General features: G+C 47.8%; 2 protein-coding genes, 2 long non-coding RNA genes and 5 other non-coding genes across 9 annotated transcripts; 6 read left to right on the top strand and 3 right to left on the bottom strand.

The window, feature by feature from the left end:
• Window positions 1–2,163: 2,163 nt before the first annotated feature.
• TRNAI-AAU lies at window positions 2,164–2,237 on the top strand. Its single transcript has one exon. It is a non-coding gene; the product is annotated as a tRNA-Ile (tRNA).
• A 469-nt stretch (window positions 2,238–2,706) lies between these two features.
• On the top strand, window positions 2,707–3,449 carry LOC125549555. Its single transcript, XR_007301388.1, has 2 exons — window positions 2,707–2,777; window positions 2,988–3,449. It is a non-coding gene; the product is annotated as an uncharacterized LOC125549555 (long non-coding RNA).
• A 1,604-nt stretch (window positions 3,450–5,053) lies between these two features.
• Window positions 5,054–5,127, bottom strand: TRNAV-AAC. The gene has a single exon. It is a non-coding gene; the product is annotated as a tRNA-Val (tRNA).
• Window positions 5,128–12,569: 7,442 nt separating this feature from the next.
• On the top strand, window positions 12,570–14,880 carry LOC125546367 (ribosomal protein S19, mitochondrial-like). The gene is made up of 4 exons (XM_048710615.1): window positions 12,570–12,746; window positions 12,867–12,934; window positions 13,056–13,367; window positions 14,508–14,880. Exons 1-3 carry the CDS (start codon window positions 12,663–12,665, stop codon window positions 13,339–13,341), a joined length of 438 nt encoding a protein of 145 aa, XP_048566572.1. The 5' UTR covers window positions 12,570–12,662; the 3' UTR covers window positions 13,342–13,367; window positions 14,508–14,880.
• A 949-nt stretch (window positions 14,881–15,829) lies between these two features.
• On the top strand, window positions 15,830–15,920 carry TRNAM-CAU. The gene is given in 2 exon segments: window positions 15,830–15,867; window positions 15,885–15,920. It is a non-coding gene; the product is annotated as a tRNA-Met (tRNA).
• A 413-nt stretch (window positions 15,921–16,333) lies between these two features.
• On the top strand, window positions 16,334–17,222 carry LOC125549554. Its single transcript, XR_007301387.1, has 2 exons — window positions 16,334–16,745; window positions 16,850–17,222. It is a non-coding gene; the product is annotated as an uncharacterized LOC125549554 (long non-coding RNA).
• A 679-nt stretch (window positions 17,223–17,901) lies between these two features.
• On the top strand, window positions 17,902–17,988 carry TRNAM-CAU. The gene is given in 2 exon segments: window positions 17,902–17,939; window positions 17,953–17,988. It is a non-coding gene; the product is annotated as a tRNA-Met (tRNA).
• Window positions 17,989–22,718: 4,730 nt separating this feature from the next.
• On the bottom strand, window positions 22,719–22,792 carry TRNAV-AAC. The gene has a single exon. It is a non-coding gene; the product is annotated as a tRNA-Val (tRNA).
• Window positions 22,793–23,499: 707 nt separating this feature from the next.
• Window positions 23,500–25,746, bottom strand: LOC125546366 (30S ribosomal protein S17-like). The gene is made up of 2 exons (XM_048710614.1): window positions 25,449–25,746; window positions 23,500–23,757 (listed from the first exon to the last, which is right to left on the bottom strand). The coding sequence occupies exons 1-2, from the start codon at window positions 25,608–25,610 to the stop codon at window positions 23,605–23,607; spliced, it is 315 nt and encodes a 104-aa protein (XP_048566571.1). The 5' UTR covers window positions 25,611–25,746; the 3' UTR covers window positions 23,500–23,604.
• Between the last annotated feature and the right edge of the window lie 26,668 nt (window positions 25,747–52,414).

The raw sequence follows: 52,414 nt of genomic DNA, 5'->3' as shown, positions 1-52,414 counted from the left end.
ATGAAAGTAATGCAAACAGGTGAGAGGTGCATTGGGTGGGTGCGCTCCCAATACCCCCCCCCCCCCCCCCCCCCCCCCCCCCCCCCCCCCCCCCCCCCCCCCCCCCCCCCGCGTAGAAAGCTCTATCTATGGCTACACAGTTCTTGGCTTGATTATTTTCCATACACAATTGTACACATATGATGACTACACGTAGTGGAGATTAATATCTCCAATATTTCACTTCGTGTCTTGGGTGCTCCACATCAGCCGTTATTTTTCCATCCAGGTATATATAGGGAAGGGAGGGATATCATGAAAACTTTTGCTTTTTCAGAGGTATATATGACTTCCTTGCGGAGTTTGGCTGTGTGCAACCTATGATACAGTGACCGTGAGTGATTCTTTTTGGCTCGTGCATACAACTGTAAACCCGATATGATGATCTCGATCGAGATGCGCATTGAGTGCCGTATGCACCTTCCATTATTCGCATGCTTCTATGTATGCACTTATTGTTGCATGATGATTTGCGCACACATCACATCACATAAAGTCAGAAACAGTGTAAAAAAAAGATTCCAACAAAGACAAATACTCACAAGCATGGAATGTGTAATGAGAAACTAGGTAAGGACTAATATTTTTATTGCTGCATTTTGCTGATGCCTCCTACGAGCAAAGATGATTTTTCATCCTTGCCCCTTATGTTTTTCTACGTGTTCATCATTTTCTTGATATTTTCTTCTCATCATACGATCAATATGCATTTTTTTATCTCTATGCTTATGCTTTATCTTTCTTTCTTTTTATAAAAGGAACGCTAAACCTCTTGGCATCAACATCCTCAGACTAAACCATATCTTATTAAAGTCGGCGCAAAGCAATGATGCCAAAGTCATCAACAAGCAAAGCACAAGACATATACAACTATTGCCGAACCATAACAAGATATCAAGAGAAAACCTATGATTAAGTCGGACTTTTTCCGCAGCAACGCCTTTAAAAAGGAATAACATTCTCGTGCAACCATCACCGCGTCCATCCAGGACAAGGATTTTCACATCCTAGGTACCAAGACAAACCAATAAAGGAAAGAATATCGGTAGGGACAACACCTTCAACAACGAATGCCACAATTTTGTTGTTGTTGAGTCCAACCAGTAAAGGTAAGAACAAAAGTTTTCACCCTAAACATGAAGCGTTGTTCCAAGCACTATCTTTGCAGAGGGATCTTCCAGGAGTTGCACCCCCGTACTCTGCCATAACCGCCGTGGTGTCCACCGATGGAGGTCACACGCCTCTCCCGGCACTCCACATTACCATGAACCATAGAAGCACATGTCCCATGGGGCTACCTAGCCAACCACCTCCCGAGTAGTGTCTCACCCCCGCCGCCAGTGGCAAGAGTGGATGTCTTCCAGCATATCACCGCCATGGCCATTGAAGAGTAGCCAGACTCATGCCACAGATTTAGCCTCTGCCATTAAAGCACCAGTTGTCCATGTCTGCACCACCCATCCGCCTCCAGACCAAACTGCATCGAGCACCCGGCTCGCCGTAGCCAACATAGTGACGCCGAGCTCTCGATCAAGTGCATCCTTGTGTATATGTACATTGATATAAACGACGCAGACCAAAGATCAATGCTATGATGATCAGTTAAGTGAGGTGGCCAACTGGCCATGTAACCCGGTGGTGACCGATGTTTCATATGTCATCTTGAACGCCAGACACTATATTCCGATCTAGGTATAGAGAAGGGAGGGATACCGTGAAAACATAGTTCTTCCATGAGAAAGTGTCCTCGCTCATAACTGAGAACCAAATTTGGTCGTGTCCATCTTTCGATGCAGAAGTCGAGACAGATTTGAGTGCTTAGATCGCTGCACTATCGACATGATGGGTCTGGCTTTTTTGGTGGACATTACTTGCCCACTTGCACATATGTCTTTATTACTAGGTGGCTTTGGCAAAATGGTTTGCATGTCCATCAAATAAAAGAAACAATGACAAAAAGGCCCCAACAGTGACGAATACTTGAAAGTTGAAACGTGGACAGTGAATGCGAATCTATATTGCAAGGACCAAGATTTGTTGCTGTGTATTGGAGATCGCTCCAACTAGTTACCCGTTCTATACTATAAATGATAGAAGGAGTAAAAACGTATAATAGAACAAAAAGGCCTATTAGCTCAGCTGGTTAGAGCGTCGTGCTAATAACGCGAAGGTCACAGGTTCGAGATCTGTATGGGCCATTCTTTTTTTCCTTTGGTAAAAATCTGAAAAAAAACAAAAATATAAGTATGGGCCATTCTTTTTTTCCTTTGGTAAAAATCTGAAAAAAAACAAAAATATAAGTATGGGCCATTCTTTTTTTCCTTTGGTAAAAATATGAAAAAAAACAAAAATATAAGTATGGGCCATTCTTTTTTTCCTTTGGTAAAAATATGAAAAAAAACAAAGTAAAAATCTGAAAAAAAAACAAAAATATAAGTATGGGCCATTCTTTTTTTCCTTTGGTAAAAATCTGAAAAAAAACAAAAATATAAATGGCTTCGCCCGGGTTCGAACCGGAGACCTTTAGTGTGTTACACCACGAAACCAGTTGACTTTTTGATCGGTAAAGCTTATAAGATCGGTATAAGCGTCCAGCAATCTCCAAAGACATGCACAACATCATTCACTGTTCGTCCACTATTTTTACGAGACGGTTGTCCAGATGCTCAAACAAGCAATGATAGTGGACTGCAGTTTCTGGGGTATCACGCCCATTTAAACTGATGGTGCAAGTTCAGGTCAGCCTTCCTTTTTTCCTTCAGATCTTTTTGTTTTAATAATTTTACTATTATAATTATACCATTATATATTTATTTTAGATACATGTTCAAATATTATTTTAGTTCACCTGAAAATACAAAGGATGCGGGGAAAATCACAATTTCTCTCTTTCCTGATATCATTGTCTGAATTTGTTTACCATGTTTTCTCTATTTCCTTCCTTACAGCAGTGTCATCAATGGAACAAATAAAGTCTTGATAACTAGAAGGCCATTCCGATTCCAGTATGGTAAATATTCGATGGATGACAAAGGGTCCCGAGGGAGCTCGTTTGTGCTGACAACACTCAGCATATTCTGCAAATATCCTCTGAGTTCACCATCCATGAGTTGCAAGTCATGTTTTCTGGTGCTACAAGTATAAAAAGGTTCATACTTTGTTTTATTAACCTTTTGTGGTGTTGTTCCAATACCTTTTGGAGTTTTGGCCTAAAAGGGTTCTCTGAAACACTGAGACAAACAAAGCTAAAATTTGGAGTATGATTAAGCAGTCCAGTCAGCGTTACTAATCCCCACTTGAGCTTGACTGTATTTCCTGGCTTAATGTTTGATATTCTATGTATAGCAAAAATATGTGCAGAATTTCATTTAAGTTTGAAAGCCAATCGATTCCATGCTTTGAGCTGGAAAGTGGTCCCTATTCTGAATTGGTATTTGGATCCCAAACATAACTCCCTATGAACATATAAGGAAATTTTAGTTGTGAAACGACACTTGTTGTACATGCCATATTGCTATATGAGGGTGCTGCTATGTACATTTATAGATGCTTGCGTTTGACTTCCGTTTTGATGTAACAATATACATGTAGTTTGTTGTCAATACTGTTGGGAGACCTTGTTAAAAGTTTATGTCCAACATTTAAAATTGGCTTTTTTTCCTACTAAATTATATACCCTTGTACATGTGAAACCCTACAATTTCTTTAGAGCATGGAGGAGTTCTTTGTGTTGCAGACCCTCACCATATTCTACGAATATCGTCGAATTCACCATCCATGAGTGGCAAGTCATATTTCCAATTTTCTGGTTTTATAAGTAAAAAAATGTTCATATTCCATGAATGAGACCCTACAATGTGTATTTAGAACATCCGATCCACACATGTCTATAATTTTGAGCCATGGGTAGAACCATAATCATGAAAGGCGTCTCCATGAGTTGATGCCACACGATATGAGGGTACAAGGTAACTTTGATTGCATCTTCAAATCAATGAACCAAAGGGAGTAAATAATAAACAGGGTTTGTTTCAAAAAATATCAATCAGGATACAATCTTCTTTGTGACTGTTATTAAAATTGACCATCAAGATGATATTTTTGTGTCTACATGATCATATTATGAGCCCGTAGCAACGCACGGGCACTCTACTAGTCAATTGTAAGAAGGGGGAGGGGGTTGTACTCGGCGCCAGCATCCATCTTTTGCCGAAGAAGCAAAAAATGAAATTGAATTTTTTGTGCGTATTTTTCTCCTGCTGTACAATAATATTAGGCTTTATTATTATGTAACTGTTGCATGATGATTTGTGCACACATCACATCACATAAGGTAAAAAACAGTGACAAAAAAGATTCCAACAATGACAAATACTTACAAGCATGGACAGTGAAATGGGAAACTAGACAAGGACGAAGATTTACTCCTACGAGCAAAGGTTATTTTTCACTTGCACCTGGTGATGATTTTTCTTCCGTTTCAACCTCTTCTTAATTTTTTTTCTTCTCATCATAAGATTGATGTACATCTTTTAGCCATGTGCATGTGTCTATGGCTTTAAACGCCGCAAACCAAAGAATTGCATGATGGTGATCGATTAAGTGAGGTGGCCAGCTATTTCATATGGTGTCTTGGGTGCTCCAAGCCGGCCGTTATTTCCTATCCAAGAATATAGAAGGGAGGGATACCGTGAAAAACTGGTGATGTATATCCTGTGATGCAGAAGTCGAGAGTGATTATTTTCCTCTCACAAGTCACAACAAAGAAGATACTATCATACAAGACTTATTCAGGTTATACAAATATATAAATTAAGAACTTTGAAATTAGAAGAAGGCCTATTAGCTCAGTTGGTTAGAGCGTCGTGCTAATAACGCGAAGGTCACAGGTAAAATATAAGTATGGGCCATTCTTTTTTTCCTTTGGTAAAAATCTGAAAAAAAAACAAAAATATAAGTATGGGCCATTCTTTTTTTCCTTTGGTAAAAATCTGAAAAAAAACAAAAATATAAATGGCTTCGCCCGGGTTCGAACCGGAGACCTTCAGTGTGTTAGACTGACGTGATAACCAACTACACCACAAAACCTTTACAACATTTTAGTTTGAGCGGTTGAAAACTTGTATATTATCATCCGTTAAAGAATCTCCGGATCGTAGGAGTAGCTGCCATACATCAAAAGTACAGCACGAAACCAATTTGATGCTTCCCCTAAAAAAAGATTTGATGCTAGTTTAATCCACTCCAGTCATAACATCAAAACTTATAGCAATCTTCCAAGTCATACATATATATCATCATGTGCTGCTGTTCCACTTTTTTACAAGACATGTCCTTTAAGTAAGGATTTTCACGGTAACTACTCCCTCCGTTCTAAAATAGATGACCTAACTTTGTACTAAAGTTAATACAAAGTTGAGTCATCTATTTTGGAACGGAGGGAGTAGATAATATCCTGCGCGTTGGTGCTGCAATATTTTGTGATCCTGAGTAACATTCACATTGCAAAGATTATAACATTTGAATCAATAATACGGTAGATTTCATATAAAATTGATACATCGATGAGTCAAATTTATTGATGCTATAAATATACATTGTATGATGAAATTATAGCAATTTGTAGCATGAACCATATTCTTAGTAGGATCTATTTGATTTTGTTTTTTGGGTGTTTTCTTTGGTTAGCGCGACCTTGATATATAGTGCCCCATTTCCTTTCATCCTCAACAATGTATCCAACGGTGTATTGAGGCGTGAACTTCCGTTTGAATGTGAAAAACACATGTTCTTATTTTTTTGAGAAAAAACAGTAGTTCTTTTGTGTTCTTCGTTGTTGCCATTGGATCTATGAATTTCTTATGAGTTTCTCTAATTTAAACGGTGGAAGAACACGAAATATCGTTGTTTGAAGAATTAGGTGGAATCCCGCAAAAAGACATGTACAGGTTTTCAATCATGGTAGATGCACTAAGGTAAAAGGTGAAACAGAAAGTATATAACAAACAATTTATGTTATAAAAAAGTTTGTTTTCACATGAGAAAAGGGAGCTACATAAAATTGACTTCCCTAGAAGTCTGAAAACATGCATAAAACAACAACTGACACTGGGCACTAGATTAATAGATTAGTCTATAAAAATGATAAAAAATAATGCCAAAACTAGGCCAAAATGATATACAAGGCATGAAAAAATCAAAAATTATAGATACGTTTGAGACATATCAAGTAGCCCCCGAGATTGATGTCTGTTTGAAGAGCTGACGTCAGGATCGAATCTCCCTCGATAGCTTGTCTGACTGTCTTTAATGTTTTCAAACTTTCCATGTACAGAACGCAACCCTAGAGAATACCTGCCTCTCCAAAGAGGTGGAGAAGCTGAAGAAGATGCTGGCTAACTCCGACTCAAGGTGCAGAACCTTGAGAAAAATATTGGCGATGCCGTCGGTAAGTCATCACTTCTCCCTTTTCAAGTTGTGCATAATATTAAACCCATTAAGCTACGCGCGAAGGGTGGCCAACCAGCTATGCCATGTGGCGTAAGCTGGTTGGTTGCGGTGAGAAATCTTTTTGACTTTTTTTAGATGAAGGTGTAGATTATTTTCTAAATGTATTTTTTAGATGAATGTGAGGATCTCTCGTATTTTTTAAATGGAGGGTTATGCAAAGTGGCACTCGCTGGTAGGCTGCGGTGGTATATATATTTTCTTTTTTAATTTTTTTTCTTAGATGAAGGTGAGGATTTTTTTTCTAAGATGTATTTTTAGACGGCGAGGACTCTATTTTTTTAAAATGAAAACATGCGCACAACTTCCTCTCAAACGGCGCCACAGGGTGGCGCCCCAACCACTAGTGTGTGTGTGTGTGTGTATCTTATGTTGATAACTTCAAAATTGTCCGAAGCACATCATCCAATTGCAAGCCAGCTCGACACTAGCAATCAGTAGATCAAATTTGCCCGGGAAGAGGCCAACAAAACCAAAGCCCAACTTATGCAACAACAAGGGCCGAGTCAGGCCGCCCGTGGTACTTCCGGCCTGCTGCAGCAGGATCTTGACAAAAGTGTGACCAACCGACGGCTGGGAAGACCAGCCTAGCCAAGGAGGTGAAGCTGATGCAACACACCCTCTGGGAGGCCCACATGTACCGAGAAAGTGCCGAAAAGAGATTAGGCAGGCCGGCGAGATAGCAATTGGTAAGCCCTATCTCCTTCAATGCATATTTGGTTCTCGAGGCTATGTAGAGCTAATCCAGATATGACACGACACAGATATTTTGCAGATCTCCCACCAAGCTCGGCCAGTGCCCATCAGTTCTACCAGTGAGTTTATGATCCTGAGCAAGGGGAACTTCATGCATTCAAGGCGTAATTCCAGGATACCACAATAAGCTGAAGCAGTTGGGGAGCTGGTGGCACTTGCAAGGCCGGCAAGGGAATTTTCATGATGTTGTGGCCCATAGAAGCCACCCTGGACAACTTCTTTGGTCTCACCATGCGTCTGCGAGGAGCTGCTCCCCGGATCACAGAGTGGAAGTCCTTAGATGCTCGGGAAGGAGCCCAGCAAGCATGGGCAACGCTTAAAAACCACTTCCCAACCCATGAGTTCAACTCCACTGTTGATGTGAATCCCTATAGGATGCCAATGGGAACAAGGTGAAGCTAGAGGTCCTCTTCGATGCCATCCTGTAGTACACCCAGACCATCGAGGTAGATTGCGACTTGATTTAATTCAGGCTTACTGTTTTTTACATTGCTACCTCGACATTCCGAGTTTCATGCAATTCTAATCTACTGAATAAATTAGGTGCCAACCAAGTTGGTCTTAAAATTAATTTGTTCTTCTGTTGTGCCTTAACATTTTTTGTTTTCTAAATTTATGTATTTTGTCGGCTAGTCTGTGGTTTTAGCTCCTCGATCTGTAGCCAATCAAGAGAGCTGCAACTGCGACTAAGAGTGCTCCGACCAAGTGGACTAACGAAAAATGGTGGAGTAGGGTGACCCAACTTGGCTAAGACACAAGTCAAATATCTCATGACAGAAAAGTCTGGCAAACAACTAAGGAAGAAAACACTTAAGCCGGCTAGCGGCGCAAATTGAATGATGGCTGTAACAGCCCCGGAGTGCGGCCTGAAGGAACATAATCAAACAACTAGGCAAGATGGACAGGGTAAATTATTGATCACGATCAAAATTAAATAAAGGGACAATAACATATACGATTCTTCGACTTGGGGATAGATAAACTTCATTTAATTCATACAATAATGTATGGATTGAGCTAAACAATAATCTAAACTAAAAATGAAAAGAGCTAAGCATAAAAGCAACTTATCAGGGCAATGTTCCAGGGGTTCGTCTCGAGGAAGACGGTCTCAACGCATCGGATTTGGTATGCTCCATTCTATAGCACTTTGTGCATGATGAAGGGTCTGTACCTTGGCGGTGAAAGGTTGTCCAGCCCCTTCGTGTCCTGTATCATCCGTAAACTGAGGTCGCCGATGTTGAATGCCTAGACTCATACCTCGTGCGCTTGATAGCAGCGAAGTTGATGTTGCTAGATATCCAATCTGGCTACTACGATCTCCCGTGCTTCCTCCAAGGGATCTATGTCATCCTGACACTCCAACTCAACACCATTCTCCATGTAGCGATGTAAGCGGGGAGCGTCATGTTTGATGTCGCTGGGAAGGATGGCTTTGCTGCATATATCATAAAAAAGGAGTGTAGTTGGTAGGTCATTTAGCGTAGTCGTGAGGCTCCACAAGACAGAATCAAGCTCGTCAATCCACTTCCCGTCGGCTTCCTCCAGTGATGTGACCAACACCGGTTTTAATCCACCGAGGACCAATCCATTTGCCTGCTCGATACGCCCATTGGATTGCAGGTGCGCCACAGAAGCAAATTTTAATGTAATATTGCATGAAGCGCAACAATATTTGAATTTCTTGGACGTGAAATCCCTCATGTTGTCTGTGCCAATGCCGTGGGGCATGCCGTAATGATGTATGAAACCTGATAGGAACTTGATGACCGGCTCGACAACTTGACTAGTGACCAGCTTTGCCTCTTTCAACTTGATGAACTTTCAACTAGGACCAGGAGGTATCTGAAGCCTCCCTCGGCCCTTCTCTGACCCTAGACCGCAATACCCCATGTTATGGGAATTGTTTTAAGGGCTATAGACGGTAAATGGCTGACTTTAGCGATGCACTGGTATCCCAAGCAATGTGTGTGACTATGTCGGATGCATCTTGCCTTACTGTTGTGTAATGCCCAACATGCGATCCTAGTCTCATTAAAGATTTTTCAATCCTTGCTAAGGATAGAAGCGCATATTGGTTACCCCAACATGTGACTAATACCATACATGCAGGTGTCACATGTCAGAAACAAGGTGGACATCACAACAAATACAACTACACATGAAAAGATGAGATACAAGAATAAACATACGGCATACAAATGCCATACATAGCTATATCACCAATCAAAGGTCACATGACCCAACATTACATTACAAGCATCATCCAAAAGGCACAATCCGAGTATGGATAAGAAGCAAATATGCCTAAGAGGCAAGAGAAATAAGCAACATCCACCCCACTAATCCCAGGCTGCCAACCGGGATCCCATCCTAATGATCATCATCGAAGAAGAACTCCAAATAGAACGTACATCACTCTCACGTTAGAGCATCACTTTACATTGTACCTGCATCTGGTGGTGTTGTAGTATGCGCCAGCCTTTTGGATTCAACAAGTCTCATTACCAAGGGTATCATAACTAACAATACTTAAAAGGTTAGATATGGTTAAGTGGTGAGGTTGTAGCAAGCACTAAGCATTTGTAAAGCAACTAGTACTAGAACAAGATAAGTTCTACGAAAAAGGGGGGAGCGGGTGCATAAGTGATCCTGAACACCAACCTACGAGTCATTCATAACCCCACTGTGTCCTCTTCTTGATCCCAAACTCATAAGAAGAGAAAATGACAGTACACACACAGTTGGCAAGGTTTAGTTATTAGTTAAAGTTCTCTACAATCAGATGTTATAAATTTCCAAGTCGTCTATAACTGCGGACACGACTTTTGAAAGATTTAACACTGTAGGGGTGCTTCAATTCCTCCATCATAGATTGTTGCATGCATACCCAGAAACTTCATCAACGTGTAAACATGATGTGTTCTAGGAGTCCCGTGTAGCAAGTCCTCGATCTAATGTAAACCTAGTCCACAAAGGCCTCCTGGTGGGTCTCTACCTAGCTCACACGCACTCTATCCTTGGACCCATCCGTCTATGCTAAGTGGACAGTGAGCCAAAACCTTGAGTTGCCCCGTGGTGGACGGCTGCTTGCTAGGCAGGGGGGCAACGATTTTTGAGGACTAGCCCAAGTTATTTCAAAAATACCTCGAGGGGGCGAACCTCTATGCGATTCATCTCCCTTTAGACTTCCTTGATGGCTTTGCATTTGACAAAAAGATGTGTTCCATCTTCATCCACTCACCCACAAAAGAAGCATTTGGTGTTCTCAAGCTTGACGCCTCTCTTCACCAAGTTGGTACAGTATGCCAATGATTCATGTTTCACACAGCAGGTGGGCATCTGAATTTTGCGTGGGCACGATAGTTTTCATATTTTCTTCAGGATTGGTCGTCCCACCTATCCAGAGATCCAGCTGCTACAACACTGTTGTCGGCAGCCCCATTCCTTTCTTCTTGCTTCTGGATTCAAATGTACAATTTATAAGCATTCTTACCATTATGGTTTCCTTTGCGGTCGAAGTGCCAAGCCACAAAGTCAGTCACTCCTTCGTGTAGGGTAATTTACATAATATACCGCACATCATCCGACTGGAAGATATCCTTAACAAGCTGCTCATCCCAGGGCCCCCCGTGATTGGGCAGATAACCTCACTAACACATGTAATCAGATTCGGTCCTCGATGGGTACTGGCATCCTCCTATGTCGCCTTTAACATGATCATCGAATCATTTACAAAAAATAGATGTGAAACACTTGGTGCCGCTTGGCAAATACGGACGCCATCCTTCCTCCTCAGTCACATGTAACAAGGCAGAGAGTCCTTCAGTGCATATGACAAATAGATAGGGAGACAGAGGGTCCCCCTGCCGCTGTCCACTAGATGGCCTAACTGCTGAGTTACAACTCCATTGACTTTAATCTGATATCTAACTGTGGTCACACACTTCATTATAAGGCTGACCCAATTCCTTCTAAAACCGAGCTTTGGCAGCATAGTTTGTAGACAAGTGGCAAATGGAAGGCTTGCAAACAAGTGATAGGTAGCGAGACCAAACAATAGCATCAGGACATCTAGCAAGCAAAGCTAGTAATGGTTTCCAAGGTAATGATCGTTCTTGCCCGCAATCCCATTTTGAAGAAGATAGAAACCACAAATCATAGTCGAACAAATCCCCGCACTCCATATCGTTACCGAAAGCTATTGGGAAAAAGCAAAAGTGGAAATAAGCAACTGATACGGTAAACAACAAGGCACGACATAATGCACAATCGACTGCACCTTCGGCGACAGTGTTTCCAGAACCTCTTCCTTTCAGTACGGTTTCAACATCCGATCTCCAGGCGAGATAGTTGTGCCCATCAATGCTAACTTCGACAAATTCTTTGTTAATAAAGCCATACAAATTTACTTCGGGTAAATAACATGGCAATATATGTACATAATGGTAGCGTATTTCAAAGTAATAATTCGGTTCCAGCTTTCCACGCGTATAGTATGATTACTAGCAACAATTCATGATTAAAGCAATTTCGGATTACTTACATAATAAAAGCTACAAAAATAATCATATTTAAAAGCGCTAGAAAGCATTTACCAATAGAAAATTAAAGTTAACTACGAGGACTAAAATGTAAAATTTCAAATTTGATGCAATTACCAAAAAGTCGGGGGAGGCAAATTTTCACGCTGGTTGGATCTTTTCGTAATTCATGAGAAGTCCAGGGGCTTTATCGGAAAGATTAGCTCCTTTTTTTCTACACAAGAAAATAGGGCTGGTCCATCTTCATCTGACTATAGCTGGCCAAACGGGCCGTGCTAACTGCGCCGGCCCAGTAGCACGCAGGAACGACACGGCCCAGGCACGGCACGGCCCGAGCTAAACGGGCTAGGCCCGGCACGCGGCACGCCATGGGCCATGCCTGGGCCTGGAGGCTGGGCACGCGGGCCGGCACGGCACGCCCCGTTTAATTTTTTTTCAGATTTTTTATATATATAAGACCTAAATTACAGCCCAATAGGCCTAAAATATAGCCCAATAGGCTAAAAATCAGATGGGCTAGCGTGCTAAACGTGCCACGGGCCGGCCCGTTTAATAATCAGGCCGTGCCTGGGCCAGAGAGCCACTCCCGTGGGCCGGCACGGCTATTAAACGTGCCATGGCGGGCCGTGCCGGGCCAGGCACGATTAGCACGTGCTGGGCCGTGCCGTGCCGGCCCGTTTGGCCAGGTCTGCATCTGACGGGTTGGGCCAAAGGCCATGGCCCGCTTACAGTGTGGTTCCGGTAAGGAAGGTTTGCTCCTCCTCTTCCTCTCCGTCTCTCCGGTCTCCACGCCCGCCGCCGCCGCCGCCAGCAGCCATGGCGATTGCTTCTCTCATCGCCTCCAGGTTCGCCAGGTCCGGCCACGCCCTCCCTGCCGCCGCGGCCGCGGCCATCTCTCAGGTGCCCCCTCCCCCTCCAACTCTTGCTCCTTGCTCAAATGCAAATCTTGGTTGTTCCTGCGCCGATGTTGATCTGATTTGTTGGTTTGTTCCACCGCGTTCGCGATCTGGTCGTGGTCAGGCGCCCAGGGCCCAGCACGCCGCATCTCCGCTGCTCTCCGGCTTCGGACCTCTCACTCGCGCCTTCAGGTAACCACCATTACAAGGCTCAGCTCACTATGTATGTGCACAGATAACTGACTAGCTGATCCTCTGAACATTGAAATTGAATCGAATGTATGCCCTGCCCTGCTGTCCTGTGTGTGTGCAGCTCAAGGCCTCTATGGAAGGGAGCGTTCGTCGACGCTTTCCTGCAAAGAATAAAGAACAAGAGGGAGAATCTCAACGGCAAGAAGATCTGGTCTCGCAGGTCTTCCATCCTGCCGGAGTTCGTCGGTTCCTCCGTGCTCATTTACAACGGCAAGACTCATGTCCGTTGCAAGATCACCGAGGGGAAGGTCGGCCATAAGCTTGGGGAGTTTGCTTTTACGCGCAGACGCAGGCCCCATCGGGCCATTTTGGCGAAGGGCGGTCAAGGAAAGGGGAAGAAGAAGTAAGAAAAAGGAATGTGTGTGCGTCAAAGGTGAGGTTACGATATTGTTGGAAATGAATTTGGATATCAATCAGCTGATACTGCACAAAGTTTACCTTGCTGCATTGTAAGGCTCTTTTGTTATCCTGAAATTAAATTTCCTTTAGTTGCGGCGGGTGGAAATAATAGAAACATTCAGTTTGTGCTAACTTGGGCGTTGTGGCACAACAATCTCCGTTGCTTGTATTTAGCTTCCAATCTACATTTTGGAAATGGATGTCTTGGTAGATTGCAGATTCCAAACTGTATTAGTATGTTGTGGGCAATTTCCAATCTACATTTTGAAAATGGATGTCTTGGTAGATTGTAGATTCCAAACTTATTCTTATTAGATTGTATATAATTTCATTACCATACAAAAAAGATGAAGTATGCGAAGATTGGTTGGGTACATCAGAAGCTATGGCAATCTGAATTCACCCTGTTCTCCTGTGCATTACTCTGTTTTTCTTCACTGTAGCCCATTTATCTTGTAGCACAATTTCAACCTCTGGACATGATTGAATTACATTTTCATGACAACCGTAAAGTTGTAGATTTATTTGTATAGATAACTGATACTAAATTGTGAAGTGAACTTATATTATAAGAGAGGTGACGTGTCAAATCGTAGTAGGAGTGTGTCTTTATTTTTTAGTTTGACAAGTGTTTTTAGGAGCTGTACCTTATAATTATAATTCTTAGGTTCTAGTGGCACACATCAGGTTTCATCTTCGCCGGCAAATCATTGTCACATCGTTAAGGCAGGTGACTGTGACGTTCAATATTTGCGATCAATATCCCATATTCTACTTCTCTTATTGGTGGGTTAAAGCTCATTCTCCTTCCTGTGCAATTGAGCTACATCTGTTTGTAAACTCTGTGTGATATGTTAGACTGTAGACAAAGACTGAGCCAGCCTGTTAAGCATCTGTGCTATGACATCTTATCTTGGTTAGAATGAGAATGCAATTGAGATGTATGTATGGCCATAAATGAGTGAGATTGTTGTCGATGCTTATGAAATAAATACAGAAGCTTGGCTTGTTAAATGTGTTTTCACTATGGTTGCAAAGATCATGGGGCTTTTTGCGCAATACTTACTTTGTCACTTGCCCAGCTGTTTATCTCACTCTGTTCATAACTTTTCAGGTGGGTTTAGGGACGGCGGGATGAGGGCCTAGTCGAAGCACAAGCACTTGAATCACCTTAATTTTCTGGACTGCGTTTCTTTCTTACAAGAATAATTATAGCAGAAAGAATGTTTAGCTCATCTTACTTGAAGATTTTCCATGGACTCTGTTTGTTTACTCTGCTAGTGGTTCCAGCATAACTCTAGAGTACATCTATTCACTGAAGGCATTGCTCTTTGGCCTTACTGAGGTCTGATGCCACAACCTGCCAAGTGTCTTTACACCTGGTTCTATGAGTGATTGTAAGTTTTGCTTCAAAGGTTGTTTTCAGCCAAATAGTCATGTGTATCTTGCTACTGGATTTATTATGACCGGGAAATTCCTGTTGGATAGCTACGTGCGCGTGCAGTACTTTTGTACTAGTAGTTGCTATTTTCAGGCATCTCCTTCTCCAGGCGTAGACCTATTCTTCAGGCATCTTATTGGGTTCATTCTCTTGCTTGCTTGATGTATTTGCACGTCTATGTGTGACAATTTATACTATCTGCTCCTGCCGAACGGAGACAGCCTGAATTAAGGCCTCTTTGATTCATATGATTTTATTGTCATGACATCTTTAATCCTACAAGCTTGTACTCCCTCCGTTCCAAATTACTCGTCGTGGTTTTAGTTCAAATTTCGTCGTGGTTTTAGTTCAAACATGATGAGTAATTTGGAACGGAGGGAGTAGGAATCAGCAAGTAATGTTTGATGCATCATAGGGAAGTCACAGAAATTTGAAAAAGAAGTTTTGAGTGGATTGTAATTCGAGACTGGATTTCCTACTCCCGGGAGCAGCCACACCTCTCCCCCTCTTCAATCTCAAGTTGATGGTGGATGTCCAAGTACTCCAAAGCATTGACGACTGCACTCTGAACATAACATAAAACTATAAAAGTTCAGAATCTCACGCATAGCGGAGTTCCCAGACCAATAAAACAAAGGATTGTTGAAGCACAACCCAAATCATTCCGAGCTCCTCCTCTAAATCGACAGAACAACCCTAAATCGAAGCTCCCTGCCGCTTCAAGGTGAGTATCGTGTCGTTGCTTAATGTTTCTCTTGATGTGGCGAGGTGAAATGGGATCGATGTATCCGCAAATGGATCATGTTATGAACAAATATTTTGTTATTGCAGCCTGCCGGCCACTATCTGTTTTAGTTTGCTGAGACGTGAAACTGAAAAAAAAAAGGTGCAAGGGCTTGATGGGCACACCTGATCTGTATCGAAGTAGGCTCCATGACCACACAGATAAGAAACTTAAAGGTACAATAAGGATAGATTTGAAAATATATCACACTGGGGCGGTGGCGCAGTTGGCTAGCGCGTAGGTCTCATAGCTAAATTATGCGAGTGATCCTGAGGTCGAGAGTTCGAGCCTCTCTCGCCCCATTTTCTTTTTTGCTCCTATATTTCCTGTAACCATCCTTTCTTCTGGAATAAAATTATTCCACTTTGCTGTTCCTAGCGCTGAATTTCATTTTCTACCCTGTAGCAGGTTGGGTCTGCACGAATTCCTTGCAAATTGAAGCTGGCAAGAACACCTGCACTCCCATCAGGCATGACTCAGGTCTTGAGAGCCATCACCCTTAGCTTCGCCACTTAGTCCAGGATAAAGGGATGAACGGGCGACGCGGCCCTATTTTTGTTTGTGTGCACAATGTTTTCCGAGTGTAAAACTCAACAAAGCTTTTCCATCTTTGCAAAGTGAATGCATTCTACACATATGCCATGTGGCATCTATTACCCCTATAAAAGCACGAAGGGTGGAGATTCCAAACATTTGCACCATACACATACTGGAATCCAACATTTCGTATTGCTCCCACGTTCAGCACCAACCATATTTTAGCACCATGCACCACACGCCCCAGAAAAAACATGCCCCTTCCTGCTCTGGAACCACCCCACACGATCCCTTCCCCTACCTCTTCCATCGCCTTCATCGCGGCACACCATCACCTCCCTCCTTGCCCCAACACGCTTCTCTCTGATACCCACTGCCCCTCCGTGGTGCCTCCCTTCGGTATGTACCACCTAGCAACAGCGCCTCATGCACCTCCCTGCATAGCGAAGGTGCACCGCGCATCCGCCCCACCTCGGGTGCTCTCTGAAGAGCCTTGTCGTCTCCACGGTCCACCTCCTTAGCCAACCATGCCACCCCATCCCTTTGCCGACCCCCTGTGGTGATAGTGGACGGCAACATCTCACCTGAAGGTGGGATGACCAGATCTCGAATTTCGTCGCCGAATGCCTTTTTCTGTTCACATACCCCAATTACTTAGTTTTTTTATTCGAGTAAACTATTTTGAGTTTTGCAGGTCACATGGTGCTATGAATTTCATCTCCAATGCATCTTGTGAGGGGCGGGCAGGCTGTAGAGGGAAGGAGAGTTGGGAGGTGGGGGAGGGGAGGAGGCGATTGGCAATGGCACGTCGGCGACAAAGCAGATGAGTTGGGAGGTGGGATATTGGAGCCACATAAATCTGTGGCCTTAAAACCTGGCACTTTCCCTCTAAAAAAAGCAAATTTGATTTAGTTTACATGACAATGTTTGTGAAACCTTCTCAAATTTTATAGTACCCTCTAGGGATGATGTAATTACACCAATGCCAAGTTTCATGTTTTAGACTTCGTTTGCATTTTGTATAATTAAAAACCATTAAGATCAATGTTTGGGATCAAGTCTTGGTACTCCGAGGTTTACAATTCCTTTCTTTTCATGGATAAGGCCCGAATATAGACTGCAGATGATTACTAGTTACCAGATGCATGATGTAGTTCCTAAAATCTGCCATACAATCAAATCATCTTTGCTAAGGATGTAAAAAAGAAATATCATTCAGTACCAGCAACTTGCTTCAAGGTGAACATTATACTAATGATGATGCTTAATGCTTACCTGGATTATTCGAGGTGTGATGAGAATATCGATACATACACCCATACTTGGATTCTAGTATGAATAATATCTTATTACAACCTGCCATTATCTATTTTCATATCAGATAGATCGGTTTGCTGTCACATGAACATGAATAAAAGAAGTGCAAGGGCTGAACATGTTGGTCCATTTGTGCCCCCAAAGTACAGTTTGATGGAATGATGGATCCTTGAGAAGTAGGCTCCATATTTTGTCTCTTTTCTTTTCTCTTCTTGAGAACAGTGGGGTCGTTGGAATCTTGAACTGATTGCTTGATAGTTTTATCATTGTGTTGGCTATGAAATGAACAATATGAGCCTGCTGTTACTGCATCAGCTTTGAAGAAATGTACACACACCATTTGGAATCTATGGAAGTTGCATACGTAAAACTGAGGCTGTGAATGAAGATGAATAGAATCTTACCAGAGTGATGAGAAGACAAACACAAGGGGCGGTGGCGCAGTTGGCTAGCGCGTAGGTCTCATAGCTAAAGCGAGTGATCCTGAGGTCGAGAGTTCGAGCCTCTCTCGCCCCAAAAAACTTTTTGAAGATTCCCTTCTTTCGAGATTTTTTTTAAAAAAACACCTGCGAACATCCATTCTTCTGGAATATAAAAAAAATCCACTTTCACCAATCTTTTTCAAATGTCCCTTTTTTGAGATTTTTTATTTTAATTTTTACCTGCAACCATCCTTTCTTCTGGAATAAAAAGATTCCACTCGCTGAATTTTCTAAACCTGTCGCAGATCGGGTGCTTTTGCTTTTTGAAATTTCCCTTCTTTCGAGAATTTTTTTAAAAACAGTTCCTGCAACCATCCATTCTTCTGGAATATAAAAAAAATCCACTTCACCAATCTTTTTCAGTTCGAGCCTCTCTCGCCCCAAAAAACTTTTTGAAGATTCCCTTCTTTCGAGATTTTTTTTAAAAAAACACCTGCGAACATCCATTCTTCTGGAATATAAAAAAAATCCACTTTCACCAATCTTTTTCAAATGTCCCTTTTTTGAGATTTTTTATTTTAATTTTTACCTGCAACCATCCTTTCTTCTGGAATAAAAAGATTCCACTCGCTGAATTTTCTAAACCTGTCGCAGATCGGGTGCTTTTGCTTTTTGAAATTTCCCTTCTTTCGAGAATTTTTTTAAAAACAGTTCCTGCAACCATCCATTCTTCTGGAATATAAAAAAAATCCACTTCACCAATCTTTTTCAAATGTCCCTTTTTTGAGATTTTTTATTTTAATTTTTTCCTGCAACCATCCTTTCTTCTGGAATAAAAAGATTCCACTCGCTGAATTTTCTAAACGTGTCGCAGATCGGGTGCTTTTGCTTTTTGAAATTTCCCTTCATTTGAGATAAAAAAAACAGTTCCTGCAACCATCCATTCTTCTGGAATATATATAAAAAAATCCACTTCACCAATCTTTTCCAAATGTCCCTTTTTTGAGATTTTTTATTATATTTTTTTCTTGCAACCATCCTTTCTTCTGGAATGAAAAAGATTCCACTCGCTGAATTTTCTAAACCTGTCGCAGATGGGGTGCTTTTGTTTTGTTCATGTGTAAGTGTAACTGCACAAATTTCGCACCATTCATGCTGCTCTGTTCCTACTTACTCAACAAGTATCATTGCTTCTGTAGCAGGGCGAGTCTTTTCCTTGCAAACTGAAGCTGGCAAGACAACACCTGCACCCCCTCAGGCAGGCCTCAGGTCTTGACAACCAAATTGAAACCTCCAGAATGCAGGTTGGCAACCTGGCAAGAACACCGATTGATTCGCCTCGCTCTGCTTGTTTAACTCTAGAACATGTGCTCCTTCTTTCTCATGGAAAGATTATCGTGTTTTTCAATCGCAAAGACATCATTAGAGGGGAGAAAACGATGACAGAAAGGGCTAGAGCAATGGGTCTTGATACATATGGGGCATCCCTTTTCTTCAGAATCAAGCCAAGCACAACAACATACAATACATAAATTTCCAAAATACATACACACATGGTAAGACTCTGAACGCCACATGACACATCAGTATATGATCAAAATCAACGCAAGGGATTTTTTTTTGTAACAACTCCCAGTTGTAGATGGCATGCTAGCGGGCTCATCACCGGCATCCATCTTTTGCCAGAGAAAAAAATGAAATAAAAAAGGAATCTTGTGTTTTTTTGTATAATAATATATGTCATTATTATGTAACGGTTGCATGATGATTTGCGCACGCATCACATCACATTAGTCAAAAACAGTGACAAAAAAGATTCCAACAAAGACAAATATTTACAAGCATGGACAGTGAAATGGGAAAACTAGACAAGGGCAAAGATTTCTTGCAGTATTTTGTAGATGGCTCCTACAAGCTTGATTTTCCTACTTGCTCCCTGCGATGATATCTCTTCTGGTTCATCCTCTTAATTTTTTCTTCTCATCATAAGAGTATATCTTTTCTATCCCCATGCATACGTCCATGGTTTTAAAAGTCACAAACAAAAGATTGACATGATGATGAATGATTAAGTGAGGTGGCCGGTACCAGTCTTGGATGCTCCATGCAAGCCGTTATATTCCTTTCCAAGAATACAAAGGGAGGAATACCACTCCGGCCGGCGATGGCGGCGGCGGCAACCTTCCTCGGCTGACGGTCGGATCTGGGTGGCGGCGACCTACTCCGGCCAATTCAAGGGCGGTGGCGCAGGCCGGCGGCGACCAGGGTTGTTGTGCTGGCGGCGGCGAGGAAGGGATCACATCGGCTGCTAGGTTGCCCGATCTGGATCCCTTTCGGATCTGGGTGGTGGTTCCTCGAGCCATCGTGCGCACCCTTTGTTCCGGCGTGGCACGCGGCCTCTGGACTAGGCCCGCGACACGAGGACGCCGGGGGCTCCGGTCCTGGGCGTGGAGGTGGTGGCCATCTTCTACGCCGGAGGTGGTCGGCTAGATGGTTGTGGATTCTCGCATCCAGTCCTGGCGTCGAGTGGGGAGACGAGGCTGCCGGTGAAAACCGTGCTATAACCATGGTGGGCTGCGACGGCGACCTTTTTGCATTGTTATCTTGTTGAAGACATCGCCATTGCAACTTCTGTCGACTTGCTTGCGCTGCTCTAGGTGAAAACCTAGATCCGGAGTTTCCGGATCAGATGATGGCGGTGCTTTTGGCGTCATTTTCCCTCATGGGGGCATCGTTTTTGAGCAGCGGCTGGATGTAGGATCAGAGGACGGATTCTTTGGTGGAGCGGTGCGTCATCTCACTCATTGATGGCGGCGGGTCTCGGCGGCATGGCGCTGTGGTGACTGGGCGTTCGATGCGCGGAGATGGACGCGTAGGAGGGTGACACGGTCTGGCGTCATGGTGGCATCGACAACAGTTAGATCGGACAAGGTTGATGCAGCAGTACAATTCTGAAGATGGATTGGTGGTAGGTGGCTGCGCGGCCTCATACCCGACGGGCGTCCTGCATGTGACCTTAGGTCTTAGATGTTAGGTTTGGCTGCGAGGTCTGTTTAGTATTAGGCCCAGACTATCAGCATCCCTTCATCAACTGGATAGGAGTAGCGACAGATGTTGCCTAGACGGCGGCTTTAGTCTTACTGTTGTATGACTTTGTAAAGTCTTGTGTGAATAATTAATAAAGTGGCTACATGCATCATCCAGAATGCAGAGGCCGGGGTCCTCCTCCATTTCAAAAAAAAGGGAGGAATACCATGAAAAAGGTTGCTCTTCTTCCATAAAAGTGTTCTCACTCAATGCTTGTGTACATCGCTTGATGTAGGGGCTGGGGGTTAATTATCCTCCTTTTAAAGAAAAAGTGTCCTCACTATTTTTTTTTTTGCAATTTGGCCATGTGCATCCTGTGATGCAAAAGTCGGCAGTTATTATTTTCTCTAGAATCGCTTAGTGGGTATGTATAGTTGCGATTATTTTTTTCCGATAAAGAGCGTTTTTATTATCTCAAAATATAGCATCAAAGTGATACAAAACATTAAGAGTATCACCCGGCCTCTGCATAATTAGGATGCACACAGCCAAACACAAGTAGTCTGATTAACAGAAAGATAAAAGACCGACAATTCGGCACCAGTTGAGTCCATAGACCGACACTATGCCTATGTCGAAAGAGATGGTGGACCGAGCCGGAGATTATGCTGCCATCCATGTTGGGTAAAAACCTCCGTAGCTACCTGCTCCAACAGCGTACACACCGCCTTGAATAGCGGTTGGTACTCCGCTTGTTGTAGCGTACACCACGTATGAAGCGAGTGTGTACAACGGAAAATAACCTGTAAAGGAGAAACAATTTTGTCATTAAAAACAACATCATTTCTACATAGCCAAAGCGACCATAGTAAGGCATACGCTCCCACCCTTATTAGCGTTTTGTATGCATTTGAAATACCGTCCAGCCAATGACCAAAAATATTGGCAACACTTGTGGGCGGATACAAATTTGACGCTATTTGGATGGTTGACCACGCAGAACGCGCAAATTTACAGTGAAAAAAGAGGTGTTTAATTGTCTCGTCATGAGTACAAAAACAACACTTCTTATTTCCCAACCAGTTGCGTTGTGCGAGGTTGTTTTTTGTTAGCACAACTCCCTTACGGAGATACCACATGAATAGTTGCGATTACTTGCCCGCTTGCACATGTCTTTTACTTTTATCACTATGTAGCTGTTGCAAGATGATTTGCTTACCCATCCCATCACAGAAACAATGACAAAAGGGCCACAACAGCTAGGAATACTTGCAAACGTGGGCAGTGAAATGGTAATCTAGATAGCCAAGGACCAAGATTTGTTGTTATTTCGCAGATCGGTTGGAGCAGAGATGGATTTTCTTGTGATTCATAACATCAGCTCAGCCAAAAGAGGCTCCAGTGATCTTCTTACTCTTTTCTTCTCACCAAAGGGGGGCGGTGTGCGAGTTTTATTCAGTTTTATTTTGTTTGAACATCGAGTTTTATTCAATTTACATAAATATAAAAGCTGAAAAACTATTTAAACAACAAAAGGCCTATTAGCTCAGCTGGTTAGAGCGTCGTGCTAATAACGCGAAGGTCACAGGTTCGAGACTTGTTTGGGCCAAATTGAGTTTTTCTTTTTCTTTTTTTACACAATAGAAAATACGACCTTCAGTGTGTTAGACTGACGTGATAACCAACTACACCACGAAACCTCGGTGACAACTTGGTTCTCAATTCGTTATTGAGTTTTTCTTTTTCTTTTTTTACACAATAGAAAATACGAGAAAAAACAAAAAAAAAACATTTGGATGGCTTCGCCCGGGTTCGAACCGGAGACCTTCAGTGTGTTAGACTGACGTGATAACCAACTACACCACGAAACCTCGGTGACAACTTGGTCGTTACATAAGTCCAGTAATCAGCAAGATGACGTGATAACAGAACCACGTAATTATTTTCATCTGGAAAATCATGCCACAATATGCTTAAATAATAGCCCTTCAAGAAAAGAAAGATACCATGTGGTCCAACAAATTCTCCCCGTTTTTAGAGACCAAAAAATAAACAGAGATGAACTATTTCTCAATAGAATACCTCTTCTTTTTCGGCAAAGCCCACACAACCAACATATTTATTCAGATATAGAAGCATCACTACACTCGCATAAGATTTGGGATTACGCCGCCATGCGATAGTTCTAACTAAGAGCACTTATTTGAGCGAGGTACATTCAACAAACGTTTTATTACAAGAACAAAAGAGTAAGCTTGAAATACTGCTGCCAGGAATTTAGTGCCACCGGTGCACAGCAACAGCAGCCACAATGAGCAGAACACTAGCTAGCTACCAGAGACATCGAATGGCCCCAGCTCCGGCATGAACGCCATCACACGGCCTCCACCATGTATGGAGAACTATCATGTGGAAATGGTTAAGTTGCACCTAAGAATTTTGTTGGGGCGAACTTGAAGGTGTGAATTGTGAAGAAAATTGGTTCCACAGTCCAACATAAATTCCCCATCACCAAGTTTCGGATCGCAAACAAATAAACTGATAAGCTGAACATGATGAGCACCACAAAAACCACCAGTTCATAACAGCCGATGTTTATTCAGTCAGATGGTTCTGGACATGCTGTCGGTCAGTACAGAAGAGAGATTCTGAAAGACATGTATGTGTTGGGCTCTGAGGATCTTCAGGCAGATGACTTGGTACTAGTTTGTTGAGTTGTGGCACCAGAAGCTTTTGGTGCAGGTGGCGGCGCAACATACATCTTAGCTCGGCGAAGAACCTCGGCAACAATCCAATGCTTGTTTTTGCTCAACGGCCTAGAAGGATCCAGCCTAACCTGGAGAGACATTGATGCAGCCATCATTGATAAGAAAGAAGGAAGAAAACTGTTATAGTTTATGTTACACCTTGAGTGAATGAATCATAGTGCAAAAAGAGCACTAGTCTCCAAAAAGTAAGCAGATAAACAGACCACAGGACAAAACGAGGCAAACTCATTAATCTATTCGACAGAGCAACTGTATAACCTTTTATATTCAAAGTCAAACTTGTTTGTAAAACCAAACCGCTGCTAAGTAATGTGGATCTATCTCCCGGTGGTGAAAGCAAAATTTGTTCAGCAGAAAACATATTATGAGCAAATTGCAGCCTTAACTGACATGACATGCACACAACAACAAGTCCAAGTACTCTTTTCAAATGAAACGATGGTATCCTAAAATATTATGAAGGATGGAAGGAGAAAAAAATCACCATTGCTATAACAACAACCATCATCAGTCAAGTGTTCAAGAGGCAAGATTGTTTACTCTAAAGATGGCAAACAAAACAATAATTTGGTTTCTCCCATAAACTAGCTAGCTTAATGGAACTTGAGCTTACAAGCCTAAGAAAGTCAACCAGATCTATCTTGTTTGAGGTTTACAGAAGAGAATATGCCAGGAAATAAACTGCTAAATCTAGCTAGCTTCATCCCAGTGAAAAATATCTAGATAGCTTCAGCCCGGTGATAATATTAGGTCGACGTATTGTGGAAACATAAAACAGCTGTGCCATTATGTGACATGTTCAAGAATATGTATTGATGGATATATATCTATTGGAGTAAAAAAAGCTAGAAAGCGTGCTAGTAATAGATCTACTACATTCTTTGGATGGACCTCAAAATTTCTCAGCTACAAGAGCAACATGTAAACATAGTTTGCATAACTATCCAATGGAACGGACCAGCCCCAATAAACAGAAAACACCAAAAGGTAAACTAAGAGAATATGCTAAGAAATAAACTGCTCAATCTAGCTGGCTTCTATAGGTTGACGTATCCCTACTACTATGGTGCACCAGTTTTGAACTTTGGATTAGCACATGTTTCCCTCCAAACGTCACCTCCAAACAATGACATCACTTGATTATGTAAATCTAAGCGAGCAAGTAGGAGCGAATCCAAAGAAGAATGGTTGTTGATTTTCGTAGATCTAATGGTCCATATTGGTCCATTGTTCAGTCAATTTCTTCCGACTCTTCTAGGTTGAAGTTGAACATTGCCGCCTGGGCTACACCGGTGTGTCGCCATACTGCAGGTGAGCTGAGAGAAGAAGGCGGCGACTCGATTGTGCTATTTATTCGTTCAAACCTGCAGTTAAGCTTCAGCTGTATGGACCAAATCCCCTCCAACCCTGAGTAAAATCGGAAGCTCTCTGTTCTGAACTCTAAAATGATAAAATTTCATACTCACTTGACATTACCACATAGATCCCTATTCTGAACTCTGAATTTCATCATACTCAACTGAAGATTGCACTAGTCACTTTCAATAATCCAAAATCCCTATTATGAACTCTCTGAACTTGATTCTCACTTGACAAAGAAAGTCCAGCTTGGTCTACTCTACACAAGTCGATAACATATGCAAGAAAGACTGCAGAAATGGGTCTGGATTCGGCACATCACAATCACATTGAAGGTCACACACAGTTGACAAAGGGAGGGAGGGAGCAGGCGATTTGGGTTACTGACGGGCGTACGTACCCTGTCGCCGATGTTGCAGGTCTCGGCCTCGTCGTGCGCCATGAACTTGGAGGTGCGCTTGACGTAGCGGTTGTACACCTTGTTGTGGAAGAGGCGGTCCACCGCCACTACCACCGACTTCTGCATCTTGTTCGAAACCACGATCCCCACCACCGGCTTCATCTCTTCTCTTCTCCTCTCCTCTCCCCCCGACGGACGGACGAACGTTGTTGAGATTAGCGGCGGCGGCGGCGGCGGGTAGGTTGAGATGCGAAACACCTGCTGCTGTTTTCCGCTAGGGCACGAGGCGACACTGACTGACTCGTATCGGGGCCGAGCTGGGCTGTGCTAATTGCTTGCTGGGCCTGGGCGGGCGGCGCAGGCTGATCCAGTAGAGACTTCAAGTGGGCCAGATGAGCCTTAAGTGTACCTATTAATCAGACGTCAGATTTAACCTTCAAGTGTTACACACAAAAAAAGAACATAAAAAAACCTTCAAGTGCCGCTAATCCGAAACCAAGGGACCCATTTGTAAGGGGAGCTGATTCTAAAAAAGAAATAAAAATGCAAGGCGAGTTGCGGGTACTTTTTGTTGAGTACATGTGTTGTGCATATTATGTATTGGGCCCACTTTCTAGTTGCCTTATATAGTTGAGGTCGTGGCCTACTCCTGTATATCATATATACGTGCGTTTGCACTTGAGGAATACACCACGTAATTCCCACATCATACATGGTATGAGTTTCCAGGTTCTAACCCTAGCCTTTCGCCCCTGCCGTCGCTAGCGCGTCTCCCGCGCCGACCGCCGCTCCTTCTCTCCCTGTGCGCGTGCTGCCTAGCCACTCGCCCGCCCGCGCTTTCCCCGCTAGCCAGTGTTGCACAGATCGATCGCTTGCCTCGCACCGCCCCGCATCGCCAGCGCTGCACAGATCAATCGCTAACCTCGCATCGCCCCACATCGCTAACACTTCACAGATCAATCGCTAGCCCTGCTAGCCGCTGCTGACTCGATCGCCCCGCTGACCCGATTGCCTTGCGTTGCCAGCATCGCACGCTAGCCGCCACATCGCACGCTAGCAGCAGCTGCACCCGAGCCCGCCAGCCACCCGATCGCTAGCCCCGTTGCCTGCTCCGCCGCCGAACCCGCCGCCTCGACCTAAGTCGCTGCTGCACCCGAGCCCACCGGGCCACCTCATCCTCGCCATGTCGTCCGTCACGTCTTCTGCGTCCGCCAACTCCAATCCGTTCGCCGACGCCAACCCTCCCGACGTGAACGACATCCGCAACCTAAACATCTTTGAGCGGGCGCTGGTTCGTCTCTCGTAGGCGAACTCCTCCTACTTAACGTGGAAAGCGTATTTCTCCCTTGTGTTCCGGGAGTATCACCTCATCGACCACGTGGACGGCACCGTCGACTCCAGCCTCGTCCCCGAGTTCCATGACTGGTCCACCATCGACACCACGATCATCCACTGGTTCTTCCTCACCATCTCACCGGACCTCTTCCAGACGGTCGTGCAGGACGGTGACGATGCCTGCGTCGTGTGGACCAAGCTGAACGGGCTCTTCACCGACAACCAGCTCCAGCGTAGCGTTTTTTTGCAGCAAGAGTTCTTTGGGTGTCAGCAGGACAACACCTCCATCGACGACTATTGTCACCGCCTGAAGACTCTCGCTGACGAGCTCCGCGATATTGGCGCGAAGATCGATGATGACCTCCTCCTCAGCACGCTCACCGACGGGCTCAACGAGGACTTCGGCAACACCGTGGCGAACCTCAGCCTCATCCCAACCCGCCCTTCGCCAAATTCGTTGCGTACCTCTGCTTGGAGGAGCGGCAGATCAAGCAGGTGAAGGCCCGGGCCATCCACAGCGCACTCGCCGCCGGCACCACCCGCGGCGGGTCCTCGGCGCCTCCAGCTGCCCCGGCCGCGCCCCCGCCGCCGCGCCACCCGGCGTCCTTCCCGCTGCCGCCACCGTACCCGGCGCCCCAGCAGCAGGGGCTGCTTCCGCTGCCTTATGAATGATGTCTACTACACAACCTTCTTCTTGTAGATGTTGTTGGGCCTCCAAGTGCAGAGTTTTGTAGGACAGTAGCAAATTTCCCTCAAGTGGATGACCTAAGGTTTATCAATCCGTGGGAGACGTAGGATGAAGATGGTCTCTCTCAAGCAACCCTGCAACCAAATAACAAAGAGTCTCTTGTGTCCCCAACACACCCAATACAATGGTAAATTGTATAGGTGCACTAGTTCGGCGAAGAGATGGTGATACACGTGCAATATGGATGGTAGATATAGGTTTTTGTAATCTGAAAATATAAAAACATCAAGGTAACAAATGATAAAAGTGAGCACAAACGGTATTGCAATGCGTTGAAACAAGGCCTAGGGTTCATACTTTCACTAGTGCAAGTTCTCTCAACAATAATAACATAATTGGATCATATAACTATCCCTCAACATGCAACAAAGAGTCACTCCAAAGTCACTAATAGCGGAGAACAAACGAAGAGATTATTGTAGGGTACGAAACCACCTCAAAGTTATTCTTTCTGATCGATCTATTCAAGAGTCCGTAGTAAAATAACACGAAGCTATTCTGTCCGTTCAATCTATCATAGAGTTCATACTAGAATGACACCTTAAGACACAAATCAACCAAAACACTAATGTCACCTAGATACTCCAATGTCACCTCAAGTATCCGTGGGTATGATTATACGATATGCATCACACAATCTCAGATTCATCTATTCAACCAACACAAAGGACCAACACAAAGGACTTCAAAGAGTGCCCCAAAGTTTCTACCGAAGAGTCAAGACGAAAACATGTGCCAAACCCTATGCATAAGTTCACAAGGTCACGGAACTCGCAAGTTGATCACCAAAACATACATCAAGTGGATCACGTGATATCCCATTGTCACCACAGATAAGCACATGCAAGACATATGTCAAGTGTTCTCAAATCCTTAAAGACTCAATCCGATAAGATAACTTCAAAGGGAAAACTCAACCCATTACAAGAGAGTAGAGGGGAGAAACATCATAAGATCCAACTATAATAGCAAAGCTCGCGATACATCAAGATCGTGCCGAATCAAGAACACGAGAGAGAGAGAGAGAGAGATCAAACACATAGCTACTGGTACATACCCTCAGCCCCGAGGGAGAACTACTCCATCCTCGTCATGAAGAGCGCCGGGATGATGAAGATGGCCACCGGAGAGGGATCCCCCCTTTGACAGGGTGCCGAAACGGGTCTAGATTGGTTTTTGATGGGTACAGAGGCTTGCGGCGGCGGAACTCCCGATCTAGGTTTCTTTCTAGAAGTTTGGGGTTATATAAGAGGTGTTGGAGTCGGGAACAAGTCAGGGGGGTCCCCGAGGCGGCCACGAGGTAGGGGGGCGCGCACAGGGGGGTAGGGCGCGTCCCCCACCCTTGTGGTGGCCTCGGGACTCTTCTGGCCCATCTCCGGTACTCCATGGGCTTCTTCTGGTCGAAAAATGATCTCCGTGAAATTTCAGGTCAATTGGACTCCATTTGGTTTTCCTTTTCTGCAATACTCAAAAACAAGGAAAAAACAGAAACTGGCACTGGGCTCTAGGTTAATAGGTTAGTCCCAAAAATCATATAAAATAGCATATAAATTCATATAAAATATCCAAGGTTGATAATATAATAGCATGGAACAATTAAAAATTATAGATACGTTGGAGACATATCAATGAACCGCCCGCCCTCTCGTCGAACGACGCCGTGGGGGCTAGTACGGTGGGGGCCACCGCGGCGGTCAACAGCGGCAGTCGCAGGGCACCGACCCACCCCATCAGCAGCAGCAGGTGCCCCTCCGTGGGCCTCCGGCTACAAGCCATGGACCGACGTTGTTCATGCGTACACCATGCCGGTTCCACGGGCTCCTGCACTGACCCTTTCCGTGTCGCGCCCACCGGCGCACCAGGCGTACTACGCGGCTCCGCAGACGTATGGAGGATACCCACCGCCGCAGCTGAGCGGCGCCTACGGTCTCCCTGCGGCCCCACCTCCGCCCTCACCGACCCTGCCACCGGCGCCTTGGGATCCGACGCTTCTCGCCGCGCTGCACACCGCGCCTATGCCGAACAACTACACTGGAGGCGGTGATTGGTACATGGACACCGGGGCTACGGCTCACATGTTTGCTCATCCTGGTAATCTTGCCCCCTACACTCCCGTCACCGCTGACCGCCGCATCATTGTCGGCGAGGGTTCCACACTCCCTATCACACATGTCGGGCACACTTCTTTTCCTTCCAGTTCCATGCCTATTACTTTGTCTAACATATTTGTGTCACCTCATCTTATTAAGAACCTTATTTCCGTTCGTTGTTTAACTCGTGAAAATCTTGTTAATGTTGAATTTTACGAGCTTGGTTTTTGTGTCAAGGACGCTCGAACCAGGATGGTACTTCACCGATGTGACAGCCTCGATGAGCTCTATCCGGTGCATCCTCCGTCCACCTCCACCACCGCACCGGTTGCTCTCTCCGCTAGCATTGATCTCTGGCACGCTCGTTTGGTTCATCCCAACCCCGTCACACTTCGTCATATTCTTAGGAGTTTCAGCTTAAATTGTAATAATATGGAGGATCCCACCTGTCATGCCTGTCGTGTCGGCAAACATGTTCGCCTCCCGTTTAATAACTCGACCACCATAGCTTCTTTTCCTTTTCACTTGATTCATAGTGATGTGTGGACCTCTCCGATTCCCAGTAATTCGGGCTATTTATATTATCTGGTTATCCTTGATGATTATTCTCACTACGTGTGGATGTTTCCTTTACGACGAAAGTCAGATGCACTCTCCATTTTGACGGCTTTTTACTCCTATGTCAGCACGCAGTTTGGGTGTCCCATCCTTGCTCTTCAGACTGACAATGGAAAAGAGTTCGACAACCTTGCTTTCAGCACTTTTCTGTCGCACCACGGCACAGTCTTTCATCTCACATGCCCGTATACTTCACAGCAGAACGGTAGAGCCGAATGAGTCCTTCGCACTCTGAATGACTGCGTTCGCACACTCCTGTTCCATGCTAACGTGCCACCTCGTTTCTGGCCGGACGCACTCGCCACTGCTTCACTTCTCCTTAAGCTTCGCCCCTATCGCCCATGGTGGAACTATGCACCTCACCATCTTCTCTTCGGTACGCCCCCATGTTATGATGGCTTGCGTATTTTCGGGTGCCTTTGCTATCCTAGCACCGCCGACTCCGCTCCTCACAAACTCGCACCTCGTTCTGTCACTTGCATCTTCATCGGCTACCCCTCTAACTCCAAGGGATATCGGTGCTACGATCTCGTCTTCCACCGTGTGTTCACTTCCCGGCATGTTTACTTTGATGAGCATGTGTTTTCGTTTCAGCAGGTACCCCCGGCCGTTCCTCCCTCCGCCGGTGACGCGGGCTCCTCGACGCGTCTCCCAGGGCGCTCGCGCGCCTCTCTTGGCCTGCCCCTGTTGGGGAACGTAGTAATTTCAAAAAATTTCCTACGCACACGCAGGATCATGGTGATGCATATCAACGAGAGGGGAGAGTGTTGTCTACGTACCCTCGTAGACCGTAAGCGGAAGCGTTTATCAACGCGGTTGATTTAGTCGTACACCTTCACGATTCGTCCCGATCAAGTACTGAACGTACGTGATACGTCTCCAACGTATCTATAATTTTTGATTGCTCCATGCTATATTATCTACCGTTTTGGACATTATTGGGCTTTATTATCCACTTTTATATTATTTTTGGGACCAACCTATTAACCGAAGGCCCAACCTAGAATTGCTGTTTTTTTGCATATTTTAGGGTTTCGAAGAAAAGGAATATCAAACGGAGTCCAAACGGACGAAACCTTCAGGAACATGATTTTCTCGCCGAACATGATCCAGGAGACTTGGACCCTATGTCAAGAAACAAAGGAGGAGGCCACGAGGTAGGGGGCGCGCATACCCCCCAAGCGCGCCCTCCACCCTCGTGGGCCCCCTGTTGCTCCACCGACGTACTCCTTCCTCCTATATATACCTACGTACCCCAAACGATCAAATACGGAGCCAAAACCCTAATTCCACCGCCGCAACTTTCTGTATCCATGAGATCCCATCTTGGGGCCTGTTCCGGAGCTCCACTGGAGGGGGTATCCATCACGGAGGGCCTCTACATCATCACCATAGCCCTTCTGATGAAGTGTGAGTAGTTTACCTCAGACCTACGGGTCCATAGTTATTAGCTAGATGGCTTCTTCTCTCTTTTTAGATCTCAATACAATGTTCTCCCCCTCTCTTGTGGAGATCTATTCGATGTAATCTTCTTTTTGCGGTGTGTTTGTTGAGACCGATGAATTGTGGGTTTATGACTCAAGTCTATCTATGAACAATATTTGAATCTTCTCTGAATTCTTTTATGTATGATTGGTTATCTTTGCAAGTCTCTTCGAATTATTGATACGTATCCAACGTATCTATAATTTTTGATTGCTCCATGCTATATTATCTACTGTTTTGGGCAATATTGGGCTTTATTATCCACTTTTATATTATTTTTGGGACTATCCTATTGAAGGAAATATGCCCTAGAGGCAATAATAAAGTTATTATTTATTTCCTTATATCATGATAAATGTTTATTATTCATGCTAGAATTGTATTAACCGGAAACATAATACATGTGTGAATACATAGACAAACAGAGTGTCACTAGTATGCCTCTACTTGACTAGCTCGTTAATCAAAGATGGTTATGTTTCCTAACCATGGACAAAGAGTTGTTATTTGATTAACGGGATCACATCATTAGATGAATGATCTGATTGACATGACCCATTCCATTAGCTTAGCACCCGATCGTTTAGTATGTTGCTATTGCTTTCTTCATGACTTATACATGTTCCTATGACTATGAGATTATGCAACTCCCGTTTGCCGGAGGAACACTTTGTGTGCTACCAAACGTCACAACGTAACTGGGTGATATAAAGTTGCTCTACAGGTGTCTCCAAAGGTACATGTTGGGTTGGCGTATTTCGAGATTAGGATTTGTCACTCCGATTGTCGGAGAGGTATCTCTGGGCCCTCTCGGTAATTATCATCACATAAGCCTTGCAAGCATTGCAACTAATGAGTTAGTTGTGAGATGATGTATAACGGAATGAGTAAAGAGACTTGCCGGTAACGAGATTGAACTAGGTATTGAGATACCGACGATCGAATCTCAGGCAAGTAACATACCGATGACAAAGGGAACAACGTATGTTGTTATGCGGTCTGACCGATAAAAGATCTTCGTAGAATATGTAGGATCCAATATGAGCATCCAGGTTCCGCTATTGGTTATTGACCGGAGACGTGTCTCGGTCATGTCTACATTGTTCTCGAACCCGTAGGGTCCGCACGCTTAAGGTTTCGATGACATTTATATTATGAGTTTATGCATTTTGATGTACTGAAGATTGTTCGGAGTCCCGGATGTGATCACGGACATGACAAGGAGTCTCGAAATGGTCAAGACAAAAAGATTGATATATTGGAAGCCTATATTTGGATATCAGAAGTGTTCCGGGTGAAATCGGGATTTTACCGGAGTACCGGGAGGTTACCGGAACCCCCCTGGGAGGTATATGGGCCTTAGTGGGCTTTAGTGGAATAGAGGAGAGGTGGCCAGGGCTGGGCCGCGCGCCCCTCCCCCTAGTCCGAATAGGACAAGGAGAGGGGGGCGGCGCCCCCCTTCCATCTCTCTCTCCTCTTTCCCCTCCCGAATCCTATTCCAACTAGGAAAGGGGGGGAATCCTACTACCGGTGGGAGTAGGACTCCTCCTGGCGCGCCCTCCTCCTGGCCGGCCGCACCCCCCTTGATCCTTTATATACGGGGGCAGGGGGCACCCCTAGATACACAAGTTGATCCACGTGATCATATTCTTAACCGTGTGCGGTGCCCCCTTCCACCATAGTCCTCGATAATATTGTAGCGGTGCTTAGGCAAAGCCCTGCGACGGTAGTACATCAAGATCGTCACCACACCGTCGTGCTGACGGAACTCTTCTCCGACACTTTGCTGGATCGGAGTCCGGGGATCGTCATCGAGCTGAACGTGTGCTAGAACTCGGAGGTGCCGTAGTTTCGGTGCTTGATCGGTCGGGCCGTGAAGACGTACGACTACATCAACCGCGTTGTGCTAACTCTTCCGCTGTCGGTCTACAAGGGTACGTAGATCACACTCTCCCCTCTCGTTGCTATGCATCACCATGATCTTGCATGTGCGTAGGAATTTTTTTGAAATTACTACGTTCCCCAACACCTATTAACAGGAGGCCCAGCCCAGATTTGCTGTTTTATGCCTATTTCAGTGTTTTGAAGAAAAGGAATATCAGACGGATTTGAAACGGAACGAAATCAACTGGAGAAGTTATTTTTGGAAGGAAACACACCCGGTGGACTTGGACCCTACATCAAGGAAGGAACGAGGTGCTCACGAGGGTGGGGGGGCGCCCCCTAGGGCGCGCCCCCTATCTCGTGGGACCCTTGTGGCTCCCCTGACGTACCTCCTGCACCCATATATACCTACTTGACCTAAAACTTCCAGAACGCAACATAGATCGGGAGTTCCGCCGCCAGAAGCCTCCGTAGCCACCGAAAACCAATCTAGACCCGTTCCGGCACCCTGCCGGAGGGGGGAACCCTCACCGGTGGCCATCTTCATCATCCCGGCGCTCTCCATGACGAGGAGGGAGTAGTTCTCCCTTGAGGCTGAGGGTATGTACCAGTAGCTATGTGTTTGATCTCTCTCTCTCTCTCTCGTGTTCTTGATTTGGCACGATCTTGATGTATCGCGAGCTTTGCTGTTATAGTTGGATCTTATGTTTCTCCTCCCCCTCTTCTCTCTTGTAATGAATTGAGTTTCCCTTTTGGAGTTATCTTATCGGATTGAGTCTTTAAAGACTTGAGAACACTTGATGTATGTCTTGCCGTGGATATCTGTGGGGACAATGGGATACCACATGCCACTTGATGTATGTTAGGGTGATCAACTTGCGGGTTTCGTGACATTGGGAACCTATGCATAGGGGTTGGCACATGTTTTCGTCGTGATTCTCCGGTAGGAACTTTGGGGCACTCTTTGAGGTTCTATGTGTTGGTTGAATAGATGAATTGAGATTGTGTGATGCATATCGTATAATCATACCCACGGATACTTGAGGTGACATTGGAGTATCTAGGTGACATTAGGGTTTTGATTGATTTGTGTCTTAAGGTGTTATTCTAGTACGAACTCTAGGGCTGTTTGTGACACCTATAGGAATAGCCCAACGGATTGATTAGAAAGAATAACTTTGAGGTGGTTTCGTACCCTACCATAATCTCTTCGTTCGTTCTCCGCTATTAGTGACTTTTGAGTGACTCTTAGTTGCATGTTGAGGGATAGTTATGTGATCCAATTATGTTAGTATTGTTGAGAGGACTTACACTAGCGAAAGTATGAACCCTAGGCCTTATTTACCATCATTGCAATACCGTTTACGCTCACTTTTATCATTTGTTACCTTGCTGTTTTTATATTTTCAGATTACAAATACTATTATCTACTATCCATATACCACTTGTATCACCATCTCTTCGCCGAACTAGTGCACCTATACAATTTACCATTGTATTGGGTGTGTTGGGGACACAAGAGACTCTTTGTTATTTGGTTGCAGGGTTGCTTGAGAGAGACCATCTTCATCCTACGCCTCCTACAGATTGATAAACCTTAGGTCATCCACTTGAGGGAAATTTGCTACTGTCCTACAAACGTCTACACTTGGAGGCCCAACAACGTCTACAAGAAGAAGGTTGTGTAGTAGACATCAAGTAGCGTAAGTATTTCCCTAAGTTTTTGAGAACCAAGGTATCAATCCAGTAGGAGGCCACGCGCGAGTCCCTCTGCCTGGGGTACTGATCCACGGGCACCTATGGGACCGGCGGACCGGGTCCCTTTCGGTTCGGCGGGGGCGGAGGTTGCACGAAGAGCGGATCGAGGCGAAGCACGCGAGCGATTTACCCAGGTTCGGGCCGCACGGATGCGTAAAACCCTACTCCTGCTTTGTGGTTTGTATTGAGTTCTTGCTCGGGAGCGCGGAGTGCTACAGTACACACCAGCAGCTAACGAGACCGAGCGTGAGTGCTCTCTGAACTAGCTAACCCCCTCTACGTTGCGCATGGGCCTCCTTTTATATGCTCAAGGGGTCACCGACAGGTGGCAACGTAGACAAGGGTAAAAATGGAAAGGTGCTGCGGTAGGTACAGCTACCTGCTACAGTGTATCATACCTAACCCTGACGGCAGGGGACAAGGGTATTAAATGCCCGTCTGTGTCGCCTAAACAGTGCAAAAGGGACCGTCAGGGACGCCACCGCTCGCCACGATGGCAAACTTGTCAGCGCCGCTTGCCACCGCGCACCGCTGGCTGCACAGCCTCCCGCCACGCACGCCTGGAAGGGTCCCAGAGCGACACGTTGGTGGATGTGCTGGAGCGCGGGCATAGAGTGGTGGCTTGTCGCGGCAAGCGCCTTGCCGCGGTCGTTGTCTTGTCGCGTCCGGGAGCTTGTCGCTCACCGGGCCTTGCCGAGACGCACGGCGCGTCGCGGCAAGTTCCTTGAGATGCCTTGGGTGGCCTTCCCGGCAAGCTCCTCTTGCCGGGGTCTTGAGGTGCCTTGGTTGGCCTTCCCGGCAAGCTCCTCTTGCCGGGGTCTTGTCTCCTTGGCTTGGATACTTTGTTCTTGAATGGCTCCAAAGGAACCACGGAGGACCTTGGCGGTCACCCGGCAAGGCTTGCCGCGGGGTGCTGCGACTGCCCGTGCACAAGTTCGGGATACTAGGGTACCCCTACTCTAGTACACCGACAGGAGCCCCCGGGCCTGGGCCATACACGGTGCCGAGCGCTGTTGGGCCAGGCCCAAAACAGGGCACGGGCACGCGCGGCCTAGGTTACGCCGTATCTCTCTCCATATCCACCGCGCCCTCCCCGAACGGCACGTGTTGAATGCGGCGTCGTGGGAGAGATCGTGGGGGGTTTGTTTATTCGGAAATGCGGAACGTCCGCCCCCTCCCTCTTTATAAGCAGGGGAAACAGGGGCAGTTCGCCTATTCGCCCGTTGCTGCTCCAATCTCAAAAATCTCCGCCGCTCCCTCGCCTCCCCAAAGTCGAAAGAGAGCAGCGCTCTGCCCCCCACCGCCACCAGCACCACCAACGCCGTCGACCTCCTCCACCACTTCCGCCATGGCTCCAAAAGCCGACAAGGGGAAGGTCGTGAAGTCGACGGAGGCGCAGCGGCTTGCGGCGCTGCGGAAGGAGCGAGCAGTCTTCCCCCCCAAGCTTGCCGCGAGGGAGTTGAGGGAGAACTACTACCTCTTCTGGTCGGCGGAGACACGAGCGCATCCGCGCACGAAGGTACTCCCCGCCGCCGCTTGGAAGAAGGCTCCAAACGGATACCCTTTCTTCGCTTTGTTCTTCTACTGCGGGCGCTGCCCGCCTTTCTCTGAATTCTTCTGCGATATCATGAATACCTACGGATTCCACCTCCTTGACTTCACCCCCAATGCCGTTCTGACCATGGCAGTTTTCGCACATCTCTGCGAAAACTTTGTCGGAGTCCATCCCAACGTAGCCCTCTTTCGCCACTTCTTCATACCCCGAGTAGAGAGAGGAGAGCCTTTATCCGGCGGAATCGCCTGGATTTCGAGGGCCGGCAAGAAGGAAACTTATCTGGAGGGAGAATTCCGCGGCAAGTGGGAGGAGTGGAGAGTAGACTGGTGTTGGATTGACGAGGAGAACCCGAGCCATTCACCACCCGGCGCCAAACCCCAGTAGCACGCGGCAGCGATTGGAGTGACGTGGCCCCGGAAGACAACAGGCTGAAGATTGCTGTCACCCGGATCCTGCGCCTCAGGCTTGCCGGGCTCACTGTAGGCGCTGTTGGCGCGGACTTTCTTCGCCGCCGCATCGCCCCCCTGCAGGAACGGGGGACACCCACTTGGGAGTTCAAGAATGCGGCGGATATCATGAGGCTGCGCCCGGGCCTCAACTACAACTTCACTGTTCTGGAGCTCAACGCGATGCTCCAGGAGCTGTTCAAGTATGACCCCCAACATCCCGAAGTGTTCAGGTTGCCGGGGGGTGTCGTTCCGTTGTGCAACAATTCCGCGCTCGACCGCATCCGTGCAATGATGCCGCTGTGCGACTCGCATGGAATTGTGCCAACTTGGCAGGAGCCTGCAGACGACGTCATGCAGCAGTTCTTCGATTATTTGGTAGAAGTGGCGATCCGCCCCGACGAGAAGGACGGCCTCACCCGCGACACCACCGATGCGGAGATGGCGCTCATCGCCACTAGGCTGGAAGAGGCGGCGGCAGCCGCAGCCGCGGGCGAATTTGGATTCACCATGGAGGAGGTAGATGCAGCAGAGGCGGCAAGCCGTGCCGAGCGAGGGGAGCCTGCCGGCGAGAAAGAGCTTGCCGGGCATAATGCCGGGTCGAGCGAGCCCGCCAAGGAGACGAGCGGCTCGCTGGAGATCAACTCGTCTTCCACCTCATCTTCAGACAGCTCGCCGCAAGCAGAGCCTCCATCTCCACCAAGAAGGCGTCTCCGCAAGGCCGGGGACGTAGCGGAGCGGCAAGCGGGTCAACAGTCGCCGCGCCGCGTGACACGCTCCACTGCGGCAAACACCGTTGCCGCGGGAGCGCCTCATGCTGCGACGGCAATTGGAGCGGGGTCTAGCCGGACCACCGCTTCAGTTCCTGCCGCTGCTCACGCCGCGCCGGCAGCCGGAGCGGGGTCGTCTCAGACCACCGCCACTGCTCCCGCCAAGCGGCCAAGGGAAGCTTCTCCTCTGCCTCCTCGCGCCGGGCGCGCGCCGGACTTTGACTTCTCCGCGTTCAGCTCCGACGAGGAGGAAGAAGAAGAGTAAGATTCCCTTTTTGTGCTTGTAGTTCTTCGATCCTTGTTGTTTGTCTTGTATCTCATTTGCTTTTCTCTAAACTTGTTCATCTTTAGGACTCTGGCCCAGAGAGCAGCAAAGAGGGCCAAGGTCCCGGTGATTGTCATCGAGGACGAACCTACCGCGACAGCAGGAGGTGCGCCCGAGACAACCTTGCCGAACCCGGCAACCTTTCTCCAGAGCAGCCCTCAGCGTAAGTATATGGTTTGCTTTCCACTTGTGAGGTGCGCATGGATACTCTGTCTTTGCTGATTTTTGATTGCTGATTTGTGTAGGAGCAGAGCAGCCCCACCAGGAGCCAAGGGAGAATCCCCCGACAAGGGAGAACTCTCCAGCAAGGGAGGGCTTCCCGGTAAGGGAGAAGTCTCCGGCAAGGGAGGGTTCTCCGGCAAGGGACAGCACCAGCGGCCCCCCGACGGCGGAGACCACGACTGCAGAACCCGGCCCAGGTAATCCTTTCACTGCAAGAATTCCCTTGGGTTCTTCTTCTTTTGATCTTCTTGGGTTTTTGCTTGACTCTTCTCCCTTTTCCGGCTGTCAGACCGATCCGCTGCGGAGCAGATGGAGACCGAGGTTGCTGCCGACGACGCAGACGGTGCTGGTGATCCCGCCGACGCAGAGGCCGCCAAGGCTGCCGCCGCAGCAACTGGCGAGGGGTCCGGCGATCGCACTGACGGCCCTGAGGCCGCAGAAGCGCCAGGCGCTACACCGACCGCCGACCCGTTCGCCGCTGCCGCAGCGCCAGGCTCCGAAGAGCCCCAGCCAGGCGTATACTTGAAGGCCGGCGATGACGTCTTCATCAACCTCCCCTGGGCGTCAAGCTCCAGGGCGCCGGTCGAGGGAGAGATCTTCAACGGGGAAGTGCTTGCCTCCGCTGGGCTGACGCTGGTTGACGCGCCAAGCAGCAGCAGCAACGAGTCTGAGGAGGAGCGGCTGCTGCGGAAGTTGTTGTCGCTCTACCGCGCGCGGCAAGCCAAGCTGGAATCCCGCGAGGCGCTTGTCGCGAAGGCGGGAGCAGACATCGAGAAGCGCGTGGAGGAGCTCGGGGGTTTCCACCGGGAAGCCCTCTGGTCCCTGGCGGAGGAGCGGGAGCAGCTTGCCGAAGCGCAGAAGGTCTTCTTCCTCGAGAAGGCTGAAGTCGAAGAGCAATAGCAGCTTGCCGCTGTGAAGCTATTCGCGGAGGAGGGCGAGCTGGCACAGCGGAAGGTCAATCTTGACGCCCATGAGGAGGAGCTCGCCGTGCGCGAGGAAAAACTCGGCGGAACCCTCAAGCAAGCAAAGGATGCTGCCGCCGCCACCGAGGCCGCCAAGAAGGAGTTGGAGACGAAGGTGGCGCAGCTAGAGGCCAATCTTGCCGAGAAGGGCAAAGAGCTCAGCGCCGCCAAGGACTCCAATGCGAATCTTGAGTTGAAGCTGACCACTTTGACCAAGACGCTGGACGGCGCCAAGAAGCAGGAGGCGGCCTTGAAAGAAGAAATCAAGGCCGACAAGGCGCTGCTGGAGAGTGTTGCTGCCACCCAGAACGCCTTCAGGGAGACTGTGGAGCATTGGACGGAGAGTCTTGTGAATGCTGCCACAGACATTGACAGGGAGTTGGCGCAGCTTGGGATGGAGGATCTCGGGTATCCCTCCGACGAGAACCTCCAACCCAGCGCCAAGCTCGTCTTGTTCTTCAAAGGCGTGGCGACGGCTCTTCAGCGGCTCCGGGAGAAGATCCCAAAGCAGCTGGCCGACGAGTCGCGCAAGATCTGCGCGGGAGCTCTCCAGAAAGTGTTGGTGAAGGTGGCCTTCCGCAATCCGGGCCTCAACCTCGCCAACGTCCTCAAGACCCTGCCGCCGGATGCTGATCTGGAGGCGCTCAAGGCCCTTGTCGCACCCATTGTGGACAAGGTGAGCGGGATCAAGAGGATCGAGGGCGATCGCGTAGATTAGGCCGCCCATTTCTTCTTTTCTTGTCGCTGTTTGTCATGTTATGAAAACAATCTGTTAGAGCCGCGACAAGCTATCTTTGTAATATAACTTTATTCTGGGTAATGATTGCAATGTTATTCCCTTTACTTGATTCCTCCCTTTGTATGTTTTTGCCCTACGCTTTAGGGAACTTGCCGGTGCAGGCACCTGAGCCGCGAGCGCTGAGTGCGGGACGTCAGCAGCCTGCTGGCGGTGCCGCTACCGGCAAGAAACCTTGTCGCAGCTAGTTGCAGCTCACTTAAGTTGTTGAGCGGACTCGAAACAAAGTAAGGGCGCAACTAGCTACGAGTTGGTTCCTCCGCGCACAGGTTTTCCATACAAAGTGCGGTCATTCAAGGGAGATAACTTAAAATTTAAAAAATCTGATTGCTCAAACTTTGGCAACTTAGCTTTTCTGTTGTTTGCTTCCCGACAAGGCGAAACTTTCTTGAACGACGCCTGGTCCATACCATTATCTTCTCCTTTCCCCCCCGGCAAACTTGTGGGCGAGGGAACCTTCCTTTCCTTGAGAAAAAAGAAAGAAGAGAAAATAAAGATATGGAGCCTTGCGGCTCGTTATTGCTTACCGGGGAGTAGGTGCTGCACAAAGTGTCAGATAACACATGCAAAAAATAGAAAGCATGAAATTGACAAAATGTGCGGAGCACATGAGCTTTCCTTATGCACGGGGTCTGCGCCCGGCTTTGTACAAAGGATTACATGCAACAGCGGCAAGACTTGTACAAAAGGTGGTTGCCGGAACAGGTTCCGGCAACCGCGCCTTACGGGTAAAACTTACGAAGATGCTCAATGTTCCAGGAGTTGCTCACCGGAATGCCATCTTCGGTCTCAAGGCGGACAGCGCCAGGCCTAGTGACTCGTTTCACCCGGTAAGGGCCTTCCCACTTCGGCGTCAACTTGTTGGAATTCTTGGCGGACTGAACACGCCGAAGAACAAGGTCGCCTTCCTCGAGACTTCTGGCGTTAACTTTGCGGCTATGGTAGTGGCGCAAAGCTTGCTGGTAGCGAGCAGCTCGCACAGCAGCCTGAAGACGATCTTCCTCAAGGAGCAGCGCGTCATCTTGTCGCAGCTGCTCTTGCTCAAGCTCATCATAAGCGAGCACTCGAGGTGACCCGTATACGAGTTCCGTGGGGATAACTGCCTCTGCTCCATAGACTAGAGCGAAAGGTGTCTGGCCAGTGGCTCGATTTGGCGTTGTCCTGATTGACCAAAGAACCACCGGCAGCTCCTCGATCCAGTTTCTTCCGCACTTGTGCAGCTTGTCGAAAGTCCTGGTCTTGAGCCCGCGCAGCACTTCAGCATTTGCGCTCTCCGCTTGACCGTTGCTTCTCGGATGAGCAACAGAAGCGAAGCAGACCTTGGCGCCAAGGTCTTGGACGTACTGCATGAAGGTGTGGCTCGTGAATTGCGTGCCGTTGTCGGTGATTATCCTGTTAGGGATCCCGAAGCGGCAAACAATCGACCTGAAGAACTTGACTGCTGACTGTGCTGTCACCTTCCTCGCTGGTTCCACTTCCGGCCACTTTGTGAACTTGTCGATTGCTACGTACAAGTACTCAAAGCCCCCGACTGCTCGGGGAAAGGGGCCGAGGATGTCGAGCCCCCAGACCGAAAATGGCCAGGATAAAGGGATCGTCTGGAGAGCTTGAGCTGGTTGGTGTATCTGCTTGGAATGGAACTGGCACGCTTCACACTTGGTTACTTGTGCAGTTGCATCCTGGAGGGCTGTCGGCCAAAAAAACCTTGCCGGAATGCTTTGCCGACAAGTGCTCTTGCGCCAATGTGGTGACCACATATGCCTCCATGTATCTCTGCCAACAGCTTTTGTCCGTCTTCCTGGTGAATACACTTCAATTTCACTCCGTTGAGTCTTCTTCTGTACAGTGTCTTGTCGACAAACTGGTACATACTTGACTGCCGGGCTACTCTTTCCGCTTCTTCTTGCTCTTCGGGAAGTTCTCCTGTCTGAAAGAAACGGACAATCTGCTGCGCCCATGCTGGAGCTTGTGGCTCGACAACAAGGACTAAAGGCAAATCTGCTGCTGCGGGAACATCCGCTTCTACAGCGAGAACCTGCGGCTCTGCCGGAGCTTGATGTTCCCCGGCAAGCTTGCCGGAGCAAAACTTGTCGGGAGCTTCTGCTTCAATGGAACAAACTCTAGGGCTTGCCGAAGCAGACTGCTCCTCAGCGCTCTTGGCGTTGATCTTGGGGACCTTCTTGGCGGCGGCTTCGGGAAGGTCTGCCGGAAAATAGTCACCAGAAATCAACTTCCTCTTCTTGCTCTGTCCAGTTGAGGGTGTTACGGACGGCTGAGTCAGCTTGAGCACAAAGATCCCTGGTTCCACAGGTAACTTAAGTGCAGCACACTTTGATAGGCCATCGGCAATGGCGTTCTGAGCTCTTGGAACATGCTCCATTTGTAGGCCGTCAAAGTGCTCTTCTAGCTTTCTCACTTCGTCGACGTAAGCTTCCATCAACGGGCTCTGATAACTCTTGTTCACTTGGCGGACGACAAGCTGTGAGTCACCCCTGACAAGGAGCTTCTTGATCCCAAGGTCTGCCGCGATCCTGAGACCGGCAAGCAAGCCTTCATACTCTGTAGTATTGTTTGTCGCTTGCTCCTTGGGAAAGTGCATCTGGACTACGTACTTGAGGTGCTCTCCGGTGGGTGCGACAAGCAGCACACCAGCGCCGGCGCCTTGCAGCGAAAAGGCACCATCAAAGTACATCAGCCACTCTTTGCTTGCTTCCTTGATGGGGATGCTCGTTTCTGGAATTTCTTCATCTGGTGTTGGCGTCCATTCTGCTATAAATTCTGCCAATGCTCTGCTCTGGATAGTTGAAGTACTCTCAAACTTGAGGCCAAAGCTTGACAGTTCCAGTGCCCACTCAACAATCCTGCCTGTCGCTTCTGGATTTTGTTGTATCCTCTTCAGCGGAAAGCGAGTGACAACTGTGATCTCATGTGCTTGGAAGTAATGGCGCAGCTTTCTCGAGGCCATGAGAAGGCCAAAAAGCAATTTCTGCATGCCAGAGTACCTTGACCTAGCCCCCTGCAAAAGGGAGCTGACAAAGTAAACTGGGCGCTGCACCATTTTCTTCTGTATCTCCTCGCACATCTACGCAGATCCATCCTTGTCGGGACCAGAGCTTGTCGGGGAAGCCCCCTGCTTGTCGCTGGATGTGCCTGCCGTGGTTGCTGGCTCGTCATCCGCCTCCCTCTCTGCTACTAACGCAGCACTAACCACTTGATTGGTTGCCGCTATATACAGCAGCAACTTCTCTTGTGGCTTAGGTGCGACAAGTAGTGGAGGGGAGGACAGGTATCTCTTCAAGTCTTGCAACGCAGCCTCCGCTTCCGGAGTCCATTTCATTGGACCTGCCTTTTTCAATAATTTGAAAAACGGCAGGGTGTGCTCAGTAGACCTAGAGATAAACCTGCTGAGAGCAGCCACGCAACCGGCAAGTCTTTGTACATCCTTGACGCGCTTTGGTGCTTCAATCTGCTCAATGGCCTTGATCTTGTCGGGATTGGCTTCAATTCCCCGCTGAGACACAAAGAACCCGAGAAGCTTGCCGGAGGGGACTCCAAACACACACTTCTCGGGGTTGAGCTTGAGGCTGATCTTGCGCAGATTTGCAAAGGTCTCGTCTAAATCTTGGATCAGAGTTGCCTTGTCCTTGCTCTTGACCACTATGTCATCCATACAGGCTTCCACATTTCTGTGTATTTGTGGCTCAAGAGCGACATGGACTACTCTTGCAAATGTTGAACCAGCATTTTTTAATCCGAAAGGCATCCGTATGAAACAGTACGTGCCACATGGAGTAATGAATGCGGTCTTCTCCTCATCCTCTTCTGCCATGAAGATCTGATGGTATCCTGAGTATGCGTCAAGAAATGAAAGCAAATCACATCCGGCTGTGGAGTCAACAATCTGGTCAATGTGCGGCAAAGGAAATGGGTCTTTGGGACAAGCTTTGTTAACATCGGTAAAATCGATACAAAGTCTCCATTTCCCGTTTGCCTTGCGCACGACTACAGGATTGGCCAACCACGTAGGATGGAGCACTCCTCTGACAAGGCCTGCTGCTTCCAACTTCTTGATCTCTTCTGCAATGAATTCTTGGCGCTCCACTGCTTGCTTCCTGACCTTTTGCTTGACGGGCCGCGCATGAGGACAAACGGCAAGGTGGTGCTCAATTACTTTCCTGGGAACACCGGGGATGTCAGACGGTTGCCACGCAAACACGTCGACATTCGCCCGCAGGAAAGCAACGAGCGCGCTTTCCTATTTAGGGTCGAGAGTGGCACTGATGGTGAAGGTACCACCAGTGCCGTCCTCCTTGGCGGACACCTTCTTCGTCTCTGGCGGAGCTGCCATTGTCTTCTTACACTTGCCGGTGGAGCTCGATGGTGCGTCCTCGACGGCAGCGCAGCACTCCGAAGAGGTGCGCTTGCCGGAGTGGGCATCAGAACTCTTGCCGGACTTGGTCTTCTCCCCCCCGGGAGCTTCAACGGCAAGTGACTTGCGATCTGCTGCGGCTGCCGCTTCCCGGTAGATCTTGTCGGTGCAGATAAGAGCATCCTTCTTGTCGCCGGGGACAGAGATGACGCTTATCAGGCCTGGCATCTTCAGCATGTTGTATGCGTAGTGAGAGGCTGCCATGAACTTGGCAAGTGCTGGACGGCCAAGTATCCCATTATAAGGTAATGGAATATCGGCAACGTCAAAAGTGACCCTCTCAGTCCCGAAGTTCAGCTCGCTGCCAAATGTTACTGGCAATGTGACCTTCCCCTTCGGCTTGCTTCTTCCCGGGTTGGTTCCTTGGAATGTGCCGTTTTCTTCAAGCTCGCTGTCAGGGATCTGGAGTTTCTGGAGTACAGCGGAGGAGATCAGGTTCAAGCCGGCCCCGCCGTCAACTAGCATCTTAGTGACCTTGAGGTTGCGGATAGTTGGTGAAACCAACATCGGCAAGCACCCGACCGCAGTTGTGCGATCAGGGTGGTCCTCAATATCAAAGATGATAGGCGTGCTGGACCACTTCAGAAGTTTGCGTGATTCGACAGGTGGTTCTGCTGCATTGACTTCCCGCACCCACTGCTTGAGTTGGCGGTGCGAAGTATGCAGAGAAGCACCGCCGTCAACGCACAAGACCTCTATGGCTTTCTGGAACTCCTGCTCACTGGTCTCGACATCATCCATGTCTTCATTGTCGTCGTCATCTTCATCCTTGTCGCGGCCGCGGGGAGGTCTGTCTCCTTGCCGCTGCTTGGCCTTGCCGCATCGTCCTCCCCGGCCGGCGCGCTTCTTACCAGATTCTCCAGTGCCTCCTTGGGCCCTCTCCTTGTCTCGTCGCTCGTACTCAGCCTTTTGCTGCTGGACAAGCTGCTCGACCTTCTTGCAGCTCTGGAGGTCATGGCCCTTGGTGCGGTGAATCTTGCAGTACTGCTTGTCGGTGCCGTCCTGCTTGTCGGCGACCGCCACAGCCTGGCAGTTGGTGCATGCGGCAATCTCCTTGCCGGAGCTACCAGCCTTGGCTTTCTTGGCGCCACCTTCATTGCCGGACTGCTCAACGACTAGCACATCTTTGCCTTTCTTCCTCCTGTTCCGCCGCCGGTTTTTCTTTGCTGGGGCAGCATCCTCGCTGTCAGATCCTCCTGCTCCTGCATTCTCTCCGGGGAGTTTCCTCCCTTCTTCAGCACGTGCACACTTGTCGGCCAGGGCTTATAGCTCACTGACGTCTCTGATCTTGCACATCGCCATCTCCTCCCGCATCCTGTGGTTACACACGTTCTGATGGAACACGCTGATGACCGCGGCAGGGTGAACATCTGGGATGTTGTGCTGTACACGGCTGAATCTCTGAATGTACTTGCGCAGGGGCTCTCCTTCCTTCTGGGCAAGAAGATGAAGGTCACTCTCTTGGCCATGAGGTTTGTGGCCGCCTGTAAAGGCGCCGACAAAGTGATGGCATAGGTCTGCCCAGGAGGATATGGAGTTGTCCGGCAAGTGCATGAGCCAGGACCTGACGTTGGGCTTGAGCACCAGCGGGAAGTAGTTGGCAAGGATCTTGTCGTCCCGCCCCCCGGCAGCCTGCACCATGATGGTGTAGATGCCGAGGAACTCCGACGGATGCGACTTGCCATCGTACTTCTCTGGTACGTCTGGCTTGAAATTCTTCATGCTGGGCCACTGGACTTGCCGCAGCTCATGAGTAAACGCAGGACAACCTACTGCATACGACAAGTCGCCTGGTTCCCCTGGCGCATGCATGTCGACAGAGGGCCCAGCGCGCTGGTCTGATTGACGTCGCGCTTCTCTTCGGCGCTCGATGCGAGTACGAGCGTCTTCTTGCTGTCATTCGTGAAGAACTTGGCGCTGATCTCGACGAACTCGTGGATCTGATGACGCGGTGGAGTCGCTGTCGAGGTGGATCCGGCGAGTCGGCGATCTTGGCCTTCGGGGCGGAGAGTGCACAATAGTTGCACCCCCACCGGTCTTGTCGCCACCGGCTTGCGCCTGGCTGACTTTCCGCGGCTGCGACGTGCTCGGCTGCCGTTGACTGTCGCCGTTGGCGAAGCCGATGAGACTCTGGATGGTGGCCCTCCAGTCGTCGATCTTGTCTGCCGCTGGAGGGTAGTCCAGGAGTAGTTGAGCTCACGCCAAAGCTTCTGCTGCAGTGGCGGGTGGTGGTGGCGAACGGTGCGAGGAGCGGGATATGCTCGGACTTCTAACTATGTTAGAAGGAGCAGTATCCCGTCCAGGCGACCGTGCCTCGCTCGTGCCAGCATGTTGGCGTGCATGGTGGTCTTGAGCACTTCGAGATCCACCGGCTCGATCTTGGTCCAGCAGACGCATGGTACCGTGAGTACCATGACGCTGCCGGTCCCGCGCTTCCTGAGATGGGCGCGGTGCATGTACGGATGCCGAGGTCTTGGAGTGCGCCCGGTCGTTGTGGGAGCCGGCTACGCCGCCGATGGGCAGCGCAGCCTTGTCCTTGGACCTAGCAGCACCGTGAGCTCCCTCGTCGACGCCCGTTCTTCCACCGGCGTCCGCCCCATCAGCCGCTTGCTCCGGTGGCAGCGGGGCGGACGGAGCAGCCGCTTCCGAAGCCTTCTTCTTCGGCGGCATGTCGATGAAGATGATGAAGATCTAGCTCGGTTAACACCGGATCTGGTTCACACAACCTCGACGCCCCCTACCTGGCGCGCCAAAGATGCCGGGGTACTGATCCACGGGCACCTATGGGACCGGCGGACTGGGCCCCTTTCGGTTCGGCGGGGGCGGAGGTCGCACGAAGAGCGGATCGAGGCGAAGCACGCGAGCGATTTACCCAGGTTCGGGCCGCACGGATGCGTAAAACCCTACTCCTGCTTTGTGGTTTGTATTGAGTTCTTGCTCGGGAGCGCGGAGTGCTACAGTACACACCAGCAGCTAACGAGACCGAGTGTGAGTGCTCTCTGAACTAGCTAACCCCCTCTACATTGTGCATGGGCCTCCTTTTATATGCTCAAGGGGTCACCGACAGGTGGCAACGTAGACAAGGGTAAAAATGGAAAGGTGCTGCGGTGGGTACAGCTACCTGCTACAGTGTATCATACCTAACCCTGACGGCAGGGGACAAGGGTATTAAATGCCCGTCTGTGTCGCCTAAACAGTGCAAAAGGGACCGTAAGGGACGCCACCGCTCGCCACGATGGCAAACTTGTCAGCGCCGCTTGCCACCGCGCACCGCTGGCTGCACAGCCTCCCGCCACGCATGCCTGGAAGGGTCCCAGAGCGACACGTTGGTGGATGTGCTGGAGCGCGGGCACAGAGTGGTGGCTTGTCGCGGCAAGCGCCTTGCCGCGGTCGTTGTCTTGTCGCGTCCGGGAGCTTGTCGCTCACCGGGCCTTGCCGGGACGCACGGCGCGTCGCGGCAAGTTCCTTGAGATGCCTTGGGTGGCCTTCCCGGCAAGCTCCTCTTGCCGGGGTCTTGAGGTGCCTTGGTTGGCCTTCCCGGCAAGCTCCTCTTGCCGGGGTCTTGTCTCCTTGGCTTGGATACTTTGTTCTTGAATGGCTCCAAAGGAACGACGGAGGACCTTGGCGGTCACCCGGCAAGGCTTGCCGCGGGGTGCTGCGACTGCCCGTGCACAAGTTCGGGATACTAGGGTACCCCTACTCTAGTACACCGACAGGTACTGATCCACGGGCACCTATGGGACCGGCGGACCGGGTCCCTTTCGGTTCGGCGGGGGTGGAGGTCGCACGAAGAGCGGATCGAGGCGAAGCACGCGAGTGATTTACCCAGGTTCGGGCCGCACGGATGCGTAAAACCCTACTTCTGCTTTGTGGTTTGTATTGAGTTCTTGCTCGGGAGCGCGGAGTGCTACAGTACACACCAGCAGCTAACGAGACCGAGCGTGAGTGCTCTCTGAACTAGCTAACCCCCTCTACGTTGCGCATGGGCCTCCTTTTATATGCTCAAGGGGTCACCGACAGGTGGCAACGTAGACAAGGGTAAAAATGGAAAGGTGCTGCGGTAGGTACAGCTACCTGCTACAGTGTATCATACCTAACCCTGACGGCAGGGGACAAGGGTATTAAATGCCCGTCTGTGTCGCCTAAACAGTGCAAAAGGGACCGTAAGGGACGCCACCGCTCGCCACGATGGCAAACTTGTCAGCGCCACTTGCCACCGCGCACCGCTGGCTGCACAGCCTCCCGCCACGCATGCCTGGAAGGGTCCCAAAGCGACACATTGGTGGATGTGCTGGAGCGCGGGCACAGAGTGGTGGCTTGTCGCGGCAAGCGCCTTGCCGCGGTCGTTGTCTTGTCGCGTCCGGGAGCTTGTCGCTCACCGGGCCTTGCCGGGACGCACGGCGCGTCGCGGCAAGTTCCTTGAGATGCCTTGGGTGGCCTTCCCGGCAAGCTCCTCTTGCCGGGGTCTTGAGGTGCCTTGGTTGGCCTTCCCGGCAAGCTCCTCTTGCCGGGGTCTTGTCTCCTTGGCTTGGATACTTTGTTCTTGAATGGCTCCAAAGGAACCACGGAGGACCTTGGCGGTCACCCGGCAAGCCTTGCCGCGGGGTGCTGCGACTGCCCGTGCACACGTTCGGGATACTAGGGTACCCCTACTCTAGTACACCGACAATGGGTAAGATGACAAAAACATCGTTCTCCGGTACTATGGAGAGAGCAACAGATTTTTTGGAAATCATACATACAGATGTATGTGGTCCGATGAATGTTGAGGCTCGTGGCGGATATCGTTATTTTCTCACCTTCACAGATGACTTAAGCAGATATGGGTATATCTACTTAATGAAACACAAGTCTGAAACGTTTGAAAAGTTCAAAGAATTTCAGAGTGAAGTTGAAAATCATCGTAACAAGAAAATAAAATTCATACGATCTGATCGTGGAGGAGAATATTTGAGTTACGAGTTTGGTGTATATTTGAAACAATGTGGAATAGTTTCGCAACTCACGCCACCCGGAACACCACAGCGTAATGGTGTGTCCGAACATCGTAATCGTACTTTACTAGATATGGTGCGATCTATGATGTCTCTTACTGATTTACCGCTATCGTTTTTGGGGATACGCTCTAGAGACGGCCGCATTCACGTTAAATAGGGCACCATCAAAATCCGTTGAGACGACGCCTTATGAACTGTGGTTTGGCAAGAAACCAAAGTTGTTGTTTCTGAAAGTTTGGGGTTGCGATGCTTATGTGAAAAAGCTTCAACCTGATAAGCTCAAACCCAAATCGGAGAAATGTGTCTTCATAGGATATCCAAAGGAAACTATTGGATACACCTTCTATCACAGATCTGAAGGCAAGACTTTTGTTGCTAAATTTGGAAACTTTCTGGAGAAGGAGTTTCTCTCAAAAGAAGTGAGTGGGAGGAAAGTAGAACTTGACGAGGTAACTGTACCTACTCCCTTATTGGAAAGTAGTACATCATAGAAACCTGTTTCTGTGACACCTCACCAATTAGTGAGGAAGCTAATGATAATGATCATGAAACTTTAGAACAAGATACTACTGAACCTCATAGATCAACCAGAGTGAGATCCGCGCCAGAGTGGTACGGTAATCCTATTCTGGAAGTCATGCTACTAGATCATGATGAACCTACGAACTATGAAGAAGCGATGGTGAGCCCAGATTCCGCAAAATGGCTTGAAGCCATGAAATCTGAGATGGGATCCATGTATGAGAACAAAGTATGGACTTTGGTTGACTTGCCCAATGATCGGCAAGCAATTGAGAATAAATGGATCTTCAAGAAGAAGACTGACGCTGACGGTAATATTACTGTCTACAAAGCTCGACTTGTCGCAAAAGGTTTTCGGCAAGTTCAAGGGATTGATTACGATGAGACCTTCTCACCCATAGCGATGCTTAAGTCTGTCCGAATCATGTTAGCAATTGCCGCATTTTATGATTATGAAATTTGGCACATGGATGTCAAAACTGCATTCCTGAATGGATTTCTGGAAGAAGAGTTGTATATGATGCAACCAGAAGGTTTTGTCGATCCAAAGGGAGCTAACAAAGTGTGCAAGCTCCAGCGATCCATTTATGGACTGGTGCAAGCCTCTCGGAGTTGGAATAAATGCTTTGATAGTGTGATCAAAGCATTTGGTTTTATACAGACTTTTGGAGAAGCCTGTATTTACAAGAAAGTGAGTGGGAGCTCTATAGCATTTCTGATATTATATGTGGATGACATATTACTAATTGGAAATGATATAGAATTTCTGGATAGCATAAAGGGATACTTGAATAAGAGTTTTTCAATGAAAGACCTCGGTGAAGCTGCTTACATATTAGGCATTAAGATCTATAGAGATAGATCAAGACGCTTAATTGGACTTTCACAAAGCACATACCTTGACAAAGTTTTGAAGAAGATCAAAATGGATCAAGCAAAGAAAGGGTTCTTGCCTGTGTTACAAGGTGTGAAGTTGAGTAAGACTCAATGCCCGACCACTGCAGAAGATAGAGAGAAAATGAAAGATGTTCCGTATGCTTCAGCCATAGGCTCTATCATGTATGCAATGCTGTGTACCAGACTTGATGTGTGCCTTGCTATAAGTCTAGCAGGGAGGTACCAAAGTAATCCAGGAGTGGATCACTGGACAGCGGTCAAGAACATCCTGAAATACCTGAAAAGGACTAAGGATATGTTTCTCGTTTATGGAGGTGACAAAGAGCTCATCGTAAATGGTTACGTTGATGCGAGCTTTGACACTGATCCGGACGATTCTAAATCGCAAACCGGATACGTGTTTACATTAAATGGTGGAGCTGTCAGTTGGTGCAGTTCTAAACAAAGCGTCGTGGAGGGATCTACGTGTGAAGCGGAATACATAGCTGCTTCGGAAGCAGCAAATGAAGGAGTCTGGATGAAGGAGTTCATATCCGATCTAGGTGTCATACCTAGTGCATCGGGTCCAATGAAAATCTTTTGTGACAATACTGGTGCAATTGCCTTGGCAAAGGAATCCAGATTTCACAAGAGAACCAAGCACATCAAGAGACGCTTCAATTCCATCTGGGATCTAGTCCAGGTGGGAGACATAGAGATTTGCAAGATACATACGGATCTGAATGTAGCAGACCCGTTGACTAAGCCTCTTCCACGAGCAAAACATGATCAACACCAAGGCTCCATGGGTGTTAGAATCATTACTGTGTAATCTAGATTATTGACTCTAGTGCAAGTGGGAGACTGAAGGAAATATGCCCTAGAGGCAATAATAAAGTTATTATTTATTTCCTTATATCATGATAAATGTTTATTATTCATGCTAGAATTGTATTAACCGGAAACATAATACATGTGTGAATACATAGACAAACAGAGTGTCACTAGTATGCCTCTACTTGACTAGCTCGTTAATCAAAGATGGTTATGTTTCCTAACCATGGACAAAGAGTTGTTATTTGATTAACGGGATCACATCATTAGATGAATGATCTGATTGACATGACCCATTCCATTAGCTTAGCACC

The sequence above is a fragment of the Triticum urartu genome, chromosome 3 (assembly GCF_003073215.2).
Source record: "Triticum urartu cultivar G1812 chromosome 3, Tu2.1, whole genome shotgun sequence".
Lineage (NCBI taxonomy): Eukaryota > Viridiplantae > Streptophyta > Magnoliopsida > Poales > Poaceae > Triticum > Triticum urartu.
This window is presented reverse-complemented; position numbering and strand designations above follow the sequence as displayed.

Excerpts from the sequence above, each read along its gene's own strand:
- LOC125546367 (XM_048710615.1), top strand. The coding sequence starts at position 12,663 with ATGGCGATTGCTTCTCTCATCGCCTCCAGGTTCGCCAGGTCCGGCCAC. Across the intron at positions 12,747-12,866 it reads CGGCCGCGGCCATCTCTCAG|GCGCCCAGGGCCCAGCACGC; the intron begins GTGCCCCCTCCC and ends GGTCGTGGTCAG. Across the intron at positions 12,935-13,055 it reads CCTCTCACTCGCGCCTTCAG|CTCAAGGCCTCTATGGAAGG; the intron begins GTAACCACCATT and ends GTGTGTGTGCAG.
- LOC125546366 (XM_048710614.1), bottom strand. The coding sequence starts at position 25,610 with ATGAAGCCGGTGGTGGGGATCGTGGTTTCGAACAAGATGCAGAAGTCG. Across the intron at positions 23,758-25,448 it reads CCTGCAACATCGGCGACAGG|GTTAGGCTGGATCCTTCTAG; the intron begins GTACGTACGCCC and ends ATGTCTCTCCAG.